General features: G+C 39.3%; 1 protein-coding gene across 8 annotated transcripts; it reads right to left on the reverse strand.

The window, feature by feature from the left end:
- Nucleotides 1-2,771: 2,771 nt before the first annotated feature.
- On the reverse strand, nt 2,772-57,233 carry GCFC2 (GC-rich sequence DNA-binding factor 2). 8 transcript variants are annotated; one of them, XM_060187577.1, is made up of 17 exons: nt 56,926-57,233; nt 52,956-53,084; nt 49,863-50,084; nt 47,586-47,683; nt 37,785-37,900; nt 31,066-31,252; nt 29,413-29,533; nt 28,743-28,824; nt 28,179-28,291; nt 26,656-26,855; nt 24,516-24,666; nt 20,779-20,897; nt 12,411-12,487; nt 10,763-10,829; nt 10,175-10,321; nt 6,463-6,587; nt 2,772-3,236 (listed from the first exon to the last, which is right to left on the reverse strand). In XM_060187577.1, exons 1-17 carry the CDS (start codon nt 57,176-57,178, stop codon nt 3,146-3,148), a joined length of 2,298 nt encoding a protein of 765 aa, XP_060043560.1. In that variant the 5' UTR covers nt 57,179-57,233; the 3' UTR covers nt 2,772-3,145. The 8 variants fall into 8 exon arrangements, 7 of the variants coding, with proteins under 7 accessions (XP_060043560.1, XP_060043562.1, XP_016049865.1 ...); XM_016194379.2 differs by lacking the exon at nt 2,772-3,236 and adding an exon at nt 4,009-4,992; XM_060187579.1 differs by lacking the exon at nt 6,463-6,587.
- Nucleotides 57,234-61,104: the final 3,871 nt, after the last annotated feature.

A 61,104-nucleotide genomic window follows, 5' to 3' on the forward strand; every position in this document is an offset into this window, starting at 1 on the left:
CCAATTCCGTTTCAGGTTCTACTTGTGTTTTTTTCTTTTCTTCTGATCTTGTTTTTCAACTTCTGCCTGAGAGTGAGATTACCCCATATTCATCCTTCTGTTTCTGACTTATTTCATTTAACATGAATTTTTCAAGGTCCATCCAAGATCAGCTGAAAACGGTGAAGTCACCATTTTTTACAGCTGAGTAGTATTCCATTGTGTATATATACCACAACTTGCTCAGCCACTCATCTGTTGTTGGACACTTCAACAACAGATTGAACAGATTGGGTTGCTTCCAGTTTTTGGCTATTACAAATTGTGCTGCTAAGAACATATGTGTACACAAATCTTTTTGAATGGATGTGTTGGGTTCCTTAGGATATATCCCCAGGAGAGGAATTGCAGGGTCATAGGGTAGGTCCATTTCTAGCCTTCTGAGAGTTCTCCAGACTGTTCTCCACAGAGGTTGGACCAATTGGCATTCCCACCAGCAGCGTAGGAGGGTTCCTTTGACCCCACACCCTCTCCAGCATTTGCTGCTGTTACCTTTTCTGATGTATGACATTCTCACAGGAGTGAAGTGGTATCTCATTGTTGTCTTTATTTGCATTTCTCTGACAGTCAGAGACTTGGAGCATTTTTTCATGTGTTTCTCGGCCTTTTGGATCTCTTCTGTGGTGAATATTCTGTCCATGTCCTCCCCCCTTTTTTGGATGGCGTTATTTGTTGTCTGGTTGTAATATATTTTTTTAATATTTTATTTATTCCCTTTTGTTGTCCTTGTTTTATTGTTGTAGTTATTATTATTGTTATTGATGTCATTGTTGGATAGGACAGAGAGAAATGGAGAGAGGAGGGCAAGACAGAGTGGGGAGAGAAAGACACCTGCAGACCTGCTTCACCGCTTGTGAAGCGACTCCCCTACAGGTGGGGAGCTGGGGGCTCAAACCGGGAACCTTATGCCGGTCCTTGTGCTTTGCACTATGTGTGCTTAACCAGCTGTGCTACCTCCCGATTGTAGTTTTAACTACCATTGACTATAGTCACATTTTCATGGCCAAGTGGGGGCCACTGGCTTTGCCCTGCAGATAGTAAGATTTTGCAGTCTCTGCTGGAGTATTGCTCCCTGGCCCCCTTGCTTTTGGTCCTTCTGAGATCAGACAGGATTGGGCATGTTCAGGGTGGTATGGCCATAGACAATTTTGGTTATAGCGTGAACACTATACAGTGAATTCTCATGTTATATTACTTCTGGTGCTGTGAATTTGGGATTGTATTTAGAAAGCTGAACCTTCTCTAGTCATTTCTAAAATCAACAGCCAAGTGGAAGAGATACCATAGGCAATATGTGGGGGAATGTGTTACAGCTCCCATGCTCTCTTCCAGCATAACATTCTCCCCAAATCTCTGTGCTCACTAACTCAGCAGCTCTTATCCTTACACCATAGCTTCATTATAGTTTTTTTTTTGTTTGTTTGTTATTGATGTTGTTGTTGGATAGGACAGAGAAATGGAGAGAGGAGGGGAAGACAGAGACAGTGAGAGAAAGACAGACACCTGCAGACCTGCTTCACTGCCTGTGAAGTGACTCCCCTACAGGTGGGGAGCCGGGGGCTTGAACTGGGATCTCATTGGTACTTGAGCTTAGCACCACATGTGCTTAACTTGCTGTGCTACCGCCTGACCCCCAATTATTATATATTCTTAAGTGTAAATCTTGAGATGATTTAGTTGTAACTCATTCTTCCTTTCAAAATTGGCTTGGCTATTTAAGGTCTTTGTAGATCCATATAAACTTTATTATATATATATCATATATGAAAATATTTACTTATGAGAAAGAAGAGAACCAGAACATCACTCTTGACTCATGCAACTTGGGACCTCCTGTTGAGAGTCCAGCATTTAATCCACTGTGTCCTGGGTTGCTATTTCAAAGATATTAAGCTTACATTCTATAAGTCAGGTGGTGCTGGTAGGAGCAACAACTATCAAACATTTTTGGAAGAAGACACCATTACAAAAATCTTGAGTTTTGCAAGTCATGATGTTTTTCCTTTATGTAGGTTTTTTTTTCCCTTTTGTTGCCCTTGTTTTTCATTGTTGTTGTAGTTGTTATTGATGTCATCATTGTTAGGTAGGACAGAGAGAAGCGGAGAGAGGAGAGGAAGACGGAGGGGAAGAGAAAGATAGACACCTGCAGACCTGCTTCACTGCCTGTCAAGCGATCCCCTTGCAGGTGGGGAGCAGGAGCCTCTAATCGGGATCCTTAACGCTGGTCCTTGCGCTTTGTGTCATGTGCACTTAACTCACTGGTGCTACCGCCCGACTCCCCTTTATGTAGGTTTCAAGAATGTTAGTGCTGGGGAGATAGCATAATTGCTATGCAAAAAGACTTTCATGCTTGAGGCTCTGTGGTCCCAGGTTCAATCCTCAGGACCATCATAAACCAGAGCTGAACAGTAGTCTGGTCTTCTCTGTATCTTTCATTAAAATAAACATTAAAGAAAAAAAATCTTGTTTGCCAAGATTTATGGTTTTCAGTACAAAGGTTTTGTTTCACTGTAATTTGTTTCCTAGGCATTTAATGATATTTTCAAATTAAGTTTTTCAGTCAGATCACTAATATGTCCCAGGATTTTATTTCATAAGATCTTGTTAATTTCCCATATTCTAGTTGTTTTTCTTTTGTAGACGGAATGTCTTAACCCTCTGTTTGGGTTAAGTCTCTGTTTGAGACTGTTTGGCTGTTTTATGGCTGGGACCTCCAGTACAGTGTTTTTAAAAATAATTTTAAAATTTGTTTTTAATAGTCTGTTACAAGATTATAAGATTACAATGTCTAGTTCCACATTACACCACCACCAAAGTTCTGTATCCCCACTCTCCCACCTCCCAAAGACAACCACCATAGTTCTCACAAGTCTTTGTTTGGGTTTTTTTTTTTTTTTTTGGAAAGTTCATGTGTATCAGATATCAAGATTCCATATGAGTGAAACCATCTGGTAGTTGTCTTTCATCTCTTTACTTATTTCACTAAGTATATCCAGTTCCATCCATTTTGTCCCAAGGACACAGTATCATCTTTTTTGACTGTAGAGTAGTATTCCATGGACTATATATCCCATAACTTCTTTAGCCAGTATCTGTTGATGGGCATTTAGGCTGCTTCCACTCTTCTGCTATTGTGAATAATGTAGCTATGAACAGAGGGGTGTATGTCTCTTCTCATTAGCGTTTGAGTGGCCAGACTATGTTAATGAGAAAATATGAGAGGAAATATTTTTATTTTCAACACTGGATATGAAATAGAGCATCTGGAAATATTTACATGAAGCTTGAGTTTAAATTTTTAGTTTTTGTAGTTTTGAGTGTATTTTGTTTAATGTGTTTTCTATTATTGAGATGATCATACAGTTTCTACTTTATTCTGCCCTACATAAGTGACAGATTTTGGGGTTCATTTTATATATATTTTAAGGATATTCATCTGATGGTTTATATCTACAGTACATTTTAGGAGTCACCTACAAAAGTTTATTGTTCTGAATTCTTTTCAGTTTTTTAAAATTTAATTTTCACATTTTTATGTATATATTTCAGACAGAGGTAGGGGAAGATAAGACGGAGAGAGACCTCTTTCCAGTTTTCTGAAACAAGGCAGCATGAACACCAGGGCAAGATCAAGATCTGAGCTCAGTTGCTAACTCAGAGCTTTGTCCTTACTAACTGTAAATTCTTCCTGTTCATTTCTTTCATTTCAAAGTTACAGGAAAATAATTGTGTACTGAGGATTAGGTAAACTTCATGTTTCTGAATAATTCATTAGTACTTTGGGTTTAAATCCCTGGCACCAACATGAGAAACAAATAGAACAGTGAATGGGTAAGTAGTGGCTTCTCATTTAAATAAAAATTTTGATCCAAACCTGTGATTTGTTGACAATTATTTTCCTATCAACAACAGTAAGAGAAATCTCTCAAGGGAACACATGCATAGATATTAAAAATGCATAGCCAGAGGAAGATTTCCACATGTAAGTTTTAATATTAAAAATACAAAATTCATATGTAATAAATATTTGAAGCTTATGTATAAAAATATGTTTTAAATTATATAAACACTAGAATAGGCCCAAAATGATTATACTAAAAAACAAAACAAACAACACAGCAGTTAAGCCTAATGGTGTAGATAGAAATGCTTTCCAGCAGTGGCTTGAATTTTCTAAATGAGATTCTATCTCCATATAATGTAATTAAAACTTAAAAACACACACACACAGACAAAACACAAGGCCGCTGCAGTACATGTAACTTGTCAAACTGCTAGTGTATTATCTACAGCTTTCAAACTAGAAGTCATGATGTCAGAGGTCATTGCTTTACTCCTGCAGTATGATTTTGGGGGTAATAATTAGTTATCCCCTAAATCACAAGATATTTAAGTTTACTTGAGTTGTTCATTAAAAATTTTCTCAGTTTTTCTGATCACATGTTCTATTTAACATACCTGTTTCTACCACCAATGACAAAAACTTTAATGAAAGAGTAAGTCGGGTAAAACATCAATATCCTTAAAATTCTAAGTTCTACAAACCCATAAACAAAGATCAATCTGTATTTCAAAAGTTTTACAAATGGCCAAAGTATCTTGTTTTGGCTATTAGATATTAGAGAATAAACAGTTCACTGCAAATTTATTTACCTGATACACCTGTGAATAAATACATTGGTACAGATTACTGAAGAACAGTGACAATATCTAACAAGACCTAAAATGCCTTATGCAGTTAATGTTTCATTACTTTGTGATCCTGCATTTTCTCCCCAAGCAAGGGAGTCAAGTGTAACTATACTGAAATCTCAGTATTTGCCTATAAAATTTACTCAAGCTTCTATAAATACTGATTTAAGATGATCTAGGTGATGTTCTTCAATGAAGGATTCTGCTTGATTTAAAGCTTTTATTTTCACTAGAATAAGAATTATTTCTTTGACTTCTTCCCTGAAAAGACAAAAGAGACATTTTCTCCTAAAAAATGCAAAGTCCAAGAAGACATTGTGTCATCAGTAACAAAATTTTGACCTTAAAACCAGTATCTACAGGGCTGGGGAGGCAGCTATGTGGTTATGTAAAAACTTTCATATGTGACTATGTAAAAACCTTTGAGTGAGAGTTGGTAGTGCAGCGGGATAAGTGCATGTGGCACAAAGCAAAAGGACCAGCTTAAGGATCCTGGTTTGAGCCCCCAGCTCCCCACTGGCAGAGGTGTCGCTTCACAAGCGGGGAAGCAGGTCTGCAGGTGTCTACCTTTCTCCACCCCCCCGTCTTTCCCTCCTCTCTCCATTTCTCTCTGTCCTATCCAACAACAACGACATCAATAACTACAACAATAAAACAACAAGGGCAACAAAAGGAATAAATATATATATAAAAAAAACTTTCAAGCCTGAGGTCTCAGATTCAATCCCCAACACTATGATAAGCCAGAGCTGAGCAGCGCTCTGGCCTCTCCCCACCTTCATTAAGATAAATTAAAAACAAGTATGTGATAGCTTGTAAGTTGCTCAAACTTAAAACAACATTTACAACAGCTACTTTTCTCAAGTTTCAATATAGGGTCTTAAATGGATATGTTCTACCAGATTTTAATATGAATGACTGTAAAAGAAAAAAAAGCAGAGAGTAAACAGGTCAGATATCTGAGTTGTGGTTTCCTTTGGCGGATGTAGGTATTTACCTTCCATCATTAAATGCTACAAAGTCAGGGGTTATCTTTTTGAGAAGTGATTTATCAGAAAACCACTATTATTTAAGTTACTGAGCACCTAGTGCTGTGATGAGACATTCAAAAACAAACTGGATAACAATATCAAGCCGAGAGACTTGTATTCAGCAAATGTTGAGACTGTAGACAGGCACAATAGAATTAAAACATGGCTAATAAGTATAAAAAATATACACGGTCTGATGTGTAAGTATAAAACATTCCAAAGGTTGCATATGAATATCTACTAACAACACACGGTTTCAGTAGATTTTTTTTTAAGTAATGAAAACAAAAATATTTTTAAAGACTGCTAAGAACAAAATTTTGCATAATGCTTATGCAGAAAGTCTTTCTTGCCTGAAGTTCCAAAGTCCCAGGTTCAATCCTCTGCACTACCATATGCCAGAGTTAAGCAGTACTCTGGGGAAGAATGGAAGGAAGGAAGGAACGAAGGAAGGAAGAGAGGGAGGAAGGAAAGAGAGAAAAAGGAGTTAACTGGTGGGGTGGGCTTGACAATGGCATACCTACTCAAGCACACATAATACTAAGCTCAAGAACCCAAGTTCAAGCCCCTGGCTCCCCACCTCCAGGATGGAAGCTTTACAAGAGGTGAAGCAGGTCTGCAGGTGTCTTTCTTTCTCCCTCTCTACCTTCCCCTCCCTTCATTCTTTCTCTGTCCTAGTAAAAAAGAAAAAAAGAGTTACCTGAGTTCACTTTCATATAATTTATGTGCAGATTGCAATAAAAACTGGATGAAGTTTTCTAGTGGAGGGATAGATGTTCTCATGGCAGAATTCTCAAACCATTTTTCTGGTAAATATACTGCTATCTGTTAATCAAAACACATGGTTGTATTTTTAATGACAGCCACATTACCCAATAATTTTGCTAGCATGATTATCAATTTTCCTGGTTAAATTTTGATAATTTTCCCTGTCAAACATTAGACACTCAAAATATTTTAATGCTAAGAGTTTAAAAAGAGACTTATGAGTCAACTCAACTTTAAAAGTATGTGTTTTGGGGGCAGGTAGTGGCATACCTGGTTCCAACCTGCAGGGAGAAAGCTTCACGAGTGGTGAAATACAGCTGCAGGTGTTTTTGCCTTCCTATCTCCTTCCACCCCTCAGTTTCTCTCTGTCTCTACCCAATAATAAAATAAATTTAAAGAAAATAAAAAAAATTGTAAGAAAAGAAATTAGGTAACTTAACAAATTTATGGTTTTGATATGACTTAACATATTTTGCTATAGCTGTCTACAGCAAAATAAAGAATAACTGTATTCTACGTACATGAACATGTATATATGTATATGAACTTTATGTATATGAATTTATTTTTCCTCAAAGGAAAAAAAAATAAAAGTGTTATTTGGGTATTTCACTAATTTGCTATGTGTGTGACCCAGGTTTGAGCCTGCACTTAGTGAAGTCTTGGTGCTCTGACTGTGAAACTCTGCCAGCAGCAATGAAATTCTGTATAAGTACCGTGCGCTAACCGATTATGCCACTGGAGCTCCAGCAATGGAATTCTGGAAGGTACAAAAACAAACACACACCCACACCACTCCTGGAAAGCATATCCACTATTCTGAAAACTATAGCTCTGAAAATTAAAAATGTTATGTGGCGAAGTGGTAGAGATAGAACTTGCAAACATGAGGTCCTAAGTTTGATCCCTGGCACATGTCAGAGTGATGCTTTGGGTCTCCTATACTCATAAATGAATTTTTAAAAAGATTAATTTTTGGGCAGGAGGAAGGACCAGAGCATCACTCTGGAACCTCAAGCTTGAGCGTCCAACACCCTAGCAGCTATATCACCTCTTGGACCACACACACACACAGATATTTTCCTTGAAGTCTGAAAAAAAAAAAATCAGTATTAGAGGAAATCTCAATTCTCTCTCTCTGTCTCATTTTCTCGGTGGCAAGCAGATTGAACCTGAACTTTGGAGCCTCAGGCATTGAGTCTGTTTGCATAACCTTTATGCTATCTATCCCCACCCCCCTTTTTTTCCTCTCTCCACACACATGGACTAAACAAAATATATATAAATATATTTCAAATTCACATCGTAAAGAATTTTTTCCCTCAGTGATCAAGTAATGTTGACACATTTTAGGGCAATGTTCATGATCCATTGACAACTTATATTTCTGTCAAATAATTAATATTCATCATTTCTACTTTTGCTGAAGTTCAGAAGACTCATTTTTAGATTTTCTAGTAGAATATTTTATAGCTTCATTTTTCTTTTTCTTAATTATTTTTATTTATTGAACAGAGACAGCCAGAAATCAAGAAGGAAGGGGGAGACAGAGGAGAGAGACAAGAGAGACACCTGCAGCCCTGCTTTACCACTCGCAAAGCTTTCTACCTGCAGGTAGGGGCCGGGGGCTCAAACCTGGGTCCTTGTGCACTATAACATGCAACCAGGTGTGCCACTTCCTGGCCCCTATAGCTTCACTTTCTTTCTTTTTTTTTTTTTAATATTTATTTATTTTCCTTTGTGTTGCCCTTGATGTTTTTTATTTTTGTTGTAGGTATTCTTATTGTTGTTACTGTTAGATAGGACAGAGAAAAATGGAGAGAGATGGGGAAGACAGAGGGGGAAAGAAAGATAGACACCTGCAGACCTGCTTCACCACCTGTGAAGGAACTCCCCTGCAGGTGGGGAGATGGGGCTCAAACCCGGATCCTTATGCCGGTCTTTGCGCTTTGCATCCCGTGCGCTTAACCCTCTGCGCTACCGCCTGACTTCACTTTCTATACTGGTGTTTAGTGAGAGGCAAGGATCTAATTCTTCAATGCTGTGGACTACCCCTGGGTTTCTAGCCTGCTGAAATTCAATTTTAACTATTTTGCTAATTTTAAGGTCTTTCGTGTTTTTTTTTCGTTTTAAAAAATTTTATTTATTTATTTATTTATTTACTAGCTAGAGACAGAGAAATTGAGAGGGGAGGGGGAAGATAGAGAGGGAGAGAAACAGAAAGACACATGCAGCATTGCTTCACCACTCGTGAAGCTCTCCTCTGCAGGAACCTTCACCCTTGTGTACTGTAACATGAGCGCTTAACCAGGTGTGCCACTGCCTGGCCCCGTGTTTTTTTTTCTTATCTCATATAAGGTTAGGGAAGCCAGAGCTCCACTTACATCCATGTATCACCAGGATTTGAACCAGGAGGCTCATTTACACAAGTCCTATACTCTCCAAGTTTGAGATGCTTCCTCAATTTAAAAAATGATAAAATGGAAGTCAGGCAGTAGAGCAGCGGGTTAAGTGCAGGTGGTGTAAAACAAGGACCGGCCTAAGGATCTCGGTTCGAGCCCCTGGCTCCCCACCTGCAGGGGAGTCGCTTCGCAGGCGGTGAAGCAGGTCAGCAGGTGTCTATCTTTCTCTCCCCGCCTCTGTCTTTCCCTCCTCTCTCCATTTCTCTCTGTCCTATCCAACAACAACAACAACTGTGGGGAACTGTGAGGCTGAAGTTGAGCATGGTATGAGCCTCCTATGAAACAGGTGCCTGGTGGTACAGCTGGCCCATCAGACTCCCCCATCTGGGGTCGAGCAGGGGTGGGGGGTCTCGGCCTCCAGGATTCTGCCCCCCTATCAGACTCCCTTGCCCCACAGGGGCCCCACATTCTCTAAGCACAAAGACTCACTTCCTTGTTCTCAAACTGGTTAGTCCGCCTACTCAGCTACTAGAAGCCCCCTCACCTCTTCCCTGTCTCCCAGTTCTTCTGACCATATATGGTTCAATTCCCCCTGCCCACACAAAGACCCCCACCCCATGCGCCTGCCAATAATCTCAATTCCTCATCCCCTGGCTAGACCACCCGCCCAGTGGTTACTGGAAAAATCTTCACTCTTACCATATTAGGTATAAACAAACTGCTTCCTCCTACAGCCCTTTGCATTCCCCTATCACCCTTTAAAAACTGTTCTGCTGCTCAATACGGGTTATCTGCTGCCATAGCACCCTGGGGTCATCTCTGGTCTCCTCTCTTGTCTCCTGTGGCCAACAGGACAGTCACACAGAGAGAGCTGGACCCGAGATAGGCCCCCTACGAGAACCGGCAAATAAGTACAACAATAAAACAACAAGGGTAACAAAAGGGAATAAATAAATATCAAAAAAAAAAAAAAAAGATAAAAAACAGGTCTCCTAGCAGGGCATGTTCATTTTCATGAACATGATCTGGGTTCAAGGCCCAGAACTACATGAGATTACCATAGCACCAGAGTAAATTCCAGTACTGCAGTGTCTGTCTGTCTGTCTCTCTCTATATACAACTAAATAATGAAAAGTGTGGGATGAAGGAAATTTCACATGTGCAAGGTGCCAACACAGAGAAAACAAACAAACAACAACAACAACAACAACAAAACCCAGAATCAGTTCTCACATAACTTACCTGGTTGCACTTTTTTACAACAGCTGGCCCAGGTGTGGCATTAAGAAGAACTATAATAAGGTAACGATTAAGCAGTTTTCCCAGTCCTAGTTCTTGCAAAGTTTCATCTGGGAGAAGTCCATTCCAAAGAAGGATATTTTGGAATAGCTAAAATATAATAAAAATATCAAGTGGTTATTTACCACTTCTCTAAAAGGAAGACTTCACTAGCTATTAGAAGTTGGTTAAATTCTTACTAGCACCACTGGAACTATTAATTTTAGAAAAGTTCCCAACTTTCATAACTAGCTCATCCTATTTTCAATTTAGATCACCCGACTGAGATCCATCTTAAATGGATCTACTGGAGTCTTCCCAGATAAGTAATCTTTCTCTCAAACATACTCACCAGAATCTGGATCCATCAGGTATAAGACTGAAGCAACCCTGGATTCTTAAAGGGCTGCTATTAGAGCCAGATTTACTAAAGTTCAGAGACTGAACTACAAAGCATCTTATCTGCAGAAAAACTTTGCAACTTCTACTTTATAGTAAACTAGATGTAAAAAAGAATATAGTATTTAAGCTTACTCTGCAGTTTTTTCTTACCTTTACGCCTGACCAGAACTGTCTTTCTTGGAACCTTGAATGTGGTGATGTTTTATTTTCTACAAAACTAATTTGAAACAAAAGAGAAAATGCAAACAATGGTTAATCTTTCAGAACCAGATATATATATATATATATATATATATATATATATATATATGTAACTTTAAAAAATTTTTAATTTAATTTTATTTATTTTCCCCTTTGTTGCCCTTGTTGTTCAACATTGTTGTGGTTATTGATGTTGTTGTTGTTGGATAGGACAGAGAGAAACTGAGAGAGGAGGGGGAGAAAGAGAGGGGGAGAGAAAGATAGCTATCTCAGACGTGCTTTACCGCTTGTGAAGCAGAGCCGGGGCTCGAACTGGGATCCTTACACCGGTTTTTGCGCTTTGTGTCAAGTGCACTTAACCCACTGCGCCACTGCCGGACTCCCAAGAGTTTTTTTTTTTTACTAAACCAACTTTGTATGGAATATATATTAAGAATTTCTGACAGCTATCAAACTTACAAATGTATACACTTTGGCCTAGCCTACAACATTTCTGATGCTTTCTGTAGACATATACTTGCATACATACAATGTATGTCTACATAAAATTACTCACAGCATAACTCATAATGTTTTACTACAGAATACCCATCAGAGTTCATGAAGGCATACTAAGCAGCTTTAAAAAATAGCAAACTGGGAGTGGTCCAGGAGGTGGCGCAGTGGATAAAAGCATTGGACTCTCAACTATGAGGTCCTATGTTCAGTCCCCGGCAGCACATGTACCAGAGTGATGTCTGGTTCTTTCTCTCCTCCTCTCTTTCTCATAAATAAATAAATAAAATCTTTTTTCTTTAAAAAAGGACCGACATAAAGATCCCGGTTCCACCCCTGGCTCCCCACCTGCAGGGGAGTCACCTCACAAGCGGTGAAGCAGGTCTGCTGGTGTCTATCTTTTTCTCCCCGTCTTTCTCCTCCTCTCTCCATTTCTCTCTGTCCTATCCAACAATGACGACAACAATAACAACAAGAAAACAACAAGGGCCACAAAAGGGAATAAATAAATAAATAAATATATTTTTAAAAATAGCAAACTGGGGCTGGGCAGTAGAGCACCTGGTTGAGTGCAAATGCTATCATGCTCAAGGACATAGCTTCAAGCCCGTGGTCGCCACTTGTAAGGAGGAAGCAATACTCTAGTCTCTCTTCACTCAAATAAATTAAAACAAACAAACAAAAACCAAAAAAGCTTAAAATAGTAAACCAGATATAGGACAATGGTTATAACACCTAGTGATAAACTTAAGACTCAAGATCCTGTGCTTTTACTCACTCTGCCATGCCACTCTTAGAACAACACAAATAAGAGACAAGGCAAAGAGAAAAGTAACTGAAAAAAAAATCACTGAAATTTCAATTTATATCTTAATAGATGTATGTATATAATACAGTTTTGTGGTGCAGTGGACAAAGTATTGGAGTCACAAGCATGAGGTGCTAAATCCAATCCCTAGTACCACACATACCACAGTAACACTCTGGTTCTCTTCTCAACTGTTAATAAAAGAAAATATAGTTTCTATTGCAAGAGTTTCTTACACAAATCTATATTATATGACTAATTGTTTTGTAAGATCTAGAAATTAATAGCTTTTACCTCTTTGGATACAAAGGAATAAAAACATCATCTTCTATAGCCTTCTTCATTCTTGAAATGATAGATTTAAGTAAATCCTATTTCAGGTAGATAAAAAAATTAAAAGCATCAATGAGATCCAGTTATAAATATATTCACCTAAAAAGTAATTTTAATAGTATCTGCTAATATGTATGCACAGAATTTGGTATTAAAATAGCCACCAATCAGGAACAAGTTAAGTTCAGTGCATATAGCTGGCTCATGTTTACTGTGTTTCACTGAATGAATACTACTGACAAGTCATTTAGATGGTTTCTATTGATAGTTCTTGAGCATACACAGAATCCATTCGTATGTATATTCTATCAAGTCTATCTATTCATACTATTCATATTTTCTTTTTAAATTGTTATCAGGGTCATCACTGGGGCCTGCCCGGATAATTCATTGTTTTTAGTGGCATTTCCCACCCCCTTTCAATTTTCCTTTGTCCTATCAAATAAAGAGAATGGATGGGGGAGAGAAGGTTATGTGCAGAACTGCTTTAGTACTCATGAAGCTTCCCCTGCTGCAGGTAGGGAACAAGAGTTTGAACCTGGGTTCTTTGGGTGCAGTAATGTGTGTGCTCAACCCTAACCATTCATATCTCTCTCTCCGAATATGGAAGAATTTCTGGCAATAGAAGATGATGTTTTTAATTCCTTTGTATTGGAAGAGATAAAAGCTACTGATTTCTAGATCTTATGAAGTAATTAACCATATATCATAATCATATATAATTATTTTTTTCCTTTTAAAATTTTTGTTGAGCTGTGTCTGTCATTTTACCACTTCTGGCGGAAGGGCTAACTTTTTCATTCAAACAAAGGTGACATACCAAAATTTCCCTTTGATGCAGGGCTAGACCCTACTAACTGAGCTAGCCTTTTGGGTACTCTAGTTAAGATCTCTTTGTTAGTTTGTCACTGTCCTTTGAAATATTAACACTAGGGAGTTGGGCGGTAGGGCAATAGGTTAAGCGCAGGTGGCGCGAAGCACAAGGACCAGCATCAGGATCCCGGTTTGAGCCCCCAGATCCCCACCTGCAGGGGACTCACTTCACAAGCGGTGAAGCAGGTCTTCAGGTGTCTATCTTTCTCTCCCCGTCTTCCCCTCCTTTCTCCATTTCTCTCTGTCCTATCCAACAACGACAATAATAACTATAACAACAATGAAAAACAACAAGGGCAATAAAAGGGAAAATTAAAAAAAAAGATGTGAGAAGAAAATTCTTAAAAAAAAAAAAGAAATATTAACACTAATGGAATACAAACACATATAACCATTAGGATTATTGCTTTGAGAGATAAGACCAGATAAAAATAAGAATAAATCATCTCTTGTACAAGGACAAAAGAATTTTACAGAGGCTGGGTGGTTGCGCACATAGTTGGGTAATGTGCAAGGACCTGGATTCAAGCCCCTGGTCCCCACTTGCAGGGGGAAAAGCTTCATAAGTGGTGAAGCAGGGCTGCAGGTGACAACATTCTCCCTGTCTTCCCCTTCCTCTCAATTTCTGGCTATTTCTATTCAATAAATAAATAAAAGATTAAGAAAAAGGAATTTTACATCTGAAGTATCTCCAACATTCCATCATGGAAACATCTGAAAATGCTATGCTACAGAATGCAATGAAATTTTTAAAAATTCCAGTGTGTGCAAATTAAGTTCCCAAACAATCTATACTAATTACTCACAAATGTAGAATTCAACTATTTTTTCATAAAAAAACCAAATGAAGTGCTATTTCTCTTGTAATCAAATATCTAACATTACTCAAGTGGCCAGATAGCAATACTTAATTAACATTAAGACAAATTATCAACCTCACTTTTAAAACCTTTTGAATTATGTTAAACTACTGTTTTTCTAGACAGTATCACCGTATAAATTTCTGAGTATTTATGTTAGAAGAATTGTGTTTTGATTTTTGTTAAAGACAGAGTAAAACAGTAGAAGAGAAACCACTGCACTTCCTTCAATGTGGTAGGGTGCTGAGTTCTAGCCTAGGACACATATATGGCAAAGCAGTACACTATTCAAGTGAGAGACTGTCTACCCTAATCTCTATGATTCTGAATACCAGTCTTAAGACAGGCAACTCCAAATTGGTTCAAATGTTTCCTTAAAAAATAGTCCTCTAAAAATTTGCTATATAGGATATTATTGAATCAAATAACATTAGTGAAATATAGATGTATAATATCTTTGTTAAATTAACTGAAGCTGGCAATTGTACTACTACGCAAAAGCAAATATTCAATTTACTCTGAGTTTAGAAGAAAATTGGATATAGGTGTGTGTACAAACACACAAACACATGTAAAATGGGAGAACAAATAATAAAGCAACTGGAAAAAATACAACAGGTTAATCTAGGTGAAGGGACTAAAAATGTTACTTTATGAGTGTCTTCTGGAAGTCTGCTCTCTCCAAATGAATTACTTAAAAAACAACCCCCCCAAATTTGTCATTTTTAAAACATCTGAGCTTATTACTTTTCTAAATATCAAGATAGTATTATTGAGTCAACAGAAGCACTATAGTCAAGTTTCTGCACACTTCTGCATATAAAAGTATAACAATTTCATAAGAGACATCATAAAATTTTAAGAGAAAAAAGAAGTGATTACAAAGTGCCAGCTCTCCTATTTTGTTCCCAACTGATTTATTTATTTATTTATTTTTAGTTTTTATTTATTTTCCCTTTTGCTGCCCTTGTGGTTATTGCTGTCTTTGTTCTTGGATAGGACAGACAGAAATGGAGAGAGGAAGACAGAGAAGGGGAGAGAAAGATAGACACCTGCAGACCTGCTTCACCGCCTGTGAAGCGACTCCCATGCAGATGGGGAGCCGGGGGCTCGAACCTGGATCCTTACCCAGGTCCTTGTGCTTTGCACCATGTGCGCTTAACACACTGCGCCACTGCCCAACTCCCAATACTTTTTTAAAATGTTTATTTATTCCCTTTTGTTGTCCTTGTTGTTTTACTGTTGTTATTGATGTCATTGTTGTTGGATAGGACAGAGTGAAATGGAGAGAGGAGGGGAGACAAAGAGGGGGAAAGAAAGATAAGACACCTGCAGGCCTGTTTCACCACCTGTGAAGCGACTCTCCTGCAGGTGGGGAGCCAGGGTCTTGAACCAGGATCCTTGCGCCAGTTCTTGCACTTTGCTCCACCTATGCTTAACCCGATGCACTATTGCCTGACTCCCCCAAATGATCTTTTACAAGTGAGATGGCTTGCTAGGTCCACCTTCTTTGCCTACAAAATGTAATTAAAATAAACATCTTTTACAAATTTGTGAAAAACTAAAAAGACACTGTGGAAATATTAATATCTGGTAAGGCACATTTAGGTTATAACACAAATAATACAGGACTGTCTCCCTTTGCTACAGCTCTTATTTTTTAAATTTCATTAGAATTTTTTATTATCTTTACTTATTGGGTAGAGACAGAAATTGAAAAGGAAGGTGAAAATAGGGAGAATGACAGAGGGAAACCTGCAGCCCTGCTTTACCACTTGTGAAGCTTTTCCCCTGTAGGTGGGGACTGGGGGCTTAAACCCAGGTCCTTACACACTGTAACATGTGTGCTCAACCAGGTGAGCCACAACCCAGCCCCTTTTTATAGCTCTTAGTAAATCTGGTTCTCTGCTCTTTAACAGAAAAATCTATTCCCAGGGGAGTAGGGCGGTAGTGCAGTGGGTTAAGTGCAGGTAGCGCAAAGTGCAAGGACCAGCATAAGGATCCTGGTTCAAGCCCCCGGTTCCCCACCTGCAGGGGAGTGTCACTTCACAAGCGGTGAAGCAGGTCTGCAAGTGTCTTTCTTTCTGTCTTCCCCATCTCTCTCCATTTCTATCTGTATTTTTTTTTTACAGATTTTTTTAAAATCTTTTTTTACTATTTATTAATTTATTTATTCCCTTTTGTTGCCCTTGTTATCTTATTGTTGTAGTTATTATTGTTGTTGTCATTGTTGAATAGGACAGAGAGAAATGGAGAGAGGAGGGGAAGACAGAGAGGAGGAGAGAAAGATAGACACCTGCAGACCTGCTTCACCGCCTGTGAAGCGACCCCCCTGCAGGTGGGGAGCCAGGGGCTTGAACTGGGATCCTTCGGCCGGTCCTTGAGCTTTGCGCCACCTGCGCTTAACCTGCTGCGCTACAGCCTGACTCCCCATTTCTATCTGTCTTATCCAACAATGATGACATCAATAATAACTACAACAATGAAATAAGAGCAACAAAAGGGAATATAAATAAATAAATAAATATTAAAAAAATTCTATTCCCAGGGCCAGGTGGTGGCACATCTGGTTAAGTGCACACATCACAGTGCACAAGGACCCAGGTTCAAGCCCCTGGTCCTCACCTGTAGGGGGAAAGCTTCATAAGTGGTGAAACAGGGCTGCAGGTGTCTCTGTCTCTCTCCCTCTTTACTCTCAATTTCTCTATCTCTATCCAATAGTAAATAAATCAGAAGTTAAAAAGAAAAATCTATTCTTTCTTTTAATATAAATACTATCTCCATGCAAATATTTTAAGTATCTCTAGTTCTTCTAAGTTAATTTTTTTAAAAATTATCTTTACTTATTGAATAGAGACAGCCAGAAATTGAGAGGGAAGGGGGAGCTAGAAAAGCAGTGACACTTGCAGATCTGCTTCACCACTCATGAAACTTCCTCCCTGCAGCTAGGGACTGTGGATTTGAACCTGAGTCTTTGTGCATTCTAACATGTGTGTTCAACTAGGTGCAGCCCTGTTCCTGAAAGTTAAGTATCTTTGCCTCTCTCCTTTCTTTTTGGTAGGGCCAGGGTCTCACACATGGAAGATTTCACAGTTCTGAGGCAGAACTGTTTTTTTATTTTGATAGGATGAAATCAACTGAGACAGGCCACAGGACCAGTTTCCCCCAGTGCATGGCACCCCCTTATGGTGCTAGAGCTTGAATCTAGGCAGCATGTATGGCAAGGCTTGTATCTACAGAAGCCCTCTCTCTGGCCCAAATATTTCTGTAGAAATGGTGTTTGTATCTTATCCTGATGACTAAGGAGACAATGTACTTTCTCCATCAGTTACTGCATATTAAAATCCTACACTACCTTCTAGGTTGTGGCTCAAATGCACCTTTACACACACACACACACACACACACACACACACACACACACACACACACACACACACACTTTCCTTAATGAGACAGAGGTCAGGAGACAGCAAGTGAACATGAAGCAGAGTATTACTCTGGTTCATATAATGTTAGTGGTAGGACTAGGAACCTCATGTCTAAAAGTCCAGAATCTTAGCCACTGTGCAATTTCCTGGGGCTACACTCTCCTATATATTATCTTTTTAAATTTTATTATTTATTCATTTTTTGCATAGGCACAGAAAGAAAATGAGAAGGGAGAGAGAGAAAAGGAGAGAAAAAGAGACCTGCAGCACTGCTTCACTGCTCACAAAGTTTTCCTCCTGCAGATGGGGAACAGGGGCTTGAGCTTGTGGTCCTTGTACTCGGTAACAATGCACACCCTGCAAGGTGTACCACTTCTGGGCCCTTACTCTACTACTCAATTTTTTTTTTTTTAAAGACTTATGATAGAGAACCAGGGCATCATTCTGGCACAGGTAAAGTTAGAGACTGAACTTGGGATCTCAGGCTTATAGGTTCTTTCCTCTAGCCACTGTGTCATCTAGTGGGTTATTTACAGTCCTTTAATTCAGTTACTAGTAGAGAGACAATATTGCATAAAAATGAGATGGAACTCTTTTTTTTTTTTTGCCTTCAGGATTATTGCTGGGGCTTGGTGCCTGCACCAAGAATCCACTATTCCTGGAGGCTTTTTTTTTCCCTTTTGTTTCCCATGTTGTTTTATCGCTGTTATGGTTATTATTATTGCTTTTGATGTCATTATTGTTGGATAGGACAGAGAGAAATAAGAGAGGAGGGGAAGACAGGGGGAGAGAGGAAAATATAGACACCTGCAGACCTGCTTCACCACTTGTGAAGCGACTCCCCTGCAGGTGGGGAGCCAGGGGCTCAAACCAGGATTCTTATTCTGGTCCTTGCACGCACTTTGCACCATCTGCGCTTAATCTGCTATGCTACCGCCTGACCCCCAACTTAAACAAACATTAACCAAGGTTCAAATCTTACTCCTTTCTCTCTCTCTCTCTCTTTCTTTAAATCTATTTATTGAGAAACATAAAAAGAGAAAGAGCCAGACGTCACTCTGGTACATGTGCTGCCGGGGATTAAACTCAGGACCTCATACTTGAGAGTCTGATGCTTTATCCACTGCACCACCTCTCGGACCACAAATCTTACTTCTGATTCACGGGAACACTCAGAGCAATTTTTCTTTTTGCCTCCAGAGTTATTGCTAGGGCTTGGTGCCTGCACTATGAATGAATCCACTGCTCCTGGAGGCTATCTTTTCCATTTTTTTAAAAATTGTTGTTACTGTGGTTGGATAGGACAGAGAGAGATTGAGGAGGGGAAGACAGAGGGGGAAAGAGAGACACCTACAGACCTGCTACACCACTTGTCAAGCGATCCCTCTGCAGGTCGGGAGCCGGGGGCTAGAACCAGAATCCCTGAGCTTCGTACTATCTGTACTATCTGTGCTCAACTCGGTGCGCCACCACCTGGCTCCCCAGAACAAATTATTGAGTCTTGGTTCCTTCACCTGTAAAGTGAAGCAATCACCTACTGCTTATAGGGCCACTGAGACTAAGTAAGATGACACATGCACAAAGTCTAATGAAGTTCCAATACACAGGAATTAAATAAGGTGTTGCTTGTCTTCCTCACTGCTCGATTCCTACTTTAATGAATTTTATTTCTTTTAAGATTACATGATTGTGGAAAACAGTCATTCCAGTATCATTCTCTTTATTTTCCCTCCTTTTTTAAAAAAGATTTATTTACTTTTTAATCTTTAATTTTTTAATTTTACTTATTATTGGATAGAGACAGAGAAATTGAGGGGGCGGGGAGACAGAGGGAGAGAGAGACAGAGAGACACCTGAAGACTTGCTTCACGGCTCATGAAGCTTCCCCCCCAATCAGGGGCTTGAACCTGTGTCCTTATGCACTGTAATGTGTGCACTTAACCAGGTGCACCGCCACCTGGCCCAGCTTCCCTCCTTTTTGAGAGCACTTCTAGGGGTTAAAATATAATGGTTTTTGCAATGCCTCTATAGCTTTTCAACCATTTTGTCTATTCTACTCGAGTAGCCTGTCAATCTTTTCATTTTTTTAAAGCACAAAATAAATTGGTATACTCATTTGCTTACACAAGTATACCTTATTTTGATCAAAAGACAGAAATTACATATATTAAAAAAAAATCACAGTGTGGGAGTTTGGCGGTAGGTAGCACAGCAGGTTAAGGACCGGCATATATGGATCCCAGTTCGAGACCCCCGCTTCCCACCTGCAGGGGAGTTGCTTCACAGGCACTGAAGCAGGTCTGCAGGTGTCTATCTTTCTCTCCCCCTCTGGTCTTCCCCACCTCTCTCCATTTCTCTCTGTCCTATCTAACAACGATGACATCAATAATAACAACAGTAACAACTACAACAATAAAAAACAATGGCAACAAAAGGGAAAAATAAGTATTAAAAAAAAAAATCACAATGCAACATTGACCAGACCCTCACTAAAACCTCTGTAAAAGTCCCTTTTACAGGGGGTGATGGGGTAGATAAAACACTGGACTCTTAAGCATGAGGTCTTGACTTTGATTCCTAACATCATGTATGTCAGAGTAATGCTCTGGTTCTCTCTCATAAATAAATCAATCTTAAAAACCCAATGCACTGAAGGGTGACAGTGCGCTCATTTATCTCTCCCCTCTCTGTCTCACATGCCACATTCTCTCTCATACATTAAAAAAAAGAAGTCTTCATAATTCCACTGCTTTGGGCACTTTCTTCTTTTTTTTTGAGAGAGAGAGAACACAGGTGCACCCTACTGCTGTGGAGTCTATCCTATACAGTAGCAATTAAGTATTTGTAGGGAAGGTAGTATTATTGTTATGCAAACAGACCCTCATGCCTGAGGCACTGAAGTCCCAGATTCAAACCCACACTAGAACTGAGCAGTACTCTGGGGGAAAAAAATTTAACAATGTGGTTCTTTTTATATTTATGTGCAACCTGCAATGAATAATTGCCAAATATCCAGTACATTTTTGCATACTGTAATAAAAATTCTGTAGATCAGAAACATACATTTTTCCTCAGTTCCCTATTAGTTCTTCAGTATGTGTAAATATTGAAAAATAAAACTATACTGATTAATAAGCCAATAAATTCATAACTACATATTATTACCTGTTTGCTTTTATTAACTTCATTTTCAGAAGTGGAATGTTCAAGAACCACTCTGCAGTGCATTATTAAACTTGACGTCTGTGAGGTTGATAAGGGATCCCATATGAATTCTGTGAAGTCTGAAACAAAAGTATTATTGGTGCACAAGTTATTTGCTAGGCTGCTTTGCTTGCTATGTATAAATAACTGAGGCCTCTGCCAAAGACGGTGTTTTAAGCAATCATTCCTATTATGGTCTTGGCTTACATCCTCAATTTTTTTTATATATTTATTTATTCCCTTTTGTTGCCATTGGTTTTTTATTGTTGTAGTTATTGTTGTTCTTATTGATTTCACTGTTGTTGGATAGGACAGAGAGAAATGGAGAGAGGAGGGGAAGACAGAGAGGGGGAGAGAAAGATACCTACAGACCTGCTTCACCGCCTGTGAAGCGACTCCCCTGCAGGTGGGGAGCCAGGGGCTCAAACCAGGATCCTTACACCAGTCCTTGTGTTTCACATCATGAGCACTTAACCTGCTGCACTATCGCCCAACTCCCGGTAAATTCCTATTTTGTTGTTTTACAGTAAAAAGGATTTTACAAATGAACATAAAGCCCCATACGATATAGCCGACTATCCTGCTAATTTCTGCTTATCCTCTCCCCTTGACTCTACTACAGCTACAGTGACCTACCTGCTGTTTTAAGCAAATTAGGGTAGCTTGAGCCTCAAGGTCCCCATCTGCTGTCTGGGCTGCCGATCCCACAGATAAATTCATAGAGCCCACTTTTTGAATTTCCCTTTGGAAACCGCACAACTGTGAACTTTACCAAAACACCTTTTTTTTTTCCCCCCTTGGTCCATTTATCTTAAACTGTATGCTTCTTTATATAATTAATCTGTAGATGTTTCCAAAATTTTTTTTCCCTCAGCTTCTGTAACAAATACACTATAGCTTTTGTTTAAAATCTGCCTTCTTCAAGAAGTAACCCCTGGAGGGTTGGGCAGTAGCTCAGTGGGTTAAGTGCACATAGCGCAAAGCATAAGGACTGGTGTTAAGGATAGGTGTAAGCATCCCGGTTCGAACCCTCGGCTCCCCACCTGTAGGAGGGCTGCTTCACAGGTGGTGAAGCAGGTCTGCAGGTATCTGTCGTTCTCTCCCCCTCCTCTCCATTCCCCTTCTATCCAACAACAACAGCAATGACAACAATAATAATAATAACAACAATGACAACAGAAACAAGGGCAACAAAAGGGAAAAAATATCCTCCAGGAGCAGTGGATTCCTAGTGCAGGCATTGAGCCCCAGCAATAACCCTGGAGGCAAAAATAAAAAAAAGAATGTAACCCCTAAGAGGGCAGGGATTATTATAATTTTACCTTTGTAAACAATGAAATAATAGTACCTGATACAGAGTAAGTCCATGTAACAACACAAGTTTCATTAAGAGGGGGAGGGAGAGGAGGAGGAACAGAAAGAGCAAGAGGAGGAGGAGGGACGCTAGAAGATCTCACTCATAGATGGAGCTTAAGAAACAAAGAAAGGGAAAATACAGGAGGAAACTTAAATCTAGTGCTCCACTGCAGCAAAGCCAAGGACTTAAAAGGAGAGAGGGCAGTAAGTGTTAAGAGGCCACTGGGGACCCAGTACACAAGGCAGAGGAAGACTTCAAATGGTGGTGGGTATTGTATGTAGACATCTTATCAATGGGAAATAAGAAAATGTATTGGTATGTGTGACAACTTTTACATTATGTTCTCCAATAAAGTGATTCAGATTTCTAGTCCTTTTTCCAGCTATGACACCATCTCCCCAGACCATAACCTGGGTCTACCTGCATATCAGATGTTAGGCTCAGGCAAAAACTAGTAAAGTCTACCTAAAATAGACCTACTAGCTTTTTCCAAAATGGAGATCCCGAATCTTCATCTGCAACATTCTTGCCATTAGGTTCATGATTAGTCAACAACTTGTTTGGCTTTATATGGTAACTCTTTTTCAGCCACAAGGTTCCCGATGCTACCATTATGCCAACCTGACTTCCCTGGGCAGATGACCTCACCAATGTGTTCTGGAGGCCCGCCTCCCCAGAGCCCTGCCCAAGAAAGGAAGGAGAGACAGGCTGGGAGTATGGATTGACCTGCCAACGCTCATGTTCAGCAGAGAAGCAATTACAGAAGCCAGACCTTCCAACTTCTGCACCCCATAATGATCCTGGGTCCATACTCCCAGAGGGATAAAGAATAGGAAAGCTTTCAAGGGAGGGGACTGGATACAGAATTCTGGGGGTAGGAACTGTGTGGTGGAAATGTACCTCTCTTATCCTATAGTCTTGTCAGTATCTCCATTTTATAAACAAAAATTAAAAAAATAGATTTCAATATTGATTGCACTGGAAACAGCTTTTGGTGATACTATCTGACATTAAAGATATTATTAAACATAAAAAATTAAAGGGTTTTAAAAAATGCAAAACATGGGTCCATGATTGCTCAACAATTTGTTTGGCTTCATATGTTAACTCTCTTTTCAGTCCCCAGGTTCCAGATGTCATCAGGATGCCAGCCAAGCTTCCCTAGACTGAAGACCCCACCAATGTGTCCTGGAGCTCTGCTTCCCCAGAGACCCACCCTACTAGGGAAAAAGAGAGGCAGACTGGGAGTATGGACCAACCGACCAGTCAACACCCATGTTCAGCGGGGAAGCAATTACAGAAGCCAGACTTTCTACCTTCTGCAACCCACAATGACCCTGGGTCCATGCTCCCAGAGGGATAGAGAATGGGAAAGCTATCAGGGGAGGGGGTGAGATATGGAGATTGGGTGGTGGGAATTGTGTGGAGTTGTACCCCTCCTACTCTATGGTTTTGTTAATTAATCCTTTCTTAAATAAAAAATAAATAAATAAAAAATGCAAAACAAAATACCACTTCTGGTAGTCGGGCTGTAGTGCAGCGGGCTAAGCGCAGGTGGCACAAAGCACAAAGACCAGCATAAGGATCCCGGTTCGAACCCCGGCTCCCCACCTGCAGGGGAGTCGCTTCACAGGCGGTGAAGCAGGTCTGCAGGTGTCTATCTTTTTCTCCTCCTCTCTGTCTTCCCCTCCCTCTCTCCATTTCTCTCTGTCCTATCCAACAACAACAACAACAATAATAATTTACAACAATAAAACAACAAGGGCAACAAAAGGTAAAAAATAAATAAAATAAATATAAAAAAATACCACTTCTTCAGTAGACTAGGCTTCTAATACATTTAAACACATTCAGATGAATAATATTGAAAGACTTGCCAGACATAGCAATAAATAAGACTAAGAGATATCATCTTTGAGTAACTGTAATGATAAATACAAATATGAATAATTATAAATCAGTGTGCAGGTACCATAATAGTCATAAATTCACAGTGCAATAGAACCACAGAGGGGTCTGTCTGCCCTAGAAGTGATTTCTATGCTGCATCTGGAAAGATGAGGCAGATGTGCTATGGACTAAAAGACTGCCTGTGGACTAAAAGCTTTCTTCAACAAGATTCCAAGTGCCTCGCCCAAAAAAAAAACGACCCCTTCCACTTTGTAAATGGATTTCAATTATATGCCAGTCTCCAGAGCTGTAGGTTTCCCTAGTAAAATATTAGAATCGGTTTGAGTCCCAAGTGAAAACTCTTATGTGCTGTGGGACACTGAGACAGAACCTGATATAAAACACTGCTTTACTAGAGATCAACAATTTTAGCAAGACTACTAAGTAGTACCTGTGAGTCGAGGAATAACTGTTTTGTTGATGATGGCAGACAAGATTTTCTTATCAGAATTATCTTCATTCTTTGAATTTTTCATACTGTTAGCCATAAATTCTTCAACAGGAGTGAACCATGACATCTGTTTTAAACCTATGGAATCAAACTTATAAATAAAATTATCAAAGTCATGAATACATTCTTAGACATTAATTTAAAACTAGTTAACTTTTTCAGTAATCACCAAAGTTTTAAGGACCAAAGGAGAATATTTTCTTATTTTAAATTCCAAGTATACATCATGCCAAGGCTGTAGGCAGGATGACATAACTAAGATATGATGTCTAAGTAATTTAACAAAAACACAATCCATGCACATAATCACACAAACACATTAAAACACTGACTACTATGTCAGCACTTTTAGGAGTTTACCACATGGCAAGTACTATGAAGTGCAAAATATCTGCTAGAATAGCACTTAAAAGACAGCCATGAAATCTGTTTACAATAATCAACTGACCTCATGCAAGATTCACTTTTGGCTCCCTAGAGTGTCATAGCACAAATGTACATTCTGCATGTAAACTAACTTACTTGGCAAGTAGGAGATAGCTAATTGTTATTTGTTCTATAAAATGAACAGATCTCTGCTAAGCAACAGACTATTAAATTCAACCTTGGTGGCTAATAACTAGGTTTTACGATAACCTACCACTTTCTTAGGTGTAAATTTGGCTTTGGTACTCTGAAGACTACATGGCATGAGTTATGAACTATAAAGTCATATGAAATTAACAGAATCAATAGGCATCAATGACTTGGGTAGGAAAAGCAAAAGGACATGACTTTACCCTTTTCTCTCTTAAACTTTTTACTTTCCTCACATCCTAGAATTTCCTTTGTTATTAAGCATGTCTACATGGATAACCAGCTATCATTTTATTATTTGCCAAGTGAAAAATCCTTTAAAATCTTTCTGAAAAGTCCTCATTTCTATCAATAGAACAAGCATTGGTCTATCAACCCTGAATCCAAACCTTAGAGTAATTTTTGGTTGTGAATACTAAGAGCTGTTATTAGTAGTTTATCATTACTTCATAATACCTCTTTTTTTTTAAAAAAAAAATGTTTTACATTGGATAGAGACAGAGAAAAATTGAAAGGGGAGGGAGAGATAGAGAGGGAGACAGAGAGACACCTGCAGCCCTGCTTCACTACTTGTGAAGCTTTCCCTCTGCAGGTGGGGACCAGGGTCTTGAACCCAGGTCCTTGTGCAGTGTAGTGTGTATACTTAACAGGTGTGCCACCACCTGCTCCCACCCCCCTCCCCCCAAAAAAAAAGCTCTTGCTCTTTCAATCAGTTCTTTTATTCTCTTTCCACTGTCACCACCATCTTACACGAAGCTTTTGTCATATCAGACTTGGGCTATAGCAATAGCCTTCCAGCACATCTTTCCTATCTTCTTTTCCTCCTAGTGACTCTACCATAACAGCTTCTTCAAACATTATTTTCATGTAGGTTCTCCCAATATTTACTAAAATAAGTTAATCTCTCAACTTAGATTCTGAACATCTAAGATTTTCTTCTAAGTTCCTTGATGAAACACCTTTCTCTTTTTCCAATTTAAATATTATACATCCTTGAAACCTTCATATCATCCTCTTTCAATGGAGTTTTCCTAACCAACTTTTCTCAATATGTCATTTCCAACATCAGGACTTTTAAGACAAGATGTCTATGTTCAATTTCCCCAGACTATAAAATTCTTGAAAGCAATACAAGTTTATTTTTTGAGTGGTCTTAAACTTATATATATGAATTTATTGGGGGGGGGTAGAGAGGGTAAGACACATGCTATATTGATATTTATTATCACTCAATCTCTCTCTTTTTTTAATCAAAGCACTGTTCAGCTCTAGCTTATAGTAGTGGTGGGGAATGAACCCAGGATATGAGAGCATTAGGTATTAAACTTCTTTTGCACAGTCATTATGCTATTTCTCTACGCTTTTCCATTGTCTTGAGACCCCAAATTAAGAAAAGACAGAATAATACTCAAAAGCACCAATTATGAACTTCAATTCTAACAGTAAGGAATTTTAAATAACTGATATTATTAAGATTTGTTTTTCACATGTAAAATTTATATACCTGAAGAGGATTCCAATCAATCAATTGAACTCGTATTAGAGGGCTTAAGAGTTTTGGTATACATAAACTAATGAAAGCTTCATAGTAAGAATCAGGAAACTTTTCTCGCCATTGCTGAAATTTCAACAAAACATTCTGGATTTTACAAAAGTCATCATGCACATCTTCAAAAATCTTCTTATGAGCCTGCAAAATATCACCTGTGGAAAAAATAATTCATTATATAACACTGTACATTTTAAGTTCGCTTCCTAAAAACAACCACATGTCAGAGTAATCAACTGAACCGAAAATTTTCTTCTGGTATTTTTTATTTAAAAATACTTTTAGTAACAACAATAATATCAATGCTAAAATTTACCATGGCCAACATAGTATGAATACATGATCTCATTTCATAATCATAATAATCTTCCCCACAACACAATTAGCTTAATTACAGAGAAAAATAAACAGTATCAGATTTATGGATTTCAATGGTCCTTCCTGAGATCACACAGAATAGCCTTTCTTAGAACCCAGTTTGAATGTAAATCCATACTCATAATACTAAAATGACTAGAACATTCAACTGTCTTAATGAAAACTGGAAATATGAAAATTACATAGTAGAGAAAATGAAGCCAAAATGCTCTTTATAATATATAAGGGTTGAGGGAAGAGAAAGGAGAAAAAAAAAACCTATTAAGATGCACTAGCATTCATAATACTTGTCTATTTTTTTAAAAATATTTATTTATTCCCTATTGTTGCCCTTCTTTTATTGTTGTTGTTATTGTTGTTGTTGGATAGGACAGAAAAATGGAGAAAGGAGGGGAAGACAGAGGGGGAGAGAAAGATAGACACCTGCAGACCTGTTTTACCATTTGTAAAGTGATCCCTTGCAGGTGAGGAGCCAGGGGCTTGAACCGGTATCTTTACACTGGTTCTTGCGCTTTGTGCCACATGTGCTTAACCTGCTGCACTACTGCCCAACTCTCAATACTTGTCTATTTTATCACATTTTATTCCAGAGGTAGAAAAAGTCTTAAAGGGGGGCCAGATGGTGGGGTGTCACACCTGCTTAAGTACACACAAGTTCACAAGGACCTAGGTTCAAGGCCCTGGTCTCCACCTGCAGGGGGAAAGCAGGGTTGTTAAGTCTCTCTCTGTCTCTTTCCCGAACTATCTCCCCCTTCCTGATTTCTCTGTCTCTATCCAATAATAAAAAGGAAAAGTCTTAAAAAGGGGAAGGGGCTATGTTTCTTTAGTCCTTAAATTTTCTAATTATTTTATATAGTTTATATTTTTTAAAAAATATTTTATTTATTAATGAGAAAGGAAGAGAGAAAGGACCAGGCATCACTCTGGTACATGTGCTGCCGGGGATTGAACTCAGAACCTCACGGTTGAGAATCCAATGCTTTATCCACTGCGCCACCTCCTGGACCACATATAGCTTATATCTTTACAGAAGCCACAGCAAAACATTTTCCATGTTTTAATACTTCAAATCAATATACATTAAAAACTTGGTAATTGACCTTGGCTTTTTTTGAAGTCATTCATATCTGGTAAAGATAGTTCTTCATCACTAGATGTTCCTTCCTGATGACTACAATTTCCAGAAAGTGCCCTTGCTTCTCTTCTTTGTACTCTACATTTTATAATAAACAAACATGCAACAACAAAAAACAATTTAAAAATTGGTAGTTCTGATAATAAGTACATACTTTAAAAACAAGTTGTAGAAATCATTAAGGTATCCATAAACAAAACACAGTTTTGTTAATATTTAACTTCATTAATCTGTGGTGATACCTTCCCTTTTCCTGTTTAAAAATCATGTAACAACACTGCTATAGGATAATCACAGTTTGAAGAGAGAGAACAATTAAGAGTGACTCCTAGTTAGACATCATTCTGAGCCAGATAACATTTTAACCTTTTTTTCCCCTTGACTGAGTCACACAGACCAGGTGTTTGAGGTGGAGGACTGCTTAACTCAGTTTTGGTTTTACATCACTCACAAATTAATGTTAGTCATATTTAAGTAGTATAAATACTTGCTCAATGATGCCTTTTAAGTCTTCACTTTATATAGCTACCTTCGAGATTCAATCTCTTCTAAAATCCACTGAGTTTTTTCATCTGTAGTCACACTTCCATTTGTGGATGTTTCAGCTTTGCCTATTAATAAAATTGATTTCATATGGAAAATTCATACACATAAAGTGAAGCACTCTAAATGAAAAAGTTGTAGCTGGTGTGGCTATATATACAAACACACACACACACACACATATATGTGTGTGTGTGCATACATATTTTATCATGCATCAAATTATGTTACTCCCTACTAGAAGATTAACAAGCACTGAGTTTGCTAGTCCAGCAAAATGTACCTTTGCTGTTGAGTACTATCCACACTTGAGAATAGTAACAAAACTATTATAAAATTACTTTTCCCCACATTATTTTCATCATTTTTTCTATTCCTGTATCCAACTGATACAAATGTTACCATTGTCAATCTTACTCAGACTGATTTTATGAACTGTAATATATGACCAGCTAAATGTGTTTGAAAATCACTTTGCTTTTGGCTTCTTATGGTTTCAACTCTTTCACTATCTCCTAACAACACATCAATGAAAAGGAGACAGCTCTGTAAATACAAAACCAATGTGAAGACTAGGTAGCACTAATATATATATATATTTTTTTCTAGTTGATATTTTTACCTAATAATTCATAGTGAATATGAAAAATACTAACATAACTGTTGTAAGTACGATGATTCATGTTTTAATTCATCTTGTCTGCGTTTCATAATGGCCATAGATTGTTTTAAAAGGAGTGCATGCATGGATGATTCTATTTCTTGCATGTTGATAATCTGAAATACACACATAAGTAACATTTTGTGGGTCACCAATCATAAATGATAAATGGTAATATTTACACATAAATATATATATATATATATATATATACATTTAATCCTCACCTAGAGAAATATCTTCAATATACTATCACATCTCAATTAAAAACCACTGTAAGAGATCTAGATGCTAATATCTTAGTACTAAAAACCACAGAAAAACATACTTATCCGCTAATATTTTAGTACTAAAAACCTCAGAAAAACATACCTATCAAAAAAGATTTGTGTATATCTATGTTCATAGAAGCATGATTTGTAATAGCCAAAACCTGGAAGCAACCCAGGTGTCCAACAACAGATGAGTGGCTGAGCAAGTTGTGGTCTGTATACACAATGGAATACAACTCAGCTATTAAAAATGGTGATTTTATCGTTTTCAGCCCATCTTCGGTAGAGCTAGAAGGAATCATGTTAAGTGAGATAAGGCAAAAACAGATGGATAAATATGGGATGATCTCACTTTTAGGCAGAAGTTGAAAAGCAAGATCAGAAGAGAAAATACCAAGCAGAACTTGGACTAGAGTTGCAGTTGGTGTATTGCACCAAACTAAAAGACCCTAGTGGGGGTTGAATTGTTATGTGGAAAACTGGGAAATGTTATGCATATACAAACTATTGTATTTACTTTTGACTGTAAAACATTAATCCCCCCTTCACTGTCAAAATGTAAAAAATTAATTCCCCAATAAAGGGGGAAAAAATCCCCCAGTAAAGGAAAAAAAAAAAAACCCTCAGGAAACTCATTGTATGGGTAAAACTGTAACAAATGAAATTAAATGAAGTGAAGAACATAAATAAGAGTGGGCAAGAATAATTCTTTGAAACAGAAAAGATTCAAGAGGTTATTACAGGTGCCCCTAGTTTTTCACAGGCTAAGGGGCATACTCTAGGGCTGGGCTAGGGGAACAATTAGTCCATGAGCTGAATATAGTCTGCAAAATCATTTGGTTTGGTCCTCTCAAGGCAGGAACTTTTTTCAAAGCAACAAGTGTTAACTTTTAAGTTGATAATCTTGTATAGTACATAAACAATGTTATAAATATTCAAATGCTATTGGCAAAATAAAGGTTCCTCACTTCTACTTAAGGGAAACGGATACTTGAGAAGACCAGTCAATTTTGAAGAAGTGGAGAACACATAATACTTAACAAGAAAGACAGAAATAAGACTTGCTGAAATTGGCAATTCTACATCCTTGGCTAACAATTCCCCCAGGTCAATAAAGACATTCCAGACTCTGTCTCTGCACCTTTCTCCACCCTCCCCACTCCATTTTTTTTTTCTGTCTCTATCCAGTAAAAAAAAAGCATTGGACTCTCAAGCATGAAGTCCTAGGCTCAATCCCTGGCATCACATATGCCACAGTGATGTTCTGGCTTTCTCACTTCAAATTAATAAATAAATGTTTACAAAATATTAAGGTTGACTTGGGAACCACTAAGAATTTTTCTTATTCGGATAAGTCATATATTTATAGCTATTACCTTTTCATCGAGAAAGCTAATTAAATTGTCCACATAAATTTTCATAGTTTTATAGAATTTAAAACTTTGGGTTTCACTTGATGAATTTTCTAGCTTCTGAATGGCACTCTTTGAGTTCTTGACATCTTCTATGTATTTTTCATATTCTCTCAGGTGTGAATGGTGAGTCTCCTGTAGTAATGTTAATCTAAATAATAACAAAAGACTGCTTTATTTTTCACACTTTTATTTTTAGGAGAAAAAAAAATCTTATGGAAAAAAAAAATCAGTGTTACTTTACAAAGACTACCATAGTAAATTATAACTACATAAACCTGGACTTACTAGGTTTGCTGAACAAAAGAGAGTATCACAATGAAAAGAGCCTGAAAAGGGAAAATAGAAAAGGACACATGGAAATGTCTTCAAACTAGTCAAACAGTTTCAAAGTGTGGATTGCTCAGGATTTGTAAATTAGAAATAGGTAAATTTCTTGCTAGAAATAAGATCTATGTGTGTGCGTGTGTTTAAAAACTAAGTAGACTAAGTATCTGAATGAGCTGGCATTTCGATGCTTCCTGTTTTGAAGTCTTGCTCTGTGCTTCGATTTTGTAGAACTATGATTTGATTCTTTTCTAATTAAAAAAAAATTAAGTAGCAACAGAAAATGAGCCGAGGGTCTCATAGGGCAACACTGCTAAATGTTTTCTTCTTTAAAAAAAAAAAAAATTTAACTCTGATAGAACAGAAACTGAGAGAGACAGACACCCACAGCACTATTACACTACTCATGAAGCTTTCCCCCCTGCAGGTAGGGACTGGAGGCTTGAACCTAGGTTGTTGTGCATGATAATACATGCATTCAACCAAGTGCATCACCACCTGGTCCCACCCACCTTTAAAAAAACTATTTATAAGATGGATTAGAACACAACCCAACAATATGCTGTATACAGGAAACCCACCTAACTCAACAAGACAAACACAGAATTAAAGTGAAAGGATGGAAAACTATCATACAAACCAATGGCCCACAAAAAAGGGCAGGAACAGCTATTCTCATATCTGACATGATAGACTTTATGCACCCAATGAGAAGCCAACTAAATACATCAAACTTCTACTGAAAGAGCTACAGCAATATATTAATAACAGTAACACAATCATAGTAGGGGACTTCAACATCCCACTATCTCAACTTGACAGATCATCCAGGCAGAAAATCAATAAAGACATAATGGAGCTAAATGAAGAGATAGATAAACTAGAACTATTGGACATTTTCAGAGTCATTCATCCCAAGAAACTGGAATACACATTTTACTCAAATCCACATGGGTCATTCTCAAGGATAGACCATATATTAGGCCACAAAGACAGCATCAGCCAATTCAAGAGCATTGAAATCATCCCAAGCATCTTCTCAGACCACAGTGGAATTAAACTAACACTTAACAATCAACAAAAGATTAGTAACAGTCCCAAAATGTGGAAGCTCAATAGTACACTCCTTAACAACTACTGGGTCAAAAAGGAAATCAAGGAAGAAATCAAAACGTTTCGAGAGTTCAATGAAAATGAAGACACAAGCTATCAAAATATTTGGGACACAGCTAAAGCAGTCCTAAGAGGGAAGTTCACAGCTATACAAGCACACATTAGGAAACAAGAAAAAGCACAAATAAACAGCCTGATTGCACATCTTAAAGACCTAGAAGAAGAACAACAAAGGAACCCTAAAGCAACCAGGACAGAAATCACTAAAGTTAGGGCAGAAATAAATAACACTGAGAATAAGAAAACCATACAAAAGATCAACGAAAGTAAACATTGGTTCTCCGAAAGAGTAAACAAAATTGACAAACCTTTAGCCAGACTCACAAAACAAAAAAGGGAGAAGACCCAAATAAATCGGATAGTAAATGAAAGAGGAGATATCACAACAGACACTGCAGAAATTCAACATATCATGCGAGGCTTCTATGAACAACTATATGCCACCAAGCTAGAGAACCTAGAAGAAATAGACGATTTCCTAGATACCTACCAACTTCCAAAACTAAGTAAAGAGGAAGTGGATAACATGAACAGGCCCATCACAGCTAATGAAATTGAAACAGTTATCAAAAATCTTCCCAAAAATAAAAGTCCTGGACCAGATGGTTTTACAAATGAATTCTACAAAACCTTCAAAGACGAACTAATACCTCTACTTTTAAAAGTCTTCCAAAAGATTGAAGACACTGGAATACTCCCTGCCAGCTTCTATGAAGCCAACATCACCCTGATACCAAAAGCAGACAGGGACACAACCAAAAAAGAAAACTACAGACCAATATCTCTGATGAACATAGATGCAAAAATATTAAACAAAATTCTAGCCAACCGGATACAGCAGTATATCAAAAAGATTGTTCATCATGACCAAGTGGGGTTTATCCCAGGCATGCAAGGTTGGTTTAATATACGTAAATCAATCAATGTGTTCCACCACATCAACAAAAGCAAGACCAAAAACCACATGATCATATCAATAGATGCAGAGAAAGCCTTTGACAAAATACAACATCCCTTTATGATCAAAACACTACAAAAAATGGGAATAGATGGAAAATTCCTGAAGATAGTGGAGTCTATATATAGCAAACCTACAGCCAACATCATACTCAATGGTCAAAAACTGGAAGCATTTCCACTCAGATCAGGTACTAGACAGGGATGCCCACTATCACCATTACTATTCAACATAGTGTTGGAAGTTCTTGCCTAGCAATCAGGCAGGAGCCAGGAATTAAAGGGATACAGATTGGAAGAGAAGAAATAAAACTCTCCTTATTTGCAGATGACATGATAGTATACATGGAAAAACCTAAGGAATCTAGCAAGAAGCTTTTGGAAATCAGGCAATACAGTAAGGCGTCAGGATATAAAATTAACATTCAAAAGTCAGTGGCATTCCTCTATGCAAACACTAAGTTAGAAGAAATTGAAATCCAGAAATCAATTCCTTTTACTATAGCAAAATAAACAATAAAATATCTAGGAGTAAACTTAACCAAAGAAGTGAAAGACTTGTATACTGAAAATTATGAGTCACTACTCAAAGAAATTGAAAAAGACACAAAGAAGTGGAAAGATATTCCATGTTCATGGGCTGGAAGAATTAACATCATCAAAATGAATATATTACCCAGAGCCATATACAAATTTAATGCTATCCCCATCAAGATCTCAAGCACATTTTTTAGGAGAATAGAAAAAATGCTACAAATGTTTATCTGGAACCAGAAAAAACCTAGAATTGCCAAAACAATCTTGAGAAAAAAGAACAGAACTGCAGGCATCACACTCCCAGATTTCAAACTGTATTATAGGGCCACTGTCATCAAAACTGCTTGGTACTGGAACATGAATAGACACACTGACCAGTGGAATAGAACTGAGAGCCCAGAAATGAGGCCCCACACGTATGGACAGCTAATCTTTGACAAAGGGGCCCAGACTATTCAATGGGGAAAGCAGAGTCTCTTCAACAAATGGTGTTGGAAACAATGGGTTGAAACATGCAGAAGAATGAAACTGAATCACTGTATTTCACCAAATACAAAAGTAAATTCCAAGTGGATCAAGGACTTGGATGTTAGACCAGAAACTATCAGATACTTAAGAGGAAAATATTGGCAGAACTCTTTTCCGCATAAATTTTAAAGACATTTTCAATGAAATGAGTCCAATTACAAAGAAGACTAAGGCAAGTATAAACCTATGGGAATTAAAAATTAAAAAGCTTCTTCACAGCAAAAGAAACCACTACCCAAACCAAGAGACCCCTCACAAAATGGGAGTTCTTTACATACCATACATCAGATAAGAGTTTAATAACCAACATATATAAAGAGTTTGCCAGACTCAACAACAAGACAACAAATAACCCCATCCAAAAATGGGGGGAGGATTTGGACAGAATATTCACCACAGAAGAGATCCCAATGGCCGAGAAACACATGAAAAAATGCTCCAAGTTTCTGATTGTCAGAGAAATGCAAATAAAGACAACAACGAGATACCACTTCACTCCTGTGAGAATGTCATATATCAGAAAAGGTAACAGCAGCAAATGCTGGAGAGGGTGTGGCGTCAAAGGAACCCTCCTACACTGCTGGTGGGAATGTCAATTGGTCCAACTTCTGTGGAGAACAGTCTGGAGAACTCTCCGAAGGGTAGAAATGGACCTACCCTATGACCCTACAATTCCTATTCTGGAATTCCTATATCCTATATCCAATTCCTATATCCTAAGGAACTCAACACATTCATCCAAAAAGATCTGTGTACACATATGTTTTTGGCAGCACAATTTGTAATAGCCAAAACCTGGAAGCAACCCAAGTGTCCAACAACAGATGAGTGGCTGAGCAAGTTGTGGTCTAGATACACAATGGAATACTACTCAGCTGTAAAAAATGGTGACTTCACCATTTTCAGACGATCTTGGATGGACCTTGAAAAATTCATGTTAAGTGAAGTAAGTCAGAAACAGAAGGATGAATATGGGATGATCTCACTCTCAGGCAGAAGTTGAAAAACAAGATCAGAAATGAAAACCCAAGTAGAACCTGAAATGTAATTGGCGTATTGCACCAAAGTAAAAGACTCTGGGGTGGGTGGGTGGGGAGAATACAGGTCCATGAAGGATGATAAATGACACAGTGGGGGTTGTATTGTTAAATGGGAAACTGGGGAATGTTATACATGTGCAAACTACTGTATTTACTGTTGAATGTAAAACATTAATTCCCCAATAAAGAAATTAAAAAAAACTATTTATTCATTTATTTTTCTACTTTAGAGAGACAGACATACAGATAAAGACCAGAGCATTGCTCAACCCTGGCTTATGGTGGTGCTGGGGATTGAACTAGGGATTGCAGAGCCTCTGGCAACAAAAGTCTTTTATATAACTACTACGATGCTGTCTCTCCAGCCCTGAGTGGTTTCCTGTGCCATTTTTTTTTTTCCATTTTTACTTGGGGGTGGGTGGTTGGGATGATAGAGAAAGCTATCACTGCACTGCTCTATCACCCATGGAGGACATGTTGGTGTTGTCTATGTAGCTGCCATGTGGTGGCAGGGTTTAAACCCAGGATCTCACACTTGGTAAGACACTAACTCTACCAGATAATCTATCCCCTGGTCCCTCTATCTTCTATCGTTTTCCTTTCTTTGTGCTTACCATGGGGGTTACAAAAGCAAAAAACCCTTATAGTTCTATCATAATGGTATATTTTAAGCTGTAACCTTAATCACATATGTGAACTGTACCCCATTACATCTTTCCCTCTACTTCTTGTTATTTATCTCCCATATTACACTGCAGTTTGCATTCAGTACATTAATTAAAAAAATACTTCATGTACTCACTTATTGCACAGAGATAGAGAAAAATCAAGAGGCAAGGAGAAGATAGAGAGATGCCTGGAGCACTGTTTCACTGCTCATGAAGCTTCCCCCTTGCAGAGGGGACCAGGGGCTTGAATTGCAGCATGTGTGCTCTACCAGCTGCACCACAACCCAATCCCTCGACCCTTTAACTTCATAATTATTTTCTTTTAACTTTTACATCTGAATTAACAGTGATCTTCATTTTATTATAGGCACCTGCATTTGTCATTTGCATATCCAAAGAGCTTTATATTTCTGTATCATTTGTGTTACTCTCTTGTATCCTTTTATTTCAACTTGAAGAACTTTTAGCCATTTTGGTAAGGTAGGTTGAGTGATGACCTGTCAGCTTTTGCTTATGTGAGAAATTCTTTATTTTTCTTGTTTTAAAGACAATTTTACTGGACACAGTATTCTCAGTGATTTCATTTTCATTCTCAATACACTTTTAGTAATCTCTTAATCTCTCAATACCTCCAAATGTCTGTCTGATATACTGTGGGCTTTCTAGCTCAACAAGTCAATGAGATCTTTTCTGTCAAGGCACCTAAGGTTTGATGGTTCCAACCAGAGTTTAGAGGTTTGTCCCTAGGGAAAATCACTAATCACTAATGCTGGATGTACGCATGTCCTACACTTTCTCCCCCTACCAACAGAGAAGTGTTAGTCTTTCTCAGTCATAAATTGTGCTGGTTTATGGAAGCACACAATGCTATTAAAACAAAATGGCTCTTCTTTTCTATTTTTCCATAGAGTGAACAAGGTTTGGAGTTTTTTATTTTTCAATCTTGATGACATTACTCCCAATAAACACATTTTTAATTAAGATAACTGACCATTACAGAAATACATTTATAACCATATTAAATAAAAAATGAAATAGAAATTTGTCATTAAAACATGTAACAGATATTATAATGAAGAAACATAAAAAAGAAAATTCATTGTGCTAGTATAGTAGTCTAATGCTATTTCCCCTATGAATCTTTTTATTATTTACATTAAATATTTTTTAATTGTCCTTATTTGATAGCCAGAAACTGAGGGGGGGGGCATTATAGAGAGGAAGAGAGACAGAGAGGCACCTGCAGCCCTGCTTCACCAATCATAAAGCTTTCTTCCTGCAGGTAGGAGGGACTGGGGCTCAAACCCGGGTCCTTGTACACTGTAACATGTGCGCTCAGCCAGGTGTGCCACTACCCACTCCTACATTTAGTAACTAAAAGAATATAGTACTGATCCTTCCACAGTTACTAATGTCAAAGGCAAACATAAATTTAAAAATGAATATTACTTACCTTCTATTTAATTGCTTCTTTATAATTTCTAAACTTACTGGTGGAAATGAGATGGAAGTATCAAACTTCTTCACTATTTGACATTCACTGCTGTGGGAAAGATTTATGTTTCGTCCCTAAAAATACAAAAATACATGTTGTTTTAAGCATTCATTTATCTTATAAACACATACTGATAGTATGAAAGATTAGATACTCCATGCTCTCACTAGCTCAAAATTCTGGCATGAACCAATGCAGTCTTAGAAATGCATGCTGTGGAACCAAGATGGAGACTCTGAAGCAGCTGCTGGCTTGAGCTATGAGGACAACTGCTACAAAGTATGGGTTCCTGGCCTTCAGCAGGACAGTGAACAAGACATTCTAAGTGTGACATCAAGGAGGTGACTATAACTCGAATTGGGTTAGAAATTAGAGCAAAAAGAAAGGAAAATTTTTTTATTATTTCTCTCTCTCCCTCCTCCCATAGCTAGACCCCAGGAGTAGGGAGCTTCTGTTAGCAGGCTTCCAGATGACCTTTTTTGTTTACCAAGATTCTTGGCTCACTGAGGGTGCCATTACAACCCTGTTCCTTTCTGAATACCTTGGCTATCTTTTTTTTTTCTCTGAGTAAGGGACTTAGGCCCAATTGCAGTGACAAATATCTGAGGAAAAACTGGGAAAGACTGCCTGGAAGTTTTTTGATTTTTTTTTCAGTTTTTTCATTTTTCTTTTTTCCTTTTCAATCAGTTGTCTAGATTCAATGTGCTGAACTAACAGGGAGCTGTCCAAGCTGCAGACCCATAGCCATTCTCATCTCTGACACAATATATTTTAAATTAAATAAAGTAATAAAAGATAGGCAAGGAAATTACATAATGATTAGAGGATCAATCAACCAAGAAGACTTAACAATTACTAACATCTATGCACCCAATGAGGGACCATCTAAATACATCAAGCACCTAATCAAAGAACTTCAAAAATACATCAATAGTAACACAATAATAGTGGGAGACTTTAACACCCCACTCTCACACCTAGACAGATCAACAAAGCAGAGAATCAACAAAGAAACAAGAGAATTAAATGAAGAGATGGACAGATTAGACCTCTTGGACATTTTCAGAGTCCTTCACCCCAAAAAACTGGAATACACATTCTTATCAAATCCACACAACACATACTCAAGGATAGACCACATGTTAGGCCACAAAGACAACATCAACAAATTCAAGAGCACTGAAATCATCACAAGTATCTTCTCAGATCACAGTGGAGTAAAGTTAACATTTAACAACAAACAGAAAATTATTAAAAGGCACAGAATTTGGAAACTAAACAACATGCTCCTTAAGAACCACTGGGTCAGAGACACTCAAGCAAGAAATTCAAATATTCCTGGAAACAAATGAAAATGAAGACACAAGCTACCCAAATATTTGGGACACAGCTAAAGCAGTATTTAGAGGGAAACTCATAGCCACACAATCACATATTATACAACGAGAAAAAGCTCAAATAAACGACCTTACTGCACATCTCAAGGACTTAGAGGAAGAGGAACAAAGGAACCCTAAAGTAACCAGAAGGACAGAAATCACTAAAATTAGAGCAGAAATAAACAACATTGAAAATAAGAGAACCATACACCAAAGATCAATGAAGCCAAATGCTGGTTCTTTGAAATTTAAACAAGATTGACAAACCTCTAGCCAGACTCACTAAACAAAAAAGGGAGAAGACTCAAACTCATAGAATTGTAAATGATAGAGGAGATATCACAACTGACACCACAACTGACACCATGGAAATACAAAAAACCATGCGAAACTTCTATGAAGAACTATACACCACCAAGCTAGAAAATCTGGAAGAAATGGAAGAATTCTTAGAAACATAAGCCAAAACTAAGCCAAGAAGAACCTAATGCATCAATCACAGACAAAGAAATCGAAACCGTTATTAAGAATTTCCCCAACAACAAAAGTCCTGGACCAGATGGCTTCACAAATGAATTCTACAAAACTTGCAGGAAATAGTTAATACCCATACTTCTAAAGTTTTTCCATAAGATCGAAGAAACAGGAACAATCCCTTCCACCTTCTATGAAGCCAACATCACCCTGATACCAAAAGCAGATAGAGACACAACAAAAAAGGAAAACTACAGACCAATATCCCTGATGAACATAGGCGCTAAAATATTAAATAAGATCTTGGCCAACCAGATACAGCCAGATACAGATACAAAAAAATTGTTCATCATGACCAAGTGGGATTTATCCCAGGAATGCAAGGCTGGTTCAACATCCGTAAGTCAATCAATGTCATTCACCACATCAATAAAAGCAAAGCCAAAAACCAGATGATTATCTCAATAAATGCAGAGAAAGCCTTTGAAAAAAAAAAATCCAACACCCATTCATGCTCAAAACTCTACAAAAAATGGGAATAGACAGGAAATTCCTCAAGATAGTGGAATCCGTATATAGCAAACCTACAGCCAACATCATACTCAATGTTCAGAAGCTGAAAGAATTTCCCCTCAGATCAGGGACAAGACAGGGCTGTCCACTACCACCATTACTCTTCAACATAGTATTGGAAGTTCTTGCCATAGCAATCAGGCAAGAGAAAGGAATCAAAGGAATACAGATTGGAAGGGAAGAAGTCAAGCTCTCACTATTTGCCGATGATATGACAGTATTCACAGAAAAACCTAAAGAATCCAGCAGAAAACTACTGGAAGTTATTAGGCAATATAGCAAGGTGTCAGGCTACAAAATCAATGTACCAAAATATACAAAGAGCTCAGCAAACTTAGCACCAAAAAAGCAAATGACCCCATCTAGAAATGGGAAGAGGATATGAACAAAACATTCACATCAGAGGATATCCAAAAGGCTAACAAACATATGAAATACTGCTCCAGATCGCTGATTGTCAGAGATGCAAATAAAGACAACACTGAGATACCACCTCACTCCTGTGAGAATGGCATACATCAAAAAGGACAGCAGCAACAAATGTTGGAGAGGCTGTGGAGACAGAGGAACCCTTCTGCACTGCTGGTGGGAATGCATATTGGTCCAGCGTCTGTGGCGAGCAGTCTGGTGAACTCTCACAAGGCTAGACATAGACCTTCCATATGACCCAGTAATTCCTCTCCTGGGGATATACCCCAAGGATTCCATAATGCCCAATCAAAAAGATATGTGTACACCTATGTTCATAGCAGCACAATTCATAATAGCTAAAACCTGGAAGCAACCCAGGTGCCCAACAACAGATGAGTGGCTGAGAAAGCTGTGGTCTATATACACAATGGAATACTATGCAGCTATTAAGAACAATGAACCCACCTTATCTGACCCATCCTGGAAGGAGCTAGAAGGAATTATGTTAAGTGAGTTAAGTCAGAAAGACAAAGATGAGTATGGGATGTCCCCACTCAACAACAGAAGATGAGAAAGAAGAACAGAAAGGGAAACTAAAACAGGATCTAATTAAATCGAGAGTAGGGCAACAAAGTAAAAACCCTGTGGTGAGGGGGAGGGTGGACATTCGGCTTCCTAGGGCGGTGGGGGTGGGATGGGACACAGTCTTTTGGTGGAATGGTGTTTATATACACTCCTATTAAAGTGTAGTCATATAAATCACTATTCAGTTAATATGAGGGGAAAAACTGATCATATGTCTAGAACTTTTTACAACACAGACTGAGTCTTTTTAATACATAGGCTGAGTTTTTGATATGTTGACTCTCTCAAAAGCCTAGACCAGGGAGAACAGAAGCAACCGGTGACACCGCTATATACCAGAAGCTGGGTATTATACAGCAAACCCTAACAAAGGGTCTTTTCAAAGTTAACCCAATTACCAAAAAATGTGATGATAACAATAACTATCCATTGTATTCTTGTACCCTAAGACAGTAAGAACCTCACATTTCCACTATAGAGCCTATATTTCCCCCAGTCCTGGAACCTTAGGGTGGGGCCCCCTTTCCTGCATGTTTCTCTCAAATCATATCAAATAATATTGCATCCACTGATCACAACCTAATCAACGCGACGAGTGCCACCCCAGCATGCTTCACTTCAGACTGTGTCCAGAGGCTTCAGGTGTGGAATGACAACCCTTCAGCTTCATTACTCGGGTGAGACCTTTCCTTTCATAGTATTCCTAATTCAATTCCAGGTGTTCCACTCCCCAATAAAGTCCCCAAACCTAGATACAGTCCAGGTCCCCTGAGATAGAGCATATGTTCACAAGTGTCCATAAACCTGGGGAAAATATATACCTGAAAGCATAAGTACACAAAAGTCTGCAGAGTACCCCCCCCAACACTTCATCTGCACTATTCTAGCCTTTAGGTCCATGATTGTTCAACAATTTGTTTGGCTTTGTATCCAAATTCTCTTTTCAGCCACCAGGTTCCAGATGCTAGCATGATGCCAACCAGACTTCCCTGGACTGAAGACCTCACTAATGTGTCCTGGAGCTCCGCTTCCCCAGAGACCCACCCTACTAGGGAAAGAGAGAGGCAGACCGGGATTATGGATTGACCAGTCAATGCCTATGTTCAGCGGGGAAGCAATTACAGAAGCCAGATCTTCCACTTTCTGCAATACACAACGACCCTGGGTCCATACTCCCAGAGGGATAGAGAATGGGAAAGCTATCAGGGGAGGGGATAGGATATGGAGACTGGGTGGTGGGAATTGTGTGGAGTTGTGCCCCTCCTATCCTATGGTTTTGTTAATGTCTCCTTAAATAAAAAAAATTAAAAAAAAACCTAACTAACCTGTGGCCAACCAGCCAGTCAGCCATAGTGATAGCCCTCATGAAGAGATTAGGCTTAGCAAGCCAGAGCTCCACAAGTTCAAAACCCATAGAGGAAGACAAAAATACTGTTTTGTTTGTTAGTGTGTTTTTTGACTATTTATCTGGATCAGTCCTCTAATTCCACATTTAAATTCCAAAAATTAAAGTATCCTTTAATCTTCAAAAAAAGCAAAAAAAAAGCATGCTGTTTAGGACCATCAAAACACTTCACCTGGATGCTGCACTGCTTTGCCATGTGCACACCTGGGTTTAAGCTTGACACTTCTCTGCCCCCACACTAAAAGAAATCCATGCAATTTTTGAAGAAATAAAAGCGTTTACTGAATACTGTCTTATGTGCCAGACACAAGTTTCTAAAAATATGCCTATGCCTACTTTCCAAAGACTAAATAAATACCTGTTTTCCATGACAGAAGCAGTTATCAGTTTCATTCTAACCAAAGAAGAGTATCTGGAAATCTGCTGGTTGGCAAGTAATGTTTTTAAGCTTGTTTGACCTACTCTCACTTGAGTTTTCTATTACTTGCAGAAGAATGCATTCCTTTAGAATGCACCTTGTAACATGATATATTTTACATTATTATTCTCTGGCTAATCTTAGCTATTATCACCAAGATGATGGAAAGTATAAAAGGTACTGAATAACTTGTTTTAGATACTGACATGTGAAAAAAAAATGGACCAGATAAGACAATTTATTGGCTTTTTGACCCTCAATTTTAATTTTCCATAGGACAATCGATTTACTCTCCCTCTCCCATATAGTTCTAATCATATTTGAAAGTTCCCAAACTAAGCAGAACTTTCAAATCTTTCTATCTTTACTCCTAATATCTTGTTTTGTCTTGAACTCTTATACCTTAAAACTTCATTTGAAGATCTAGCCACCTCTTCTATAAAACCACTAACATGTCAACTCAAAATTGGACAGAATTCTTAGAATAAGAACTACCAATTATTTTACTGTTCCAGTATGACTTTTTGAGAGTTAAGCGGGGTGGCGGGGGGTGACGGGACAGACGGACGGGGGGACACCACACTGTACAGAAGCTTCCCCCAATGCCATGGGGGTCACGGGGGTCATGCTCAAAACCTGGCAAAGCAGCACACTATCAACTGAGCTACTTTGTTGGTTCCACTATAATTATTTTATTTAGCTTCCTCTTCCCCTGTAAAGATTGAAGATTCTAAAGCCTTTTTGCTAATTAGCTATAATGTGTAGGACAATGACACCCCAAAGACATGCTTATGTCCCTAGTCTTTTAAAATTTTTTTCATGATCTTTATTTATTGGATAGACAGCCAGAAATCAAGAGGGTGATAGAGAGGGAGAGAGACAGAGAGACACATGCAGCACTACTTCACTGCTTGCAAAGCTTTCCTCCTGCAGGGGGGGACTGGGGCTCAAACCCAGGTCCTTGCACATTGTAATACGTGCGTTCAACCAGGTGTGCCACCACCCAGTTCCTGTCCCTAGTCTTCTAAACCTACAACTACTCTATGGCAACAAAATATAATTAAAAATCTGGAATGAATCTAACCAGATAGACAGATACCTGGGGGGGCTGGGCTAAAACGTAATTATACATATTGAAGAAATATGGGCACATAAGAAAAGGTGGTGATAGAGAGATACAATAGAAAGAGGAGGCTACAAGTCAAGAGTCACTAGATGGTAAAATAGTGAAGGAATAGATTATTTTAAAGAGCTTTGGGAAGTAATACAGTCCATCCACCACTCTGATTTTGGAACTCTGGCCTGCAGGACACAGAAAGTAAGTTTCTGTGTCTTTTTTTTTTTTTTTTAACCAGAGCATCACTCAGCTCTGGCTTATGGTGATGTAGGGGATTGAACCTGGGACTTTGGAGCCTCAGGAATGAGAGTATCATTGCATAACTATTATGCTATCTACTCCCCGCCCAGTTCTGCTGTTTTAAGTCACTAAGAATGTGGTGATTTGTTACAGAAATCATACGAAACTGTGGCATGTGGTAGATCTTCAATAAAGGAATCAGAAAATGCATCCAGATTAATAAAAAAGACAGTGTCAATTAAGTTTGAAACTACTTCTAAACAAACAAAAAAACTTTTTTAAAAAAATAGAGAAGGCAGAAAGAGTGAAAGACCACGCAATCAAAATTTCCTTCAATGTGCTGGAGGCCACACTTAAACCAGGCATGTACATGTGGCAAAGCAGCACACCATCCAATAGAGCTATTTCACTAGGCAAGACTTCTTTTTTTTATTTTTTATTTTTATTTATTTATTCCCTTTTGTTGCCCTTGTTGTTTTATTGTTGTAGTTGTTGGATAGGACAGAGAGAAATGGAGAGAGGAGGGGAAGACAGTGAGGAGGAGAGATAGACACCTGCAGACCTGCTTCACCGCCTGCGAAGCGACGCCCCTGCAGGTGGGGAGCCGGGGTTCAAACCGGGATCCTTATGCCGGTCCTTGTGCTTTGCGCCACCTGCGCTTAACCCGCTGCGCTACAGCCCGACTCCCTAGACTTCATTTTTTTATTTATCTTTTTTGCCTCCAGGGTTATCACTGGGGCTCAGTGCCTGCACTATGAATCCACTGCTCCTAGAGGCCATTTTTTTCCATTGTTGTTTGATAGGACAGAGAGAAATTGAGAGAGGAGGGGAAAACAAAGATAGACACCTGCAGACCTGACTTACCATTTATGAAGCGACTCCCCTTACAGGTGGGGAGCTAGAGGCTCGAACCAGGATCCTTAAACCCATCCTTGTGCTTTGCGCCATATGCGCTTCTTAACCTGCTGTGCTATGTCCCGGCCCCCAGACTTCATTTTTTTTTAAAAAAAAATTTATTATTTATTTATTTATTATTAGATAGAGACAGAGAAGTTGAGAGACACCTGTAGCCCTGCTTCAGCACTTGTGAAACTTTCCCTTTGCAGGTGGGGACCATGGGCTTGAACCAGGGTCCTTGAACATTGTAATGTGATCATTTAACGAGATGCACCACCACCTGGCCCCAGGATTAGAAATTTTCTTTTGGTTCAAGCCCCTGGTCCTCCCCTACAGAGGGAAAGCTTCATGAGTGGTGAAGCAGGGCTGCAGGTGTCTCTCTGTCTCTATCCCTCTCTATCTCCCTCTCCCCTCTCAATTTCTGGATGTCTCTATCCAATAATAAAGAAAAATATTAAGTTTTTAATATGTACTTATTTATTACTAGATAGAGACCAGACTTAATTTTTTAAAAAATATTTATTTATTTCCTTTTGTTGCACTTATTATTCTATTGTTGTTGTTATTGATGTCATCATTGTTGGATTGGACAGAGAGAAATGGAGAGAGGAGGAGAAGACAGAGAGGGGGACAGAAAGACACCTGCAGTCCTGCTTCACCTCTTGTGAAGCGACTCCCCTGCAGGTGGGGAGCCCGGGGCTCGAACCAGGATCCTTAAGCTGGTCCTTGCGCTTTGCATCATGTGCGCTTAACTCGCTGTGCTACCCAGACTCCCCAGACTTCATTTTTTATACTTAAAACTACCAAGACTGTGGAGAAACATTCCTTTAATACTAATGTCATAACAGAGTGATCTAAATTTTTTTCAGAAAGCAGACAATATTCATCTTAGATTAGTAATAGGACTCCTGGCTACTGTCCTAACAAAATAGCTAAAAAGAAAAAGGAAAAAAACACAACTCAAGGCAGGGGAAGTGGCTCAATGAATTCAGAGCATATGCTCTGCAAGCCTGAAACCCAGGTTTGATCCTTAGCATCACACAGACCCGAATGATGCTCTGGTCAGTTTGTCTCCCAGGAAATAATATTAAAACAAAACAAAAAGCACATCTGGACAAAAGAAAATTGAGGAAAAAATTAACTATTTACCAATTCTCATTAATAAAAAGAAATATTGCAAGATAAGATCATCTAGATCACCCAGATAGATCTGACATCTACTAACTGTCCTTATAATAGATACAGAGGAGAGGCACAAGCTGAAAAAGGACAGAGAGCAGATGATTTTTATTCACTAAGCAAGAAACACGAGAATTTGGAAAAAGCAAGAAAGGACTTCCACTTAAGGTATTCAAACAGAGCACAGCCCTGCCATCACAGAGCTTGGACTTCTGGCCTCCTTAACTGTGAGAGGATAAAATCACTTTACCAGCCATGACATCATCTTCCCAGACAATAACTTGGGTTCACCTGCATATCAGATATTAGGCTCAGGAAAAAACTAGTATAGTCATGGGTCCTTAAGAGTAAAACTAAAATAGGCCTACTAACTATCTCCAAGACGAAGACCCTAAATCTTCACCTGCAATATTCCAGCCTTTAGGTTCATGATTAGTCAACAATTTATTCAGCTTTATATGTTAACTCTTTTTTTTTCAGCCACCAGGTTCCAGATGCTAACATGATGCCAGTCGGACTTCCCTGGGCAGACGACCCCACCAATGAGTCCTAGAGTCCACTTCCCCAGAGCCCTACCCCACTAGGGAAAGAGACAGGCTGGGAATATGGACCAACCTGCCAATGCCCATGTTGAGTGGGGAAGCAAATACAGAAGCCAGACCTTTCACCTTCTGCACCCCATAATGACCCTGGGTCCATATTCCTAAGGGATAAATAGGAAAGCTATCAGGGGAGGTAATGAGATATGGAGCTCTGGTAGTGGGAACTGTGTAGAATTGTACCCTTCTCCTATGTTTTGTCAGTGTCTCCATTTTATAAATAAAAATTTTTAAAAACATTATATAAAAAAAAAAAGATTACTCTAAGTCATCTAACTGTTGGTACTCTGTTAGAAGGCACAAGAAGTTGTTAATAGGTATGGTATAAAAATTAAGGCCCTGAGCAGGAATAGAGGGCATAATGGTGTGCAAAGAGAATCTCATGCCTGAGGCTCCAAAGTCCCAGGTTCAGTCCTCTACACCACCATTAAGCCAGAGCTGAGCAGTGCTCTGGTTAAAAAAAAAAAAAAAAAAAAAATTACCTCTGTGATTTTAACTGCTTTCCTCATTTGCTGCTGTTCCCAAGTATCTTGATTTTCATCTTCCTGACTTTCTTCACTTGCTTCTTCATTTCTGGTTCCTAGGGCACAAAGAAGTTCATGTATGAATATTCAGTATTTTCTCATTCTATTAGCAGCAGGTAACATTTATGGTGGGCAGATAGTGTGCCAGTTTAAGTTGTTCTTCACAACTACTTCTGGAAAGAAGCCACTGTTATCACTCTCCATGTACAAATGAGCAGAAATGAGGAGTTTAAGTAACCCGAGGACTGTACTAAACATAAGATACAAATTTAATAATCTGATTTTAAAAATCTACATTCTCTTTTATTAAAAAAAATATATTTAATTTTAATGAGATACAGAAAGAGAGAGACCAAAGCACTGCTCACTTCTGACTTCCGGTGGTGGTGGTGGGGGATTGAACCTAGGATTTGGGAGCCCCAGGCAGGAAAGTCTTTTGCATAACTATTATGCTATCTCCTCAGCCCTAAAGTTTAGATAAATTTGAAAAAAAGTTTAATTTATTAATAGTATGCCACAAGATTGTAAGATTACAAGGTATAGTTCCACACCATACCTACCACCAAAGTTCTGTATCCCCACCCTCCTACCTCCCAAAGATAATCACATACATAGCTCTCTTAAGTTTTAAAAATACTGCTTGCTTCTATGTTTTTGCAGCTTCATGTGAATCAGTTCTTTAGATTTCAAAAGTAAAACCATCTGGTAGTTCTCTTTCATCTCTTATTTTGCCAAGCATAATCAAGGGACCCAAACCATTCTGAGGTAAATAAAGATGGTCTCTTCAACAGATGGTGCTGGGAAAACTGGACTGCCACCTGTAGAAATGTGAAACTAGACTACCAGCTAACACTATACAACAAGGTCAAATCAAAATGGATTAAAGATCTAGATATTAGACCAAAAAATCTAAACTTTAGAGACGAAAATGTCAGGAGAAGTTGACAGGATCTTCATATTAAAGATGTATTTTGGAGACTCAACCCCATGGGCATGGGAAATGAAAACAAGAGTAAATAAATGAGAAATTAAAATACAAAAAACTTCTACACACTGAAATCGAACTACACAAGGATAACCAGGCAACTCAGTAAATGGGAGAAGATATTTGCACATCACACATCACAAACATTTCTACAGAATTGGTACAGATCTACAAAAGAAGCGAAAAGAACACAATAAATAAGTGGGTAAAACAACAGTTTTTATAGATAGCCACACATGACCCACAGACACATGAAGAAATGCTTCACTTCACTTATAAAAAATGAATAAACAAATTATCAATTTCAATTCATGGCACAGTTTTTTTTAAATCTGTCAAAACTGATCAACGGGACCTCAGATATTACATATACCCAAGTAGCAAATAAACATTATTAAAATAATAATTATAACATTCGGACACAAACTTGTCTTTTAAAGGTCACACCAAGGTCAGGCAGTGGTGCACTGACTCATGTAAGCACAGGTTACCATGCGCAAGTTATCATGATCAAGAATCGGAGTTTAAGTCCCCTATCCCCACGTGCAGGGAGGAAACCTCACAAGTAAAGCAGTGCTGCAGGTGTCTATTGCCCCCTTCTGTTTCAAATTCTCTGTCCAAAATAATAAAATAAAGGTCATGGCACTGACCAAGTATCGTTATTAACTATAAAATAGTTTTAACATCCTTAGATTATGATGCACTACACATGCACGCACATATGTGCATGTGTACGCGCATGCACACATACTTGTGTTTGTCCTCACTGGGTTTCACCACTGTGAGTTGATTTTTTTTTTTTTTCAGAGAGACAGGGAGAAAGAGAAAGACAGAAAGGAGAGGGACAGGAAGAGGGAGAGAGGGAGGGGGCACATGCGCACACATATACACACATCTCTGGGAAGGAAAGACATGATAGCTCTGAAGCCTATTCCAATGCAGTGCGAGTCAGGTTTCATATTATATTTCTTTTAATTAATTAATTAATTATTGGATAGAGACAGAGAGAAACTGAGGGGGGAGATAAAAAGGGAGAGATACAGACTGACACCTGCGGCCCTGCTTCACCACTTGTGAAGCTCTCCCCCTGCAGATGGGGACCAGGGGCTTGAACCTGGGTCCTTGCACACTGTAATGTGTACACTCAACCATTGCCTCATATTATATTTCTATGGTGACTTAGCCATAAGATTGCATTTTAATAAAAAACGCCTTAAACTTCATGTATTGTAAATAAATTAAACATGTACTTGTTTCTTCAGCTAGTCTTTGTCTCAGTGTCTGAGCCCTTGAGGTAAATGGTATTCTCTTTTCATGATCATCAGGTTCACTTTCAGGATCTTCATCATTCGTTTGCTTTATACCAGAGATGGTAGAGCTATATTTTGTATCCAAAGAAATATAATCTTGGGTCCTGGCCAATTCACGTTTTCTGCGGGCTGCCCTAATGAAAGTGGCATCTGGGATAGTTACTGGGAAAAAAAAAAAAGCAAAAGGAAAGATCACCATGAAAATCAAGCAAGAGAAATATTTCTCACATTAAAAAAAAAACAACACATTTTCTAACCTTTTTACTATTTTGATATAAATATAAAAAGTGGCTTAAAAATCCATCATCAATAATGGAAAAAAATAATTTAGTAGGAATTAAATATAGAGACATGAATCAACTCTACAAGTATTGGGTTGTAGGAATAGTCTTGACGTTATTTTTCTTACAAAAATGCATTATGACTTTTCCAGTAACAACATATCTAAAAGTACTAGATTAAATACCAACAGCCTGCCAGTATATCTCAAGGCAGATATTCCTTTACTGAATCATCCCAATAGTTCCTTATGCCGGTCCTTGAGCTTTGCGCCGCATGTGCTTAACCCGCTGTGCTACGGCCCAGACTCCCAATCCCAATAGTTTCAATGTCTGCACCAAAAGCATTTTAACTCCTTTCCCCCACATATTGGGCCTTAAATTTATCAGTTTTTCGTTTCTTCTCCAACTGGTACATTCCCTTATGTTACTTAAAAGACAAGGTTTCAACTTTCTTACTCTCCCTTCCTGGCTTCTCCCTCTCTCTCACCAGAGATCACCTCTGATTTATGGTGGTGTGAGGAATTGAGCCCAGGATGTTGGAGCCTCTCTCTTTGCCTCCAGGGATACTGATGGTGCTCTGTGTCTGCACTACAAATTCACTGTTCCAGGCGGGCCATTCCCTTGTTTTTTTTTTTTTTTTTAGATAGGACAGAGAGAGTGTGTGTGTATGGGGAGTTGGATGCTCGTACCCAGATCCTTGCACTTAACTGGGTGTGCCATCCCCACCCCCCACAAGAGTATCTTTGCATAACCATTTTGCTATCTACCCCCACCCAGTTTTAATTTTCGTAGGCAACTCCTGTGCACTATCTCCTTAGCCCCTAGTTTTCAACTTTTAATTTGTGTTTTCAAATGGGTATTCAGGAAAAGACAAATTTTCTTTTTCTTTAATTTTCAAAGATCTTATCTTTATTTATTGGATAGAGACAGCCAGAAATTAACAGGAAAGGGATAATAGAGAGGGTGAGAGCCAACAGATACCTGCAGCACTGCTTCACCAGTCACAAAGCTTTCCTCCTGCAGATGGGGACTAGGGGTTTGAACCTGTGTCCTTGCACAGTGTAACATATGGGCTCAACCAGGTGCGCTATCACCCAGTCCTGGAAGAACAAATTTTCATTATGCTAAATACCACAGTTGGCAAGGCACTGGCTCTTTCCTTCAGGGCACTACATGCCAGTAACACCTTCCACGTATCTAATTTTCATCATGTATCTAATTTTCATTCTTCTCTTTAGTAGGGTTTTCAGTGTTGCCAACACTTTACAATCCCTACCTTACATAAGTTAATTCTCCATCTTCTTTAAAGTCACTTTTCAACCAAGTCACATATAACTATTTAAAAATAACAACAGCCACAAAAAAACAATCAGTTTTTCAATTGCACTATCCACATATCAAGAGCCCCAAAGCAACATACAGCTAGTGGGTAATATTCTGAGCAGTTAAAGCATAGAACTTCTATGTCAGCCAGAGTAATGCTCTGGTTCCCCACCCCCAAATCTTGTGTTAATAATTTAAATCTTTAACAGAAAGTTCTGTGGGATAGTGCTGCATCTGGAGTCTAGACAAGGCCTCACTCTCTATTAGGTTTCCATTCTTAATGTTGGCCTCATCACTAAGTAAATATATGTGTATATATATATATTACAAGGCAATGACAAGAACTACTGGTTGTTACTATATTTCATACCAGTTCTTGTTACTTGCTAAGTTAATTTGAAAGCAAACTTGGGACACCATGCTTGAGAGTACAGTATCCCATCCACTTTGCCATCTCCTGGGCAGCTAAATTAAAAAGCGAATTTTTTTAAAAATTATCTTTATTTATTGGATAGAGACAGCCAGAAATCCAAAGGGTAGGGGTGAGACAGAGACACCTGCAAAGCTTTGCCCCTGCAGGTAGGGACTAGTAGGCTCAAAACCAGGTCCTTTTACATTGTAACATGTGCTCAACCAAGTGGGCCACCATCCAGACCCTGTAGTTAAATATTTTTTAATGATTATAAAGATAGTTTATCTTCTTAGTAAGGTTATGTATTTTAATTCTTCTCAGGGTCTTATGCTTAAGAATTAAAATAATGCAGAGCACTTAACTGAGCAAATTTTGAACCTCTGAACAAGATTTAAATGTCAAATATATTCAGTTTTTTGGGATAAAATCTCTCAACTCCTGCCACTATTATGCCAAATGAGTTACAGACAATATATAATGAGTGTAACTGTGTTTTAGTAAAGCTTCAAAAATAGGTGGTGAGAGATGAGCTTGACTCACGGGTGGTTGTTTAGGCCCGAATTTGAAGGTTCTCTTCAACATACAAGTGTGGTCATATCATCTCTCTGCATAAACTTTTTCAATAGTTCCCCCAAGTCTGTATTATGACTCCCTTATCCCTTGTCATATATTTCTTTCTTAGATTCCAAACAAATATTTTTAGTACAATGATTATTTTCAGTCCTCTGAACATACCACATTATTAACCCTAGAGTTTTACACATGTTAGACCCCTTATCTGAAACATATTGAAAAGTCTTCAGACACCAGCATAATATCCTCATTTATAACAGTGGTTGAGAACATGGGGTTTAGAGCGAATGACTAGTTCTGTCTCTTACATGTTATATAATGGAAATCAGCAGTCATCTTTGGCACTCTGGCAATCACTGCTAATGACATACTTGCCCCACAATAGACTAGTTTATTATGCTATCAATAAGAACCACTGATGCAGAACATACTGGTAATACCAACCTATTGATGAAAATTCCGTTTCTTCCTGAGAACTAGAGCTTTCAGAAGATGAACTCCGTTCAGCCTTACTTTCTGAGGAATGACAAGTCACATCCTCTTCATCTGCTGAAAGGTCAACTGTTCTGGATTCTGAAAGTAGGTGTTTTAATAAATTCTTAACACACATGTAGAGTATAGTGCTTTAGTTGCACTCCACATAATTAATGTTAATATACAGGACAGAAAGACAAATGCCATACAATTTCACCCATTATGGTACATAAAGGAACAAGAGGGGGCTGGGCGGTAGTGCAGCGGGTTAAGCTCATATAATAAAAAGCACAAGGAACGGCTGGCACAAGGACCCCCAATTGAGCTCCATGTGCAGGGGGGTCGCTTTGCAAGCGGTGAAGCAGATCTGCAGATGTCTTCCCCTCTGTCCTATCCAACAACACAACAAATAGAAAAAAGATGACTGCCAGGAGCAGTGGATTCATTGGTGCAGGCACTAAGCAGTAACTCTGAAGGCAAAACAAAACAACAAAACAATCTGTTCCATTTTTTATCTTAATGTTTTTTCAGCCACTGGGTTCCAGATGCTAACCATGACGCCAACCTGACTTCCCTGGGCAGATGACTTTACCAATGTGTCCTGGAGCCCCACCTCCCCAGAGCCTTGCCCCACTAGGGAGAGAGAGACAGGCTGGGAGTATGGATTGACCTGCCAAAGTCCATGTCCAGCAGAGAAGCAATTACAGAAGCCAGACCTTCCACTTTCTGCACCCCATAATGATCCTGGGTCCATACTCCCAGAGGGATAAAGAATGGGGGCTTGAACCTGGCTCTTTGTACACTGTAACATGTATGCTCCACTGGGTGTGCCACTGCCTGGCCCCCAGTAGAAATCTTTAAAAATAAAGCAGGCACACATCCTTTCAACTTCTATTCTTTCTGAAATCATTGGAGGGTGTAAATAAATGCATTGAGACCCTACTTGCATGGCTACTTGTCTAGTAAAACATTTCCAAAAGGATACAATGAGAAGGTAACTCTAAAGAGGGGGGAAAAAGACAAAAAGTGATGGGTTATCTAGAGCAGACAAGAAAAATAGTGAAAACATAGCAAAAAAGGTTACTTAATATGTACTGGGAACTGTAATCTGTCTTGCAAGGTTTGTTTCATTTAATACACACAATTTTATAGTGATGAGGCTAGTAAGGACTGGGGAAGTAAAGTAACATGTTCAGGGTCAGTTAAATAAATGGATAAACCTAAAGTTATCTTTTGGGGAAAAAAAAATCAAACAGGATTTTAATGGAAAAGAATCTACTGGCATGGTCTAAACTTTTATGTAGTAAAACTAATCTGTAAGAAAAGCTTGCTGTATTACACCAAAGTAAGACACTGGGGTGGGTGGGTGGGGGAGAGTACAGGTCCAAAAAGGATGACAGAGGACTTAGTGGGGGTTGTATTGTTATGTGGAAAACTGAGAAATGTTATGCATGTACAAACTATTGTATTTACTGTCAAATGTAAAACATTAATTCCCCCAATAAAGAAATTTTTTTAAAAAGCTACTACTTGTTGAATTCTGTCATGACAGTAATCAAGTATCTGTGGTTTTCTTCATCTACTACCAACAGAACCTATCAGGACTGAATGCAGAAGCAACTTCTGGGGATTCACCTGCTGACCACTAACCCAGACATTAAAAAGGAATGCAAACTGGAAAGAAAAGAAAAAGCACTTACTTTTAATGTTATTGGAGAAAAGTTAATTTTCCCATAAACTGGACTATCTTCAGTAAGTCAAAATGTAAAAATGAACAAATATTAATAGGTATAATTCACAGAAACAAATGTTCTTTTGGAAGTCTTAATCATTAAAAAAAATTTTTTTGTTATTATCTTTATTGGATAGAGAGACAGCCAGAAATTGAGAGGGAAGGTGATAAGGAGTCAGAGACACACCTGCAACTGCTTCACCACTTGGAAAGCTTTCCCCTTGCAGGTGGGTACTAGGGGCTCCAACCTGGGTCCTTGGCCACGGCCACTAGCATGTGTGCTCAACCAGGTGCACCACTACCTGGCCCCCTAATCATTTTTAAGGCTATAAAAAGTATTTGTACCAAGACTAGGACATATTGAACCCCTACTTCAGATGGTTAGTGAAAAGGGCACACTTGGCCTCAAACCTCCCTAACGTGTAACGAGATGACTTATAATGGTCAGAAAATATTAAAAGCCATCAGAAACTTAGATGGGGCCAAAGAAATAGCTCAAAAGGTAGGGTGGTGCCTTGCCACCTGCCTCAAATATGGACCCCAACACCACACTAAGAGGTGTGTGGGTGGTGGTGCAACCCATAAAGCACACGTTACCTGCAGGAGGACCCAGGTTCTAGACCCCAGACCTCACCTGTGGTGTGTGTGTGTGTGTAACCAGCAGAGGAGCAGTGCCGCAGGTGTCTCTTCTCTCTCCTCTCCCCTTCTCACCCTATTTCCCTTTTTTTAAACTTATTTTTTTTAAAAAAATTTAAATATTTATTCCCTTTTGTTGCCCTTGTTGTTTTATTGTTGTAGTTATTGATATCGTTGTCAGATAGGAAAGAGAGAAATGGAGAAAGGAGGGGGAGACAGAGAAGGTGAGAGACAGATAGACACCTGCAGACCTGCTTCACCACCTGCAAAGTGACTTCCCTGCAGGTAGGGAGCCGGGTGCTCAAACTGGGCTTTGAGCTTTGGCTTTGCCCACCTGCACTTAACCCACTGAGCTACAGCCTGACTCCCGTTAAAACTTATTTTTAACTACTTATTTATTTTCCCTTTTGTTGTCTTATCATTGTTGTGGTTATTATTATTGTTGTTACTGATGTCATTGTTGTTCGACAGGACAGAGAGAAATGGAGAAATGGGGGAAGACCGAGGGGGGAGAAAAGGATAGACACCTGCAGACCTGCTTCATCACCTGTGAAGCGACCCCCTCCTGCAGGTGGGGAGCCAGGGGCTTGAACCACTATCCTTACGATGGTCCTTGAGCCTATTTCTGTCTCTATCATAAAAGAAAATGCTCCAGTACAAGAGGAAGCACCACTGCTACAGCAACTCTCTTAGAATTAAACAAATATGTCACCATAAGGAATCATTTAAAGGGGGCCAGGTGGTGGCACACCTGGTTAAGCGCACATGTCACAATGTGCAAGGAGCCCCCTGGTCCCCACCTGCAGGGGGTAATCTTTGTGAGTGGTGAAGCAGTGTTGCAGGTGTCTGTCTCTCTCCCTCTCAATTTCTGGCTGTCTCCAATAAAGAAAAAAAAATCACTTCAACAAACAAAAAACTGAAATGGTGGCTGGAAATAGCTCAACCGGTAGAGCCCAGATCTCGCTTGTCTAAGGCTGAGGAGGCTGATACCCAGCGTTGCGCGTGCCAAAGAGTGTTCTGTTTTTTTCTCCTCAAATAATATGTAAAAAGCAAAAAAAAAAAAAAAAAAGCTTAAAAACAATAAAAAAGGAGGAAAGCTTTATTTACTTATTTTACCCTTCATGGCTAATCAAAAGCTGTATTATGGTCCAATTCAAACTAGTGTCCATCCTATGTCCACAGCTGCGCAGAGAGCTGAGTCATGGTCCGGTCAGCGCATCTGGAGCTTCAATGTCACCCACCTCGCCCAGCACAAGGTGACACCTGCCTCCCCGTTTGGGTCACAGCAAGCTCCCCGTTTGGGTCACAGCAAGGCCGCAGCCGCCACCCAGTGCACACAGGCTTCAGGTTAAAGGCTAAAGGTCACCTAGAGCCGCTGGCTGCGCCTTTCACAAAAGCGTTAGAACCTTCTCCGACCTAGGTGCACTGAGGGTCTTCATACTTCAGGGACCCCATAGCGCCCAGGGAAGCCCGGAGGGTGGAAGCCCGGCTGCTGGTGGTAGGGTGTGTAGAGGACTCGCCGCGCGAGAGAGGACGCCTTCTAGACCCTCACTGGCCCCCGCCCCACGTCACCTGTAGCGCCCGAGGCCAAGTCGTCCCGGGCCGGGGTTGCCGCGCGCCGGGAGCTCGCCCACACGCCGCCCCGCCGGCCCCGCCGGCCCCTCCGCCCAAGCGGCCCCTCCGCCACCGCTGCGCCGCGTCCTTCAGGCGGCTCTTCCTCCGCGGGCCTCGGCTCCCCCGGCTCAGCAAGAGGCTCCTGGCTGCCGTCGCTGTCACTGGAGTCAGCTCGGCGCTGCCGGAAAGTCCTTTTGGGCCTGTGAGCCATGATGGAACTGGAGGTCCCCACGCCCCCGCGCGGTTCTGTCCACGCGCGGCGCGTCTTCCGGCGCCCGCGCCTGCACGTATATCCGGCGCGCGTCGTCACGTCGCGTGTGCGCCCGCACAGTCTTGCACATGCGTATTACTTCTCTCGTAGGTGGCGAGTCATTTCCCTTGGACTGCGCTCTGGGGCAGAAAGCAGCTGGCTGTGTCCCGGGGCTTATCCAGCTGAGTCCTGCGGAGGGCAGTCCACACAGGCCCTCCTAGTGCAACCCCCGGCGGGCGACCAGGCGCTGCCCCAGTGCTGTAAACGAGACAGGCCTCTCTCCCTCCATTTCTTCAATTTTCTTTCTTTCGTCCTTCTTGCCCTCATTTATTTATTTACTTATTTGACAGCGACAACCAGAGGGAAAGGGATGCTAGGGAGAGAAACAGAGACACCTGCAGTACTGCTTCACCACTCGCAAAGCTTTCCATCTACAGGTGGGGACGGCACCTCGAACCCATATCCTTGCACACTGTAACATGTGCGGTCAACCAGGTGTGCCACCCCCATTATTTATTTACTTTTTATTTATTTTTCCCTAGAGCACCGACCAGCGCTTCCGTATGGGAACCTAAGAGCCTCATGTATGAGAGTCTCTTTGCATAATCATTAAGCTATCTACCCTCACCCCCCTCTACTTTCTAGAGAAAGTAAAGTTCTTTCACTAATCAGTTAAAACACACCTCTCTTGCCCACCCTGGGAGCCCCCCAAAGGGTTGACAAGGTAGCTCACCTAGGAGGGTCCCTGCCTTGCCCATTGAAAGAAGCTTTGGTGCTGTGGTGGTTTTCTCTGAGTCTCTACTCTGTCTGAAAAGTGAGCCCAGAACAGTGAAGCCCCTGTGACACTTACAAAACAAGAAAAGAAGTGGACCTGCTTCAGAAAGTTATCAAAGCATGCATGTGAATTATAGATAAATAAGAAAACGCTTATTCTGTTGAAGAGGCACTTCAACAGAATCTGGTTTAAATGTATTGATTCACAAAGAAAAATATGTCTCCCAGCTGGGTGTAGTTCAGCAATAGAGCATATGTTTTTCATGTGCAAGGCTCTGGATTTGTTGCCCGGTGCCACCAGCACATGTGGGAGAAGGGGTTTATAAAGGGCAAAAATAAGCCATGCTGCTGAGACAAGCTTCAAGTGTAATTGTGAAGCATTGTCAAGACAGTTACTATTCTTTATTTTATTTTTTTTTAGTATTTATTTATTTATTTTACCTCCAGGGTTATTGCTGGGGCTTGGTGTCTGCACTACGAATCCACTGCTCTTGGAGGCTATTTTTTCCCTTTTGCTGCCCTTGTGTATCATTGTTGTTACTGTTATTGTTGTTCTTATTTCTGTCATTGTTGTTGGATAGGGCAGAGAGAAATGAAGAGAGGAGGGGAAGACAGAGAGAGGGCGAGAAAGACACCTGCAAACTTCCTTCACCGCTTGTGAAGTGACCCCGTACCCCCCCCCACTGCCCCAAGGAACCGGAATCCTTGAGCCGGTCCTTGTGCTTTGCTTCATGTGTGTTTAACCCGCTGTGCTACTGCCCGGCCCCCAACAGATATTATTCTTAGTCAAACTGATTATTTTCTTTCTCTTTTTCTTCCTTTCTTTCTTTCTTTCTTTCTTTCTTTCTTTCTTTCTTTCTTTCTGGGGTTAATGCTTTATAGTGCAGTCATTAGTATATGAGTACAATTTCATTATGCACCTGAACCCCATAGTTCTCTGCCACCCCATCAGAGTCCTTTGCTTTAATGCAATACACCACACCCAGTCCACAGTTTATTTCGTATTCTCCCTCCTTGTCCCTATTTATTACATCCACTTATAAGTGATTTTTTTTTTTTTTGCCTCCACAGTTATTGCTGGGGCTTGATGCCTGCACAATGAATCCACTGGTCCTGACGACCTTTTTTTCCTGATTTTTATTGGATAGGACAGAGAGAAATTGAGAGGGGAGGGGAAGATAGAAATAGGGAGAGCCACCACCCGACTCTTTAAAATTTTTTAAATCATCTTTTATTTATTTGATAGAGACAACCAGAAATCAAGAGGGAAAGGGGTGATAAGGAGAGAGAGAGACACCTGCAATTGCTTCACGACTCGCAAAGCTTTCCCCCTGAAGGTAGGGACTGGGGGCTGGAGCCTGAGTCCTTGGCGCATTGTAGCACATGCACTAAACCAGGTGTGTCCTGGCCTGGCTCCTAAGTGAAATCATCTGTATTATTCTTCTCTGTTTGGCTTAGCTCACTTAACATGTAGCCAAGGTGCATCCAAGATGACATCCAAAATGTATTCAAGTTGCATCCAGGATGACTCAAAGGAGACTACCTAGTCATTTTTTACAGTTGAGGCGGGCAGGGTGGGGGCACACCAGGTTAAGTGCACAAATAATTCGAAGCTCAAGGACTCACGCAATGGTCCAGCTGCCCACCCCCCCCAACCCACTTGGGCCCTAGATAACCCTGGAGGCAAAATAAATAAATTAAAAACCAAAACATTCCAATAGTATTTGAGTATGTATAGTACAGTTTTTAAGCCACTCATCTGAGTTGCTTGCAGATTTGGGTGATTACAAACGTAGGTATGAATATAGGTATATATAGTTCTCTTTGGATAGGTGCTTTTGTTTCCTTTTGATAAATACTCAGGAGAGAAATTGCTGGGTCATAGGACAGATCTATTTCTAGCGTTCTGAGAAATCTCCTGACTCATTTCCACAAAGGTTGGATCAATTTGTATTCTCACCAACTGTGCAGGAGTATCGCTTTTTCCCCACATCCTCTCCAACCTTTGTTACTTCTTCCCTTTCTAACATATGGTGTCTTCACATCTTTAAAGTAGCATCTCCTTGTCCCTATTTATTACATACACTTTTAAGGGAAATTTTTTTTTTTTGCCTCCAGGGTTATTGCTGGGGCTCCATGCCTACACAATGAATCCACTGCTCCTGACGGCCATTATTGTCTTTATTTGCATTTCTCTGATTATCAGTGACTTTGAGCATCTTCTCATGTAGTAAAACTGATTCTTAAGTGTTTATAACCAAATGCACTTAACAACAATTAAACATTTAGCTGGTTAAATTCCTCTTACCTGGGTAGAATTGGCACTTCACAATGGTTCGGACCCTGCTTCAGATTTCGAAAGACTTCTAAAGAGATCCATGAAAGAGTTTAAGGGATGCATTTTTACATGTTCATCCTCCGAGTGTTTTTTTTTTTTCTTAAGACATGTCTGCTTGAGAACCCTTCTATTCATGCTGCTTCCTGCCAGCTTATTGTGGGATTCATAGAGTTGGGACACTGAGGCAGTTAAACATTTATTAGTTCCCACACTGGATCAGTGGATTCACATTCAAAGGCCAAGCCTTGAACAACGCAGAGCCTTTATTTTTATACAGTTTTCAACATCTTCATAGCAACTTCTTTCTTTTTTTAAAATTTCTTTATTGGGCAATTAATGCTTTACATTTGACAGTAAATACAATAGTTTGTACATGCATAACATTTCCCAGTTTTCCATATAACAATATTAGGTCCTCTGTCATCCTTTTTGGACCTGTATTCTCCCCCACCCCACCCACCCCAGAGTCTTTTACTTTGGTGCAATACGCCAATTCCAGTTGCAACTTATCTTATTTCAAGTTACTCATAGCAACAAATTAAAAAGAAATAGCAACAAGCTTAAAAGGTTATTTTTCTTTTCTATATAAAGAGTATATTTTGATTGACATATCAGCAGGACCTGACAACTGACCCTTGGTATGTGGGGGAGCAGACTCTTTGGCAGCTGACTAAAGTAATTTTGCTTACAATAATGTAAAGTCCCTTTATGTTGAGTGGAGGGGAGGATTGCCAGCCAGCTGCATAAGCAAAAAAAAAAAAAAAAAAAAAAAAAC

Source organism: Erinaceus europaeus, chromosome 3, assembly GCF_950295315.1.
Source record: "Erinaceus europaeus chromosome 3, mEriEur2.1, whole genome shotgun sequence".
In the NCBI taxonomy this organism is placed as follows: Eukaryota; Metazoa; Chordata; class Mammalia; order Eulipotyphla; family Erinaceidae; genus Erinaceus; species Erinaceus europaeus.

Bases quoted from the DNA above. Each gene is read 5' to 3' on its own strand.
- GCFC2 (XM_016194379.2), bottom strand. From the start codon at position 57,178: ATGGCTCACAGGCCCAAAAGGACTTTCCGGCAGCGCCGAGCTGACTCC. The intron at 50,085-52,955 runs GTTGGTATTACC...TTTTTTTCCCAG, and splicing joins AACGGAATTTTCATCAATAG to TAACTATCCCAGATGCCACT. The intron at 6,588-10,174 runs GTAAGTTATGTG...TTTGATTAACAG, and splicing joins TTGTAAAAAAGTGCAACCAG to ATAGCAGTATATTTACCAGA.